Source organism: Schistocerca cancellata, chromosome 6 (genome assembly GCF_023864275.1).
Source record: "Schistocerca cancellata isolate TAMUIC-IGC-003103 chromosome 6, iqSchCanc2.1, whole genome shotgun sequence".
NCBI classification, from domain to species: domain Eukaryota; kingdom Metazoa; phylum Arthropoda; class Insecta; order Orthoptera; family Acrididae; genus Schistocerca; species Schistocerca cancellata.
This window is the reverse complement of record NC_064631.1, coordinates 331,596,117-331,668,205: the sequence shown is the minus strand read 5'-3', so window position 1 is coordinate 331,668,205 and position 72,089 is coordinate 331,596,117.

Sequence of the window (72,089 nt, the reverse complement as noted above, 5' to 3'; positions counted from 1 at the left end):
TTCGAAATCAGTGAAATTAACTGATCAATAAAAAGGCTTTAAACTAAGTTTCCCCGCGATCAGAGACTACCTTGGTCTTGCCTAAACATAGAACTATCGTCTCGCGGAGGCGGAGCAACTTTCTGGACCTCAGTTTAATTATTGAAAATAATTAGCAAGAATTTCTACAAAGTCTTGCGCCCAAAGTGCGAGGTATGTGGCCTGGCTTCGCTCGCCGGAACAAATTGTAACTGCTAGCCGGGTTAGTTTGACCACAGGGTTTCCTGTCTGCTGGTCTGGTGGACGCATACAGTGGTTCGGTGTCGGAAGAGACGCTCTCACCTTACCAGTCGGCCTCAGTTCTTAGACGGAGCACTTCGTGTCCAGCACCGGCGCAGAACCGACGCCATTTTCAAGGTCTGGTTCGTGCTTCCGGTACTCGGTAGTCGCAATGAACTGTGCAGCTCACTTTAGTTCTGACTATGAAAAGTAATTTGATTCGTATTTCCAGTCATAATTTCTTAGTGATGCTTCCGATAGCATCTCGATCGTTAGCTGTGATGAAATTTTCCATGCTTCTGCGATAAGCAAATTTGTGCCGCCCTTGTCTGGGCTTCAGTCACGTAAATCTCTTGGCTATTAACATCTTACATCATAACACTCATTTCGTATTCACTGTCTCAACAAAGGGGCTGGAGGAGTTATTCATTTCCCTCTTCCAAGTAATGTGAATTATACTCTAAGTCAAAAAAAAAAAAAAAAAAAAAAAAAAAAACACGCGCTACGAAGGAATTATCCGAACGGGACAAAATCGGTAGATGTACATGTGCAGACAAATAAATGATTACAATTTCAGAAAAATTGCATGGTTTATTCAAGAGAAAGAAATCACAAATTGAGAAAATCGATAACGCATTGGCCCGACTGATAATTATTCGGCCCAAATCCTGTTCAAGTCTGTCACATTAGAACGTTAAAATCCCGAACTGCCCACAATGCCGCAAGCGTATTCAGTTAGGGAGAGACCCGTGGTCCTTGCTGGCCGACAGGTACCGCGTATGACAACGAGAGTTGTCCCGCTGGTTATCGGAGCTCAGTTCGAAGCGAGACTAATCACTGAAGATCTACTCCAATCACTGACATACCAGGCCGTCTGGAGACGAGTCAGACAGAAGTGGGATACCAGACTAACTGTCACCCGCCATATAAGCCCCGACAATCAGCAGTGAAAGTCTGGGGTTGTTGTTGTTGTTGTTGTTGTTGTGGTCTTCAGTCGTGAGGCTGGTTTGATGCAGCTCTCCATGCTACTCTATACTGTGCAAGCTTCTTCATCTCCCAGTACCTACTACAACCTACATCCTTCTGAATCTGCTTAGTGTATTCATCTCTTGGTCTCCCTCTACGATTTTTACCCTCCACGCTGCCCTCCAGTACCAAATTGGTGATCCCTTGATGCCTCAGAATATGTCCTACCAACCGATCCCTTCTTCTAGTCAAGTTGTGCCACAAACTCCTCTTCTCCACAATTCTATTCAATACCTCCTCATTGGTTATGTGATCTACCCATCTAATCTTCAGCATTCTTCTGTAGCACCACATTTCGAAAGCTTCTATTCTCTTCTTGTCCAAACTATTTATAGTCCATGTTTCACTTCCATACACTTCCATACTCTATACAAGTACTTTCAGAAACGACTTCCCGACACTTAAATCAATACTCGATGTTAACAAATTTCTCTTCTTCAGAAACGCTTTCCTTGTCTACATTTTATATCCTCTCTACTTCGACCATCATCAGTTATTTTGCTCCCCAAATAGAAAAACTCCTTTACTACTTTAAGTGTCTCATTTCCTAATCTAATTGCCGGCCGCGGTGGTCTCGCGGTTCTAGGCGCACAGTCCGGAACCGCGCGACTGCTACGGTCGCAGGTTCGAATCCTGCCTTGGGCATGGATGTGGGTGATATCCTTAGGTTAGTTAGGTTTAAGTAGTTCTAAGTTCTAGGGGACTGATGACCACATCTGTTAAGTCCCATAGTGCTCAGAGCCATTTGAACCATTTTTGAACCTAATCTAATTCCCTCAGCATCACCCAATTTAATTCGGCTACATTCCATTATCCTCGTTTTGCTTTTGTTGATGTTCATCTTATATCCTCCTTTCAAGACGCTATCCATTCCGTTCAACTGCTCTTCCAAGTCCTTTGCTGTCTCTGACAGAATTACAATGTCATCGGCGAACCTCAAGGTTTTTATTTCTTTTCCATGCATTCTGATACCTACTCCGAATTTTTCTTTTGTTTCTTTCACTGCTTGCTCAATATACAGATTGAATAACATCGGGGAAGGGCTACAGCCCTGTCTCACTCCCTCCCCAACCACTGCTTCCCTTTCATGCCCCTCAACTCTTATAACTGGCATTTGGTTTCTGTACAAATTGTAAATAGCCTTTCGCTCCCTGTATTTTACCCCTGCCGCCTTCAGAATCTGAAAGAGAGTATTCCAGTCAAAAGCTTTCCCTAAGTCTACAAATGCTAGAAACGTAGATTTGCCTTTTCTTAATCTAGCTTCCAAGATAAGTCGTAGGGTCAGTATTGCCTCACGTGTTCCAATATTTCTACGGAATCCAAACTGATCTTCCCCGAGGTCGGCTTCTACTAGTTTTTCCATTCGTCTGTAAAGAATTCGCGTTAATATTTTGCAGCTGTAACTTATTAAACTGATAGTTGGTAATTTTCACATCTGTCAACCCCTGCTTTCTTTGGGATTGGAATTACTATATTCTTCTTGAAGTCTGAGGGAATTTCGCCTGTCTCATACATCTTGCTCACCAGATGGTAGAGTTTTGTCAGGACTGGCTCTCCCAAGGCTGTCAGTAGTTCTAATGGAATGTTATCTACTCCCGGGGTCTTGTTTCGACTTAGGTCTTTCAGTGCTCTGTCAAACTCTTTACGCAGTATCATATCTCCCATTTCATCTTCATCTACCTCCTCTTCCATTTCCATAATATTGTCCTCAAGAACATCGCCCCTGTAGAGACCCTCTATATACTCCTTCCACCTTTCTGCTTTCCCTTCTTTGCTTAGAACTGGGCTTCCATCTGAGCTCTTGATATTCATCCAAGTGGTTCTCTTTTCTCCAAAGGTCTCTTTAATTTTCCTGTAGGCAGTATCTATCTTACGCCTCGTGAGATAAGCCTCTACATCCTTACATTTGTCCTCTAGCCATCCCTGCTTAGCCATTTTGCACTTCCTGTCGATCTCATTTTTGAGACGTTTGTATTCCTTTTTGTCTGCTTCACTTACTGCATTTTTGTATTTTCTCCTTTCATCAATTAACATTTCTTTTCATAGCAGGACCCACTTGGTTGTCATCCGCGGCACCCTTACAGCACAGCTGTTCGTCGAGGATATTCTACGCCCCGTTTTGCTGCCCATCTTGGCAAGCCATTCTGAGGTTACATTACTGCAAGATAATGACCTCCTGCACAGGATGAGAGTCTGTAATGTTTGTCTTCGTGCTTTCCAAACCCTGCCTTGGCTAGCAAGGTCGTCGAATCTCTCCCATCTAAGAACATTTGGAGCGTTACATGCAGGGCCCTCCAGCCATCTCGGGATTTCGACGATCTAACGCGACACTTGGACACGATCTGGCACGATATCCCTCAGCAGTTCATCCTAACAGTCTATAAATCAATGTTACGATGTCAATTTTTTTTAAAGTGTGATTTATCTTGGCATGCAGCAAGTCGTTTTCTGCGGCAAGTTTGTGTTAATTCTATGTGAATTGTGACAGGATACTCGGCATTTCTTATGTATAATGGACAATATATTCAAGTTTTTACTGGATCTGTCGTCTGGTGCCCGCCGCGGTTGCCAAGCGGTTCTAGACGCTTCAGTCCGGAACCGCGCTACTGCTACGGTCGCAGGTTCAATCCTGCCTCGAACATGGATGTGTGTGATGTCCTTAGGTTAGTTAGGTCGTAGGGGACCGACGACCTCAGATGTTAAGTCGAATAGTGCTCAGAGCCATTAGAATTTTGAAGCCTGGTCCGTGGTATTCCTCGGTTCCTTCAAATAAAGTTGATTTTTGCTGCCTGAAACCCTTGCTAGGAAGAGATGGGAGTCCGGTGCCCTCACGGTCAAAACAACAGTGAATTAGCAGGTGACACTTTTATTCCAGTTAACAGGGAATCAGGAATAGAAAGTCTAACGAGTACCATCGCCATTTCTTTCATCATTCGCTTGCCTTCCAACAGCCAGAAAACAGCAAAGTTTGTAATGTGTCCACTTAAAGTCGCATTTAAGCGAAGCTTTTCGTCTGTCACGTTGCACTGCACTACACTGCAGGATGAGAGACGCATTCCGCCAGAGCAGGGTTCCCCACTTTTCGCCACTGCGTGTCACTTCCACTTGACATTAATTTGAGCGTATCACTGTAGCTTGTTCACATCTTAACGAAACCTGTGGTATGGGTGGAGCTTTTGGGGGGGGGGGGGGGGGAGGTGTTGCGAAAGGCTGAATGACGACTTCCGCAGTGGTGAGGAAGGTGGGGGAGGGGGTCAAAATTTTCGCCATCTTGCTCATTGCTGGCAATAATCGTGCAGCTTTTGCGTCAAGCTGATCAGCTACTATGTATGATAGAAATGCGACACACACACACACGCACACACACAAATAATAAGATTTCTTGTAACTACTTTTTTACAGAGTCTCTTCGTGTTCACTTGTGATACTTATTTGTAGCAAATAATATGAAATTAAATTAAGCCGATTCTGATACAAATAATCAATGAGCAAGAGAGGAATTGCATTTAATAGATTTATCGAAATTCTACATCACGACGAATATAAACCATTTGTGCAAGAGAGTACATGGAGTTCAGTACAGTAGAGAAGAAAATAAATTAAAAACTAACTGGCAGCAGTTACGAAACGCCACGAAAGCTTTAGAATAACACCTTGAAAATCCGATCAAAATATCGCTGACGTCAGAACAAGAAGGGCCAAGGCAACGACGACTAATCAACCGAGGCGCTCGGAGGGTTCAGCCCAACTTTCGTGTATTCTGCATGCCGTCCGAAACAAACATTCTGCGGTAAATCCTTTACCTTTAAAATAGTACGGATGCTAATTTTATCAATGAGTTTTGTCACTATCATTTTGTTTTAAAAATAATTAACGTAAGAGAATAACTTTAAAAATTTGACGTTAATTCTAAAACAGTCTGGATCGCACGTCACGTTTATTAAAATGTGACCGGTTTTGATCAGCACATGATCATCTTCAGACCTACAACCGTACTGATGAAGAATGGCTGTGCATGGAGCAGGAACCGCTGAATGACGATGATCAACTGCAACTGTCCATCAGTATGGTTGTAGGTCTGAAGATGTCATGATCTTTAATAAACGTGACTTGTGGTCTAGATTGTTTTGTAATTAATTTAAAATATTACAATGTGATCGCTGATTTCTCCAGCAATGTTTTCAGGAATGATTTTACTTATATCCGTACATTGATGATGATGTTTGGTTTGTGGGGCGCTCAACTGCACGGGCATCGGTTTTTCACAGTTCAATCCAACCACTGTCACGAATGATGATGAAATGATGAGTAGAACACAAACACCCAGTCCCCTGGCAGAGAAAATCGTCAACCCGGCCGGGAATCGAATCCGGGACCCCGTGATCCAGAGGCACCAACGCTAGCCACTAGACGACGAGTTGTTGTTGTTGTGGTCTCCAGTCCAAGAGACTGGTTTGATGCAGCTCTCCATGCTACTCTGTCCTGTGGAAGCTTCTTCATAACCATACAGTGAAGCTGCATGCCCTTGGGAGAAATTACGGTTGTAGTTTCCCTTTCCTTTCAGCCGTTCGCAGTACCAGCACAACAATGCTGTTTTGGTTAGTGTTACAAGGTCAGATCAGTCAATTATCCAGACTGTTGCCCCTGCAACTACTGAAAAGGCTGCTGCCCCTCTTCAGGAACCACACGTTTGTCTGGCCTCTCAATAGATACCTCTCCGTTGTGGTTGCACCTACGGTACGGCTATCTGTATCATACTGATTTCTTGCACACGTACTGCCTGAAATGTCCTTGCGCACCACCAGTCATACGTGTACCACCGTCTGGGAGTCCCTGCGCTGGAATGATTCCGTCGTACTGAAAGGCTTTTCCCTTCTGACTGTCAGGTCAGGAAAAATAAAGTGAGGTGGGTTGCCTCATTCATTTACCAACAGTGGTGTCGATAGCCCCGAAGGAATGTTTCCCGTGGTAACCGCTTTCATCTTGAAGTGCAAGCCGGTCAGTGGCATGTTACCGAGAAGGCGAACGGAAGGAGGCAGGGCGCGGAGACCTCTGACTGGGAAAGCGGGCGGAGGAACCGACCGTTAGCCGCGGTCGAGCTGCGCTGCGTGGGTGTGACAAGTCGAGGCGCGCGAGCCGGCAAATTGGGTCCTCCCCTCCCTCCCTCCCTCCACGCCCCCACCCCTTCTCACAGTAACTACAGTGCCGCCTGTGTGGCTGCAGCCGCCTCAACCAGAAGGCCCGCCATCAGCGAACGCTGCAGCCGCTACTGCCGAGAACACGAGAAACTCTCCTAGGGCCAAGTCACTTGTAAGTCAATGGAAGAAGCAGTTGTTCACTGGACAATCCAGTCAAATCTAACCCTTTCACGAATGATGCATGAGAAGAATATGACTGGAAGAAAAACTGCAATACAACTTGCATCAGAATGTGGACAACAGTAGAATATGAGTCAAGAACCATACTGAGGTTATGCTGGGCACAGTACATGACCGACCCATGTCCCGGTTGCACACTTCACTTACTTGAAAAGTGCGATAAGCAATGACATCTCTGCTACTGAAAGCCTCCAGTCCTTGTGACGGTACGTCACATAAATATTGACATTTTTATCGGTTGTAAAGCGCAGTTAAAGTATTTTATGAGTATAATTACTGTAAAAGATATAGTTAATGTTTTTGAAACAACTGATATGCAGAGGTAATTTAAAAGTAGCATCTTTATTTAATGTCTATGAAAATAAAAAAGGATCAAAATGGACGCGATTGTACGGCCGAGGAGGAAGGACGTATTTTATAAGACACACACTGTTTTGTTTCGCTATACGGAAGGCAGCCATTGAGCGGCTACACATATTTTATGTAAGTTATTCGGATTTCTGCTAAAATAAATTGTTATTATTATCACAAAATGAATTTCTTTGTAATAGTTGTCACCTCAAATGCTCGCAGTGGCTACGTATTTTTAATAAGCATTTTTCAGTAATTTGCGCTGCGAGAAGCTCATCTTCCGATGCAGCCTTTGGTCGGCCATTACGCGTCGAAGTATTAATTTATTTTTCAAAGTGTTAACAGTAAATGTAAATGCGAGACATTTCGTTGAACGAACTTTTTAAATTGCAACAGATAATTAATTTACGTTAAAGTTCATTTTTTAAATTACACAGATTCCATGAGTTCAGTAAGTTTTATCTTGGCCGCTCCACGGCAACAATCGAAATTCTCTCGAGCCTTGCTTTGCAATCAATAAATAGAAATTAACAAAATTACATGCAATTCAGTTAACGGCAACTACATTTTAGTCACCACGTTCAAAATCTAAATTTGGTACATGAATATCTGAGGCCCTTCAAGAACCCGTGTCATATTTACTTATGCACGTAAGTAAAAGTGATAAGAAAAGACAATATCCCTGAGAGAAAGAATCATGCTGATAAATTAAAAATAAAAATATATAAAATATATATGTAATTTCCTTTGTATATGACTTAACAAATGCCACAGACGCCGCATCCTGCAACGGCTGCGTCTCCCCGCCCAGCCCCTCCATCAAACTACCTTCACAAAAACGTTTTCTTCGCATATTTCGAATTTTTAAAAAGTTATATTAGTAGTTTCAACAAAAATGAAATATTATTGAAAAAAAGTGTGGAGTGAGGTTTGATACAAGAACTATTTGCGTTAAACTTTTAGCACAGTGGTTCATCGTAAAGAAACTAACGACTTTCAATGCTTCAATATTTGTTAGAATTTTATTTGCGCTAGAATAACGGTAAAATATCTGAACGCCGGAGAGATACGGCACGGAGATAAGCGGACAACATGGTTTGCTAGATATCTGCGGACACCCCCTTGGACAAATAGTTTGTGAATAGATCCATCAGGACGAGGAAAGACCTTCCTCGGGGTCGCGGTATCCGCAAATTTCCGCTTCCAATCCGTCGTGTTCGCGTCTTTGGTTCAAATGGCTCTGAGCACTATGGGACTTAACATCTGAGGTCATCAGTCCCCTAGGACTTAGAACAACTTAAACCTAACTAACCTAAGGACATCACACACATCCATGCCCGAGGCAAGATTCGAACCTGCGACCGTAGCGGTGGCGCTGTTCCAGACTGTAGCGCCTAGAACCGCTCGGCCACTCCGGCGGGCGAAAAATTGCAAATCAGTTGTATATGCAGTGCAATAATGTTCTTTGTTAATTAAAAAAGAGTAAAGAAGTTTTTTGTGTTTTGTGGTTACTATTACTTGCGCCAAGAAGACCAGTGAAACTGTAGAGTAATTTGTGAATACAAATAGGGATAAAAGTCTTAAATATATAAGGACCTAGAATTTGATCAGCATGTGACTAAATATTGCTACCGCTGGATGTCCAGATTCCTTAACCATTTGTCGAAATTTCGTGAGACTGGCGTGCGTTTTACGTACTACCAACTATTGTATAAATACGGTGTACTGGTCGAAGTAAAAGCAGGGACCAGGTAGTTCCTTCCTGCGGACTATTCTTGTCCAGCGGCCGTGAAACTGGGGGTGGGTGCAGGGTACTCATCCCTTCGGCCGATGTAAATCCTTCCATGAACCGCTTGTGTCCACAAATCTCCGGAGTCCCGAAGCCTTCGTGCCCGAATATATCTGGACACCAACTATCTAATACACAAATAAGGTCTCCTTCCAGTAATATTACACCATATACTTAATTCGAGTAACTTGAGCAATGCACTCGAAGACCTCGACCAGTTTAAGCGACAAAGACGGCCGCTAGGTATGCCAAGATGAGAGAGGCGCCGAAAGCGCCCCTAGTACAAACTTTTGTACACAAGGTTTATCATAATTAGAAGAGAAACACAACCAATTTCCAAGCTCACTATATTTAGATTTAACTTATCAAAAGCCGAACGTGTGGCAGCTATGTATGGGGGAGGGAGAGGAAGCAGGAGGGCGCAAAACGATATGTCGGTTAGTGGAAAAATGGAAAAGGGGAGCTGGTAAACGCCGAACGATATGATGCTTGTGTGGAAACATTTTTCGAATCGGCCCTGCCGATGACCCGTGGTAGGGCATAGGTTTGTTTAAAAAAAATTGTTCAAATGGCTACGAGCATTATGGGACTTAACTTCTGACGTCATCAGTCCCCTACAACTTAGAACTACTTAAACCTAACTAACCTAAGGACATCACACACATCCATGCCCGAGGCAGGATTCGAACCTGCGACCGCAGCAGTCCCGCGGTTCCGGACTGAAGCGCCTAGGTTTGTTTATTCCACGGTTTAGATTATATGAACAGAGTATCTGTCTGTAGACGAAACGACTATCAACTCCTGTAATAGTATTATTCAACCACTGAAGGCTTTCTTTTGAGTCCTTTTTTATTTACACATAAGATCGTACCAACGAAAAATGGCTGGTGAGGCAAATAAATCTGACATCTCCCCCCATCTTTATTGCTTCCTTCCTCCAACGTTGTTTCTCACTCCAATTCACACTCGACAGAAATAGTCAAAAATCGGAAGCTTTCAGACAAATACTGTATTTGCTACAGCACCCGCTCGTCCGCCAGAGACAGCGAAATAGCATTTCACCGTATAACAGAAGAGAGCTGTGTGGGCGACGGCTGTGTGAAACAAGCAGGATGTTGCCACAGCAACTGTGCTAGCGACAGACTTGTCTTCGGTAGTGGTGCTTTCTTTATTATCCTTTATTACGCTCCTTGAACGAAGTGACACTGTGACAACAGTGTGGTGCCGGCCGGTGTGGCCGAGCGGTTCTAGGCGCTTCAGTGTGGAATCGCACGACCGCTACGATCGCAGATTCGAATCCTGCCTCGGGCATGGATGTGTGTGATGTCCTTAGGTTAGTTAGGTTTAAGTAGTTCTAAGTTCTAGGGGATTGATGACCTCAAATGTTTAAAGTCCCTTAGTGCTCAGAGCCATGTGAACCATTGAACCATCAGTGTGGTTATAGAGTCACGGGCCGGCGAAATGACTCTCAAAGACAGAAGATTGGAAGGCAAGGGGCAGCCACTGTGCCTGCGCCCTTGGGAAAGGGGGGGGGGGGGGGGTCTTCACCGGGGCAGCTGTCGAATCATCGCCTCGGTACGGCCCTGTATGAGATCATTATCTGACAATATCGCATCATCGTTAACTCGAGGCCTGAATCAGACTAATGAGTTACCTCAAGTAGAAGAAGCCAGATGTAGCACGGAGATCCAAATTAAGAAGAAATCAAATTTCATAGACAAAGTGCCTGTGATGGAAGTGAAAGTGAAGGAAAGTATAGCACACACCAAGCAGACAAAGTGAATCCAACAAAGTATGAAAATAAATCAGTACTTGCACCACGAATACACTAGCGGTAATCACAAAGATTTTAAAGATTCAATTACCACACATTATGTAAGTAAGCTGTTTAGGTTTTTACATTGTTAACGCCACATAGCGCTCTGTATGAAAATCACTGGCTGTGCTGTGTGCAGTCTGTGGCTGGTTTGCATTGTTGGAAGTTGCTATTATAGTGTTGGGCAGTTGGCTGTTAATAGCGCATAGCGTTGCACAGTTGGAGGTGAGCCGCCAGCAGTGATGGATGTGGGGAGAGAGATGGCGGAGTTTTGAGAGCGGACGATCTGGACGTGTGTCCATCAGAGACAGTAAATTTGTAAGACTGGATGTCATGAACTGCCTATCAGTAGTTAGTGCCTTCAGTAGTTAGAATCTTTTATTTAGCTGGCAGTATTGGCGCTCGCTGTATTGCAGTAGTTCGAGTAACGAAGATTTTTGTGAGGTTAGTCAGGGCCATTCTTTTGTAGGGATTATTGAAAGTCAGATTGCGTTGCGATAAAAATATTGTGTGTCAGTTTAGTGTTGATCAGAATAGGTAAAGAGCGAAGTGTCTGAGTACGTTCAGTTCTGCTCAGCTGTCTGAAAATCAAATAATGTAAGAGGTTTATCAGCACAGTAATTCATTAATTTTTCAAAGGGGACGTTTCAATTTAATTTCAGTGAATTGGAAATGACAGCCAACCAATTGCAAAATACAGGTTTATTAGAGCTTGACCTTAATTTTGACACTTTTAAAGCTGTCTCCTTCAGAAAGTATTGTACGTAGAATCACATATTCCCTGTAACCAATGTGGGAGTCGTTGACCCTGTTTAATACATGTGCGTGTCATCCCGCACTGCGTATAGATATGTGATTCTACGTACAATTTCTTCTAAAGAAGACTGTTTTAAAACTGTCGAAACAATGGTCAAGGTGTAATAAACCCGTATTTTGCAACTAGTTGGCTATTATTTTTAATCCACTAAAGCTCTTTCATGCACAGTTGTTGACGTGCAGCCATGATCAAAATACAAATATTACATAATACAGAATATTAAACGTAATTAACTATTTGATTCTTTGCGCGTAATGTCCTCAGTCCTAGTGAACTTTGAAATGCCCGCACCCTAGTGCAGAAGCACACCTCTAGACAGAACAAAACAAAATTGCGCAGTTAAGCAAATGAAGCACTTTGTGGTGGTATAGACCAAAACAAGGAAAAAATCCAGTGAACATGGGCTCTTAAATGCATACTTTAGGAGTTAGAAGTACTTGTTTATCTTCCCTACTGTGAAAAACATCTCATACTGCAAGCTCGTTGCTATTACGAACAATCTACAGTACGCTGAAAACAAATGAGAACTGTTACTGTGAAATAGCAGAGCTTGCTGTTACACACGATCTGGACTTACGAGGCACACCTAAAGGAGGTGCCCAGTATCCGTTCACAGTAAGGCATGTTTGTGTTCAAGGTTCTTAAGAAAGAACTTCAGGTTGCTTACGGATGTGCTGGCGGGCACAGACGGCACATTCCTGAAGTGTTCGTACGTCATTAACAGGGTCTGCATACACCAAATAGTTCAGATATCCCTACAACCAAAAATCCAAGGAGTTAAGATAGGGGGGGGGGGGGAAGCAATGGTCAACGAACTCGACCACCCCGACCGACAAATTGCCCATTAAAAGAATGTATGAGGTGTTCTCGGATGTTTCGAGAGACATAGGCTGCTGCGCCATCCTGCATGAGCGCATATCCAACTGCTGTTTGAGCTACGGAGCCAGAGTCTGCCAGACACTGGAAAAGACTGGTAAAAAACTGTGCATATGGTATCCTGCGTTCTGGATATTTTTCAGCTTGCAGGATGCGTGCGTGAAGATTTCTTCCATTTGGCTGACAATAACAGAAGATCATATCTGCCATTTCCCGTGTGGATAACGGGCTTCCATTATGCTGATAAATGTACGTAAAGACTCCAACGCAGAAGAATTTCACAAACCGATTCCGAGAGAATTAGCGAATGCGCTGCAGATATTACACGACAACGATGATGATGATGATGATGTTCGGTTTGTGGGGCGCTCAACTGCGTGGTCATCAGCGACCGTCCAGAGTCTCAATTTTAACACAGTCCAATTTTTTACACAGTCTAATGTAGCCACTGTCACGAATGATGACGATGAAGTCAACACAAATACCCAGTCCCCAGGCAGAGAAAATCCCCAACCCAGCCGGGAATCGAACCCGAGACCCCGCGATCCTGAGGCACCAACGTTAGCCACTAGGCCACAAGCTTCGACCACGATATTATTGCACTTGGTCTTCTGTGGCCTCTATCGGAAAAAAGCGGTGACGTTACAGTGAACAAGTACAGTGGTGACTAAGAAAAACGCATCCCATTGTGAATGTTTCCAAGACAGTTGTGCATAAACTCAGTTCAGCATGACCTCGTGAAACATCACGATAAAAACTCACGATAAGCCAACTGAAGCCAGATGCAATAATATTGTGGTTGACTAATACCCAGAACAGAATATGGCCTACAATAACAACTCTAACACTTGTTTACTTCATCCTGAATCTATGGGCAATAACAGAGCAATATGTCCTCATTTGTGTACTGTATTCTGTTTGTAGTTCGTAAAAGCAAAGTGCTTGTAGTATGATGGATGTGTTCCACAATAGCGAAAACGAACATGCGTTCATAGCTCTTAAGTTATGCAGTTTAGAATCAATGTTCACAGGACATTGTTGTCTTGTTTTGTTCCGTACTACCACCTCTAAAATAAGGAATATTTTTCAACAGACTGCATTTTTTCTAAACTTATACTGTAATGTGTAAACTTCCTTCTTCATGTGCTATTATACAGGGCGTCCCTGGAGCAATGGTTAGTATTCAGGGATACCACAAACGTTCCTTTAAAGCAAAAATAGGCCCTATACCGGATGCTTTCCGAGATAGAATATATTTAATGAACATCTGCTTTTGGGCTAGTGACGCATTTGTGTCTTACCTATCAAACTTCTTTGATTTTTATATTAGGCAAACCTACGTCGTTGCCTTCCTCTCACCTCTTCTCTCGAGATATCTTTCTACCATTAAACTAGCCCGCTGAATGTGTGATTGTCTTGATGCGTTTAAGTGAAGCAGTGCTAGGAATGAGTGTGTATCGGAGAGAACAATCAGTTACCTGCGTTAATACAAGTGTTGGATAAAATGCAACAGGTCTACACTAACGAAGAATGTGCAGATCCATGATGCATGTTCACAGCTTCTGTGATGGTAGTGCGCCTGCTCTTGTAGAATACCGCAGGAGTTTTCCGACACTCCGAATTTATGATCGTAGAGAATTTATCAGAGTTGAGTGAAACAGGCATTTTCTTCTGAATATATATTTCATCAACTTGTTGAAACGATGCACCGTAGTCTTACTGCCAACACACGGCGTGTTTCTGGATGTATCAGTGTCCTACGGACATATGTATGGCAAACATTGCCCGCATCTCGTGGTCGTGCGGTAGCGTTCTCGCTTCCCCCGCCCGGGTTCCCGGGTTCGATTCCCGGCGGGGTCAGGGATTTTCTCTGCCTCGTGATGGCTGGGTGTTGTGTGCTGTCCTTAGGTTAGTTAGGTTTAAGTAGTTCTAAGTTCTAGGGGACTGATGACCATAGATGTTAAGTCCCATAGTGCTCAGAGCCATTTGAACCATTTTTTTTTATGGCAAACATTACATGCAAAAACAGCGTGTCCACAATCATCGCATTGGTGACAATGCCACTTGACTTCAATTTCTTCGCTGGTTAAATGACGATATTGCCATTTGCTTTCATTAATACTTTTCACTGATGAAGTCACTTTTACGGGGGTCGCGCGGGATTAGCCGAGCGGTCTTAGGCGCTGCAGTCATGGACTGTGCGGCTGGTTTCGGCGGAGGTTCGAGTCCTCCCTCCGGCATGATTGTGTTGAAACGTCCCCTTAGAAAAATTAATGAATTACTGTGCTGGTAAACCCCTTACGTTATTTGATTTTCAAACAGCTGAGCAGAACTGAGTGTACTCAAGACATTTCGCTCTTTACTTATTCTGATCAACACTAAACTGACACACAATATTTTTAGCGCAACGCAATCTGACTTCCAATAATCTCTATAAAAGAATGGCCCCGACTAACAATAACCTGTACCTTTCATGAATCACTTACCTCACAAAAATATTCGTTACTCGAACTACTGCAATACAGCGAGCGCCAATACTGCCAGCTAAATAAAAGATTCAAATTACTGAGGGCACTAACTACTGATAGTCATAGTTAGCAAATGAAACATTTTGATGGAGAACAATGTATTTACCTTAATAGTGTTCAAAAGTCATAATATATTTATCAGTTCATGACATCCAGTCTTACAGATTTACTCTTTCTGATGGACACACGTCCAGATTATCCGCTCTCAAAAACTCCGCCATCTCACTCCCCACAACCACCACTGCTGGTGGCTCACCTCCAACTGCGCAACGCTACGCGCTGTTAACAGCCAACTGCCCAACACGACAATAGCGAATATTCCAACAATGCCAACAATCCACAGACTGCACACAGCACAGCCAGTGATTTTCATACAGAGCGCTACGTGGCGTAACCAATATAAAAACCTAAACAGCCTACTTAAAGTGTGTATTTATCCTTAGGGTAATTTAGGTTAAGTAGTGTGTAAGCTTAGGGACTGATGAACTTAGCAGTGAAGTCCCATAAGATTTCACACACATTTGAACATTTTTTTGAACTTTAACGCGGAATGGAATCGTCAACACACGAAATAAACATCGGTGATCGCGGGAAAATCAACACGCTACAGTGGAAACGAATAACCAAGTTCGTTTTTCGATCAATGTTTGGCACGACATGATCGGTAACATGATGATAGTTTCAGTAATTTAAAAGAGGTAATACACTTTCGTGTTTTGGGGGAACATTTGAAAGGTCTCTGTTGGATTCCTTTCATGTTGATTTCTTAAATCTGTTGTCATTTACGGCATAAATTCCTCTTCTAAATTTACTGTGGTGTTGCTGACTATCTGGGAGGAGACTGAGTAGTGGAAAGTGTTACTTTTACACATAAACAAGAACGATCTGTCACACTACTACACTTTAAAACACAGTTTATATGTAATTCATGTCACACAGTCTCATACGGAACCTACATCCGCTTTCTTTTATATACTGTATATGATAAGATACTGTCAACCCCCTTCCCTTCTGTGTGAGAGGATGAATGAGCAAATGTATTTCTAGTTGCATGCCTCAGGATAGCAGACAAGCCTGTCCGCTACAGAACAGTAGGACCAACGTTGGAACAGGTAGCTACGCTTTCTAAAAGCAAAGAGGTTTCTATCCTTAGTATGGTCCTGTCTGCCCCTTGTCATGTTGGTATAGGAAGCTGCCCCTCTGGCCACTTCCGTTTGTAGTGGGGAGCCACCCTCAGGAAGGGACCAAGTCAGTCTGTCCGTGGCGAGCGTCTGAAGTGGTAAGATCTCTGGATAAGCACGTGTCTGCTAAGTCCGTAGGACAATGGACTTCTTAAGTTCAGCCTAACTGAAAATTTAATCACCATTATTTCAGGTTTAGCTCTAAAATATCTAATGTTATCTTAAATTGCAACGCACTGTAATTCGTGTGTGAAGTTCAGATTATTTTCCGGTAGTTGCTTTGTCACTACTTTGTGAGTAAATTGGAATCACGTGTTGATCAGTAACTCTAACTAAGATCATCAATCTTAAATGCGAATGTGTGTGAGATTATAACGTCTCGTCTTGACAATATTTTTCAATAGAGCAACTTTTCTTTATGTTCAACCCACGTGGGGTGTACTTTGTGAGACCAGTACCACGTGCTTATATAATTGTTTGACCCATCAGGTTAATAGTAACACGATAGTAACCAGTTTGAGGTTTTTCTTTTGTAAATTGCTTTTCGATCTAATTTATTTTAATTATCAAATTATTGTGGAGTTACACGCTTTGTGTAAACCAAGTTGACCACGTGAAGCATGAGGTGTAATCATCAAAGTAGCCCTCAGCTATTCTTTTTGGGAAGATTTCACAGAGAGTTAGTATGAATTTAGTATACCAGTGTGTGGTAATTATATGACGGACAGGATTGCACTACGAACATAATTTCTTTGGGTCAAAATTGAATCGGTTGGTTGTGGTTAATTTCCTCTTGCATATGTTTCAACGTTCTTCGTGTGTTATTTTATGAATGCAGTGTTGTATGGAGTCTCCCAATCTTGGCTCCATATTTGATGTGTTCCATAGGATTACAATCTCACATTTTCACAATCCTAAATAAGGCACCAGCTTAATTACGACTCAAGTTTAATATGCTGACATTTCAATGATCAATGTTAAAATAAATTTCCAAATATAAACTTATCTATTTCTTTTTATTTAAATTCTCTTTTATGTATATATATCACCGGTTGTTGTATGACTATTAAAAGATTATAATTAATGTTAGTCTGGTTGGGGTATTTGGTCAGCTAGACTGGATACCTGGTGAAACAGTTGCGCAGTAATGCAAGGTTAACTTCCCCAGACAGCTCACAGCTTTTAAACAGCTTTTATTGTCTAGCAGCACCGCTTACACCACAAAATAAAGCAACAACGTTATACATGGCGACCCTGTTCTGTGATTCCGCTAGCCTCTGGAATCTCTGAAACGTTAGATTGCGAGAGTTGTATAACCTTAATTTTTTTCCCTGCAGCGCTCAAACAACTTCTGCGTTGTTTCTCAGCAGACTTTCAAAAGATTCACGGCGTTGTTGAGCGGCGTTGGGTTGTTTGTCTTGTTTTGTTTTCTATTTTTGTGTGTTTTATATGTATGCGTTTTTTTTTCTCGCTTGTAAATTGCACTGACTTAGATCGAAGATATAAATTTGATGTGCGTGTGAAAAAGTGCGTACTAAGTTAGGTACCTTTCGTGTGACTGTCGTAATTCTTGCAGGATACATTTATTTTGATTAGTGTGTTGCGTACCGGGCATAAATTGAACTAATGCAGACTCGTAACCAAGCTAAAAGTAGGCAGTCCAACAACTTAAGCAACATGGACCATGGGGATAATTTGATTTCGAATTTTAACACGCCGGACGGTTCCGAAAATGCAATGGGGAATACTTAAGAGGAAATGCAAAACAGGACAAACGGGCTCACATCAGAGCCAGAAATTAGTTTGCCTCCAACTAACGAAATTGATTTGGCAGAACTCATGAAAGCCTTATTGCAACAAAATAAAGAAAACGCAGAGAAATCTGAAAAATCGATCCGAGTGCTAGGCGAACAAATGGCGCAAAAATCTGAAAAATCGATCCACGAGCTAGGTGAACAAATGACGCAGAAATCAGAAAAATCGTTCCGAGAACAAAAAGAATCATCCGAAAAATCGATCCGCGAGCTAGGCGAACAAATGACGCAGAAATAAGAAAAATCGTTCCGAGAACAAAAAGAATCATCCGAAAAATCGATCCGTGAGCTAGGCGAACAAATAGACGAAAAACTAATCCAGCAGACAAATAAAGTTGACAAGTCGATGCAGAGAGTGTCTGATGATATCTCACAAAGAATAAACAATCTGGCAAGTGAAATAAAAAGTGATGTTATGAAAGAATTAGGCCGTATATTTGAACAAATCAATGATCGTCTGCAAGCCTTAGAACAGGGCAAGCGGAGTCGCGATGCGGAATCGAAAGAGAGCGAAGAACAGCTACTTAGGAATTTCCAAGTGCTGAGAGAAGAATGCCAAAGAGAACACCAGCAGGTACTCTCGAGGGTCCAGGAGGCGGAAACGCATTGTCCAGCGTCCATTAGCAACACAGTGACGGACAACAGTCAAGCGATTCACGCTCTCGAACAGCAAGTAGAACAATTGAAGCAGACTGGGGTGGAGGACAACAGACAAATACATGATAAGATTGCGGCATTAGCGGACATCGTAGGCACGATGAAGGTGACGGAAAGCGAGAACAATACTACACCGGTAGCGGTCGCAGAGACCTAAGAAGTGCGTTCGCTTCTTAGATTTCAGAAGGGACAGTTCGAAGTGAGCAGGCGGCACAAAGCTGTAACAGGCGAATTACAAGAACGCGTGGCGCATCTGGAAAACCGCATGGCGTGTGATTCCGAACTCGCCAATAGCACTAAAAATAGCCGTACGGACAGTGCAGAGAGGGACTCCGGCCACGAGGGAGATTTTGACGACAGGGAAGAATGTATTTTGAGGGGCAGGCATGAGAAAAATAGAAACATTCAAGGGCCTCACTGGGAGGAAATGCGGAGATTTGATTTCAAACATTTCCTTATGGTGAGAAAGTTCGAGATATTTCGAAATTCACAAAAAGGAATACATCCACGAGCATGGCTCGAGCAATTTGAGTTCTGTCTTTCCCCCGACTGGGCAAGTTCGCATAAGATAGAATATATGTGTGGCTATTTGGAAGGCGAACCGGCGATTCACATCAGGTCGGCAGCGCGTCACTGCAACTCCACTCGGGAATATCGACAAGTCTTTCTGTCCGCCTATTGGTCGGAAGCGGCACAAGATAGGGTCAAGCATGGCATAATTATGCTGCCAAATTTGAACCAGTCTGGTTTCGGCAGCCCAGCACGCCTATTCGACCACATGCTGCAGGCAAATCAATTTCTATACGACCCATACGGGCCTGGGGAACTAATTAGGACATGCATCACCAAATTGCCGATGCACTTGCGCCACGTCATTCTTGCGGGACGATGCATAGAGGACGTGGAAACGTTTAAGACACTTCTCCAAGAGTTGGAATATAATACAGCAGAATGCCCGCCTAATCAAGCACAAAGTTATTACGGGGCGCAGCAGTGCGATCGCAATCGTGGCCGTAGTACTAATCAACGGCGTGAGTGGTCGTCGCGACGCGAACGGAACAATAATCGGGACCGGCCGTATAACTGGGGTAACAGTCGCGAACACAGATGGAACAACGGAAATGATCGAGGACGTGGACAAGATCGTGAACGCTACAGGTACGGCAACCAGAATCAATACTACAATGAATACGGTGGGAATAGGACTGTAGGCGGAGCACCTCGTGATGTTGAAGTTCGGCCGGCTAATCCTAGACATAATCCAGCAAATGGAAATGAACAAAAATGGCAATGACAAACGATCAGCGCAGAAGGCGCCCAATCGGAACAAATGAGCGACATGGCAAATGAGTAGAAAGGGCAGTGAGGAGTAGAGAGGACGGTGAAGAGAAACAATTGATTAGTTTACATTTGTGATAAATGCATTTTGAATAATATGTTGGTAAAAATAATGATAAAGATGTTTCTATGTGATTGATTGAAATGATGTTTTTAATTTTTTTTCTTTCCTTGTGCAATTAGGATTTAGGTTGGTTCAAATGTGAAGATAAAAGGTTTCTTTGTGAACGAGTGAAATGCTGTTTATGTTTTTTTGTGTGTAAATTGAAAAGAGTCGCTCCTGAGAGAAGCAAGATCTGTGTTGAATTAATACAAAACTCAGGCGAATATCCGATCTGTGGGTATTATGGGTCTGGCAAACCCAGGTCCCCAGCTGTTAGTAGCCTTGTTTCCGATTTTCTGTTTTCAGTGCTACTATCTATCTATTACTATTCTTTATCTGTCAGTATAAATGAGGATCTCTTACTATAGTATGCGTGTTGTATAAATATTTTAAGATAGGAGAACTCTGAGAAAGGAATGAGTAAGTTTGGAATCTTGAAAACAGGATGCGATAATACGATTGTTTAAGAAATGGCTTTCCAATATACGCTAATATGTTAATATTGATGATATATGTCTTTTTTGTTCTTTATAGCTGAGTACGTAAAGTGCTGTCTGTGGATTTCGTAAGTAGATTGATTCCCTTCAAGGTGAAAGAAGAGTTGTGGTTTGTGTAATTTACGTGGCTTGAAATAGTATTATGGCAGTCAAATGACGAGCAGTTTTCCAGCAAATGGAGAATGGAACGGAAATATGGATCCTTTCTGTAGTCTTGATTGATGTTGGGTCAAAGCCTGAAAAATTATTCTGCGTTAATACTTGTCCTAGAAAAGCGACGTTTATGTGTTTTGCTGATGCTGTGAGCATTACAGCTTACTGCTTCGCTGGTGCGGGATGCACTGCAGCCTATATGATTTGTACTGAGGAAATTTCCCTCTTGAAGGTAGAGGAAGATTAAATAATTTTGATTATGGGACCGAAGGAAAGCTTGGTTTAATGTAATAAGGATGAAGCAAAACATTTGTCATTTAAACTACAGGAGGATTTGGATCTTTTGTGTCTGTTGTAAGTTCAATATGTTAAGATGAAACTGTTTTACAGAATAGAGGAGACCACAATTTTGCCATTCATGAGAAATGAATCCAGAATAACCACCACAGGCGAAATAACTGATTTTGAAGCGAAAGGTAACTTAAAGAAGGAACGAAATCGCAGCAAAATGGGTAAGAAAATGTAGTATAACCTGTATGATGCAGATATTTTTACCGTTCTCAGAGTCATCTGAGTGATTAATTCTTGTGATAACGTAATTTTAGATGAAATTTTCTTACTGTTTTATGTGTGAATATATAAGTAAGATAAATGTATAATTGCGAGTCTCTTATCAGGTGTGTGAACTGGTATAAATGTTTTGATTTGCAAATAACCATTGTTCTTTCTACTTTGTATGTTTAAGGAACGTTTCTCCATGTTTATCATGTGACAAGATGTATGCCGCGAGTGTCAAGAAGAGGACGAATTAGAACAATGTTGTAGTGGTGTAAACACTTTGTTGAAGTAGCATTGAAGTAGCTTGTTGGATTAACTAGTAGTGGATAGAAGTAGAATTTTGAGTAATACATGTTTATGGGTAGTTAGTTTGTAGTATAGACAACAGGTGGGCATGTGTGTGTGTGTGTGTGTGTGTGTAAATAACATGTGAACCCTAGGCTGTCCTGACCTATACTTCCACAAGGCATAATCCTATTCATTTTAGTGAATTAATAAGTAGCATTTGATTTTATAAAACGCAAGTGAACCACATTAGTGATGTGGATTTAGAAATTATACTTTCAGTTCATTTAATTTTCATTTTTATACTGTCAAGTCATTTCACTTTTACTTTTTATATTGTCAAGTCATTTAACTTTTATTTTTATATTGTCGATTCATCTAACTTTTTTTATTTAAAAAAATCAAGTCTCACTTTTGTTGTTAAAAATTGTGAAAGACAATACTAAGTGGTATTATGTATGACATTTTGTAATCACATAACTATGATGGACAATTTCTGTGAATTCAGTTGACAACGTGAAAGCAAACCGGCTAATCTCTTATGAGACAGCGGGAGCAGCGAGGAGGAGGGCTAGTTGTAAACTAGCGGGTTTCCCAGCAGGACACACTGTCAACCGGGCCCCTTCGGGAGCGCGGTCGACCAGAAAAGAAGAGTGCGGGGCAAACACTTTCCCTTGCAGCCGGAGCTAATGGCCGGCCGCACCAATGCGACCCTTCCTGGAGGCGATGACCTGAGATATCCGAGCGGTCCACCGCAAGGAAATCCATCTGCTGGCAACGCACCACACGCACGCGAACCTGACGAGATGGCTGTGGTGAAACGACAGAAGACAGGGGATAAAGGGGCGTGGAGCCTTTTGACAGGTACTGTCCAGAGAAACTTGCAGACGTCAACGACGCCTATCAACATTTCCTGACGGATGCCCACTGTCAGGCGACAGTAAATCATAGTTCGATGTTCTCTGGTGGCTATGGGTGGCACAAAGAAGAGCCATTAAGTGTCATCCTTGCCCTGGAATATCAACCTGGCGTGTCAAACGAGGATACCGCACGAATTTGACAACACAAACATGGAACCAAATCGAGATGTACGTGACATGGGCCACCAAGAGAAACTTCATGAGAGGGCAGAGACGGCGGGATTGCACGCAACAGAAGGACAAAATAATCCCTAGTGACAGCTGCAGCGACGAACCCCCCCCCTCCCCTTATATTGTGCCTCGGAACAGTGGAACTAATGAGTGTGTCAGTGAACAGTGATTATACAGTTCTTAGTTCAATGCATATACGTGTGTTTCTGTCAGAGAAACTTTGACTCGTGTGTTTGCAGGAGTTCGATTTATTGGTGTTTATTAGACTGACTCTTGTATTTTGCAGGTGTTTTATTTATTGTTTTTTTTTTTTTAGACTTTGACTCTTGTATTTTGCAGGTGTTTTACTCATTGGTGTTTTTTTTTTTTTAGATGTTGACTATGGTACTTTAAGAGCTGTTTTATTGATCAATGTTTGTTCTTGTGTGATGTATTAGATTTGTGATATTTTGTTTCGTAAATTCATTCAAGTGGTATTGCTTCGTTTATCAGTCAGATAGCTATTCACTCTCATTGGACTGTGATCGATTAGCCTATGCATGGGGCATATTTATTGTGAGGAACCCCTTAAGGGTAATAATCACATAATTAATTGTAGTTTCAGTATAATGACACAGTGGTCATTGTTTGCTAACTAACCGAAATATAGTAGAGTGATTAAATTAGTGCCACAAAGTTATATTAATTCTACAAATTATTAGTTTTATAAGATATAGAATTTTTTTGCGGTAACCACTTTGTAAAACATGTTTTTTCTATTATCATTTTTTTGCTTTTGCAGATTGTGCATTCTAATGTTCTGCGTTATAATACTGATGTTATTTTCATGTTCTTTTTTAATTGCTGTGGCACCTTTGCTATTTTCATAAATTTTGCTTGTTAATAAACAGTCATACATTTTCCTGTGATAAGTTGGCTCTTGCAATGAGCAAATACTGGTGAACTCCATAAGGGTAACAACCAGAAATTGTTTTCATATTAATGACACAGGAACCATTGTTTTTACTTGCTGACCGAATTAGGTCTACACTATCTTTTAAATAGGTGTCACAGATTGTGTTCTTTTTCTGTATGAAATTGGTGGATTTAAAAAGATTTGTTGAAATTATTGTGTTTTAGCAAGTAGCTGGTGACCTTTTGCCTTTTCTTTACACTTTTGGTTTAAGTAGGGTGTGAGAAGCCTGCTTGGGAATGTCCTAGCATGGCCAGAAAATTCCCAGCACAGTCTTTTCCCGGAGCATTGGGGTTATGAAAGGTCTCTGTTGGATTCCTTTCATGTTAATTTCTTAAATCTGTTGTCATTTACGGCATAAATTCCTCTTCTAAATTTACTGTGGTGTTGCTGACTATCTGGGAGGAGACTGAGTAGTGGAGCGTGTTACTTTTACACATAAACAAGAACGATCTGTCACACTACTACACTTTGAAACACAGTTTATATGTAATTCATGTCACACAGTCTCATACGGAACCTACATCCGCTTTCTTTTATATACTGTATATGATAAGATACTGTCAACCCCCTTCCCTTCTGTGTGAGAGGATGAATGAGCAAATGTATTTCTAGTTGCATGCCTCAGGGTAGCAGACAAGCCTGTCTGCTAGAGAACAGTAGGACCAACGTCGGAACAGGTAGCTACACTTCCTAAAAGCAAAGAGGTTTCTATCCTTAGTATGGTCCTGTCTGTCCCTTGTCATGTTGGTATAGAAAGCTGCCCCTCTGGCCACTTCCGTTTGTAGTGGGGAGCCACCCTCAGGAAGGGACCAAGTCAGTCTGTCCGTGGCGAGCGTCTGAAGTGGTAAGATCTCCGGCTAAGCGCGTGTCTGCTAAGTCCGTAGGACAATGGACTTCTTAAGTTCAGCCTAACTGAAAATTTAATCACCTTTATTTCAGGTTTAGCTCTAAAATATCTAATGTTATCTTAAATTGCAACGCACTGTAATTCGCGTGTGAATTTCAGATTATTTTCCGGTAGTTGCTTTGTCACTACTTTGTGAGTAAAGTGGAACCACGTGTTGATCAGTAACTCTAACTAAGATCATCAATCTTAAATGCGAATGTGCGTGAGATTATAACGTCTCGTCTTGACAATATTTTTCAATATAGCAACTTTTCTTTATGTTCAACCCACGTGGGGTGTACTTTGTCAGACCAATACCACGTGCTTATATAATTGTTTGACCCATCAGGTTAATAGTAAGACGTTAGTAACCAGTTCGAGATTTTTCTTTTGTACATTGCTTTTCGATCTAATTTATTTTAATTATCAAAATTATTGTGGAGTTACTCGCTTTGTGTAAACCAAGTTGACCACGTGAAGCATGAGGTGTAATCATCAAAGTAGCCCTCAGCTATTCTTTTTGGGAAGATTTCACAGAGAGTTAGTATGAATTTAGTATACCAGTGTGTGGTAATTATATGACGGACAGGATTGTGCTACGAACGTAATTTCTTTGGGTCAAAATTGAATCGGTTGGTTGTGGTTAATTTCCTCTTGCATATGTTTCAACGTTCTTCGTGTGTTATTTTATGAATGCAGTGTTGTATGGAGTCTCCCAATCTTGGCTCCATATTTGATGCGTTCCGTAGGATTACAGTCTCACATTTTCACAATCTTAAATAAAGCACCAGCTTAATTACGACTCAAGTTTAATATGATGAAATTTCAATGATCAATGTTAAAATAAATTTCCAAATATAAACTTATTTCTTTCTTTTTATTTAAATTCTCTTATATATATATATATATATATATATATATATATATATCACCGGTTGTCGTATGACTATTAAAAGATTATAATTAATGTTAGTCTGGTTGGGAATTTGGTCAGCTAGACTGGATACCTGGTGAAACAGTTGCGCAGTAATGCAAGGTTAACTTCCCCAGACAGCTCACAGCTTTTAAACTGCTTTTATTGTCTAGCAGCACCGTTTACACCACAAAATAAAGCAACAACGTTATACATTTCAGCCGCACTTATCCTAATCGCTGGATTCGTGGTGGTAATACAGTTAACTGGCTACCGAGATAGCAAAAACTTCACGCCATTAGACTTTTGTCAGTCGGGTTGGATGAAGTCTGAGACGTACAGATGGTCGAAAGGTGAATTCGCGAGATGTACAGCTTGGTCGCATCATGGACGCTGCTGCCTGCAGCAGGGAACATGCAGAGGCATTCAGACAAGCATCATAACATGTTCTCCCAAAGTGCACAAATGCACTGAAGTTGACAGTGGGACATTCAAACATTCATTGTGAACTGTACAACAGCTGTAATGTGAACAACAGTGTTTAGAGCTGTATATGTTAATATGCGTATTTATCACTTGGTACTTTGTGAAACGTATGGTGTAATGTATATAATTGTTATACATGTGTAAATCTGACAATGTATTAAATAATAGAGAAAATAAATAACAATGGGAAACCATTCGGAATAGGGCAGATGGCCATATGAAGTCGAATTCCTCAAAGGATTGTTTCTGTTACATCCCTGAACACTGACAGTTCCTCCTGGGTCACCGTGTATGTATTGTATTACGTATTAACACGGCAGTTTCAGATCAATTTGAAAATGGCACTCATGTGGAGGCCGTACCGGCCATGAGCTTAAATACTCAGCAAATGGAGTGCTCTTTCATTGAGTATACATTTGCGGAAGAGCACTGTACATCTACATCTACATACATACTCCACAATCCACCATACAGTGCGTGGCGGAGGGTACCTCCTACCACAACTAACATCTTCTCTCCCTGTTCCACTCCCAAACAGAACGAGGGAACAGTGACTGCCTATATGCCTCTGTACGAGCCCTAATCTATCTTATCTTTGTGGTCTTTCCGCGAAATGTAAGTTGGCGGCAGTAAAATTGTACTGCAGTCAGCCTCAAATGCTGGTTCTCTAAATTTCCTCATTAGCGATTCACAGAAAGAACGCCTCCTTTCCTCTAGAGACTCCCACCCGAGTTCCTGAAGCATTTCCGTAACACTCGCATGATGCTCAAACCTACCAGTAACAAATCTAGCAGCCCGCCTCTGAATTGCTTCTATGTCCTCCCTCAAACCGACCTGATAGGGATCCCAAACGCTCGAGCAGTACTCAAGAATAGGTCCTATTAGTGTTTTATAAGCGGTCTCCTTTACAGATGAACCACAACTTCCCAAAATTCTATCAATGAACCGAAGACGACTACCTCACAAAAATCTTGGTTACTCGAACTACTACAATACAGCGAGCGCCACTACTGCCAGCTAAATAAAAGTTTCAAACTACGGAAGGCACTAACTACTGATAGTCATAGTTAGCAAATGAAAGATTTTGATAGAGAACAAACAATGTATTTATCTTAATAGTGTTGAAAAATCATAATATACATAGCAGTTCATACTATCCAGCATTACAAATTTCAAAACTCCGCCATCTCTGTCCCCACATCCACCACTGCTGGCGGCTCACCTCCAACTGCGCAACGCTACGCGCTGTTCACATCCAGCTGCCGCTGCCCAACACTACAATGACAGACAACAATGCAAACTAGCCACAGACTGCACACAGCACAGCCAGTGATTTTCATACAGAGCGCTACGTAACGTTGCCAATAAGTAGGCTGTTTATGTTTTCTTATTGGTAACGCCACGTAGTGCTCTGTATGTAAATCACTGGCTGTGCTGTGTGCAGTCTGTGGCTAGTTTGCATTGTTGTCTGCCATTGTAGTGTTGGGCAGCTGGATGTGAACAGCGCGTAGCGTTGTGCAGTTGGTGGTGAGCCGACTGCAGTGGTGGATGTGGGGAGAGAGATGGCAGAGTTTTGAAATTTGTAACACTGGATGTCATGAACTACCATATATATTATGACTGTTAAGGTAAATACATTGTTTGTTCTCTATTAACATCTTTCAATTGCTAACTATGCCTATCAGTAGTTAGTGCCTTCTGTAGTTTGAATCTTTTATTTAGCTGGCAGTAGTGGCGCTCGCTGCATTGCAGTAGCTTGAGTAACGAAGATTTTTGTGAGGTAAGTGATTTGTGAAAGGTACAGGTTAACGTTAGTCAGGGCCATTCCTTTGTAGGGATTTCTGAAAGTCAGATTGCGTTGCGCTAAAAACATTGTGTGCCAGTGTAAGCACAGTCATGTATAATTTTTCTAAGGGGACGTTTCACAGCAAACAGCCGCACATTGCTATCCACCCTATCCAAAAGATCATTTATGTAGATAGAAAATAACAGCAGACCTACCACACTTCCCTGGGGCACTCTAGATGATACCCTAACCTCCGATGAACACTCAACATCGAGGACAACGTACTGGGTTCTATTACTTAAGAAGTCTTGGAGCCACTCACATACTTGGGAACCAATCCCATATGCTCCTACCTTAGTTAGGAGTCTGCAGTGGGGCACCGAGTCAAACACTTTCCAGAAGTCAAGGAATATGGCATCCGTCTGATACCCTTCATCCATGGTTCGCAAGATATCATGTGGAAAAAGGGCCCCGTTGCGTTTCGCAGGAGCGATGCTTTCTAAAGTCGTGCTGATGCATGGACAGCAACTTCTCTGTCTCAAAGAAATTCATTGTATTCGAACTGAGAATATGTTCGAGAATCCTGCAACAAACCGATGTTAAGGATATTGGTCTGTAATTCTGAGGATCCGTCCTTCTACCCTTCTTATATACAGGCGTCACCTGCGCTTTTTTCCAGTCGCTCGGGACTTTACGTTGGGCAAGAGATTCGCGATAAATGCAAGCTAAGTAAGGAGCCAATGCAGTAGAGTACTCTCTGTAAAACCGAATTGGAATCCCATCAGGAGCTGGCGATTTATTTATTTTCAACCCATTCAGTCGCTTCACAGCCCCAGGAATGTCTATCATTACGTCTTCCATACGGGAATCTGTACGAGACTCACACGGCGGTATGTTTGTACGATCCTCCTGCGTGAAAGATTTCTCAAATGCTAAATTTAAAATGTCAGCTTTCGTTTTGCTGTCTTCCGTTGCCAGGCCAGACTGATCAGTGAGTGACTGGATGGAAGCCTTCGACCCGCTTACTAATTTTACGTGAGACCAGAATTTCCTTGGGTTTTCAGCAATTTCTTTTGCTAAGGTATGACGGTGGTTGTGGTTGAATGCTTCGCGCATCGCTCTTTTACAGCAGCACTCTCTAAACACGCAGAGACGTGTAGAGTGAAATGACGGATGTAAGGATGGGAGACCCTCGGAGCCACAGCAGCAGCAGTAGCCGCGGTGAAGCACGGTGGTGACGAGGCGCCTAGCAGACGCTGGATGCTGCCTGCTAGCGGCGAGCGGAAGTCGGCTGGACCGGCGTGGCGCCGCCCTGCCGCCCAGACGGCGGTGCCGCCCCTCTTCGCTCGCCTCGCCTCCTCTCGCGTCCTATCCCAGCCGCACGCCTCCCACGGCGTATTAGCCGCGCGCCCAAACAAAGGACCGGCCCGCTCAACACAGACGTCTCTAGGCTGTCCCATATGAGAGAGTGAACCACGCTTCGGTAGCAAGACGTGGTCAGTCGACATCAAACTGGGAACTGATTGTATGTCGTGTCCCACAAGGTTCCATCTTAGGACTCTTACTTATTCTCGTGTATCTTTCTACAGAAACACCTACTCTGTATGAGAGACTGAACTGCACGTCGATAGATGTGAGCAATCATAATCTAAATAGGAATTAATTAGGCGTGGTGTCACACAAAGTTCTGTCTTAGGACCCCTACTTTTTCTCATATGTCTAATGAAAGTCTTCAACAACACTCTGCGAACATCTACACACTATTCCGCATGACAGAGCGAGCCGTGATTCAGTATCGGAATGTGACCAATTGTCATCTAATTTCGAACCAGTTACATTTGGTGTCCCACAAGCTTTCAAGTTAAGGCCTGTACTTTTTCTCGTGTATCTTCCTATAGAAATGTGTACACAACAACACTCTGTAAACGTGTGCAGCCCATTCTAATAAGAGAGTAAACTGCGCAACGGTATCGGGATTTGATCAATGGAAATCTAACTTGGAACTAATTACATGTGATATCCCACATGGTTCCCTCATATGGCCCTTACTTTTTATTGTGTATCTTTCCACATCTATGTCTACAACTACATTCTGCAGACGTCTGCAGCCCCTTTCACATGGAAGAGCAACCGCGCTTCAGTATCGAGACATGATCAACTATCATCTAACCTTGAACTAATTACATGTACTGTCCCACAAGGTTTCACCTTAGGGTCCTTGCTTTTTCTTGTGTATCTTTCTATATCTCTGTCTAGAAGTACTCTCTACAAACTTCTGCATTCCGTTCTGCGTGACAGAGTGAGTTGCATTTCGGTATTGAGATGAGGTCACAATGAACTTGGAACTAACTGCTTGTAGTGTTCCACAAGGTTTCCATCTTAGGGCCCTTACTTTTCATGGTGTTTCTTTCTGTGTCTATGGCAACAACTACAGCTTCTGCAGGACATTGCGTATGAGAGAGGGAAGTGCACGTCGGTATCTGCACTTGATGAGTCATTATCTAACTGGGAATTAACTATTTGTGGTGACCCACAAAGCTCCAGCAAATGGAACTTTTTATTGTGTATCTTTCTAAACCGGTACTCTGCAAACCATTGTGAAATGTATGGCAGAGGGTGCTCTCTATTGTATCTCCTGCAGAGTGTGGAAAGAATGGTTATTAAAATGTGCTTGTGTCCACGCTTGAATTATCCTAATCTTGTCTTCAGTATCGCTGGGTAGCAATGCGTAGTAGGCTGTAACATTTTCCTTGCTTTCTCACTTAAAGCTGGTTCTTGAAACTTTTAAAGTAGGCTTTCGCAGAATGGTTTGTATCTGTCTTCAAGTGTCTGCCAGTTCAGTTATTTTAGCATTTTCGTAACGCTATCCCATTGGTTCAACAAACCTTTGACTATGTCCGCTGCCATTCTTTGTATAAGTTCAATTTCCTCTGTAATTATTTATGGATCCCACTCATTTAGGCAATATTAACATGTGTCGATCGAGAGTTTTTGAAGCAGTTTGGACAACAAGCGTTACATTTTTGACGTCCTACTGTTGGTGACTGCACCCTATCCTCAGTTTCTCCTGAATGTTATCTTTCAACAACATAATGCAAGACCGAATGCTGCCCTTTTCCCCTGATCTACCTTGGTAGGGTATCCGACTATTAACCTAGCAAGCACGCTGCTTAGATCTCTCATCCACTGAACTCATTTGGCTGTGGGTATCAGAGATAGTGATACACTACCATTTGCCAGCCAGTACGATCGACAAATTCCGGTATAAAGTTGAACCGGCACGGAATTACGTACCCGTATCCGTCATCTAAGCCAACGGTCTTGCCATAGTGGTAGCACCGGTTCCCGGTGACCATCTGGCTTTGCTGAGTGCTGCTGGCAAACGGGGTGCACTCAGCCACCGTGAGGCCATTTGAGGAACTACTTGATTGAAAAGTAGCGGCTCTGGTAACGAAAACTGACAACGGCCGGGAGAGCGTTGGGGTGATCACATGCCCGTCTATATCCGCATCCAGTGACGCCTCTCGTCTGAGGATGACACGGCGGTCGGTCGGTGCCATTGAGCCTTCCGAGTCCTGTTCGGACGGAGTTAATTTGTCATCCAAGTTCAGTTCGACTGGGTGCCCAACCCTACTTGAGCTATATTGTTACAAGGGGTGCAACTCTGTTCTATACGATATCAATCATGAACTATTCTTACTGCACTGTACACACACAATGAATAAAATTTCGCTAAGTGCATCACTGTAAGTCCATCTTGATGCAAAACAATTTTGTTTAATTTCTTCTCCAAACTAGTTTCAGCGAAAATTTCGCCATCATCGGTGAGTTTCTTTCTTTTTTTTTAAATTTGTGGTAAGTTCCTATGGGACCAAACTGTTGAGGTCATCGGTCCCTAGGCTTACACCCTACTTAACCTAAGTTAAACTAACTTACGCTAAGGACAGCACACACACCCATGCCCGAGAGAGGACAGCGCGAACCGTGGCAAGACGCCTACGACCGCGCGGCTAACCCGTGAGGCTGGGTTTCTTTATTCTAAAACATGCAAGCTTAGCATCGTTACCGAACATTACGAAACGATATTCCGTGTGATCTGTTTGGTTTCAGATAATGTACTGTGTGAATTTTGAACATAGTTGCTAAGGTTCAGTGAATGTGTCAGAATTAATTAGAACAAATAAGCCCTCGGTCACAAATGTTAAGTCAAAATTGACCAGGTTTCGACGCTACTATGAGCGTCGTCTTCAGAATTAAACTAACTGCTCTAAAACATAATAGGTATATAAGACATTAATAAACTAAAGTGTGTACTGACTGGAAAGAAATGCAGTAATTAAAAGTCACATTCTAAAAAATCTAACCCTGAAAGACGACGTCATCACTGTGTGAATAGTTTTATATTACCTTTTCACATTTGTGGCGCTGCGTTTTTTTTTTGTATTTATTCCTGTTTTTTCGACATATTTTCTACGTTTTGCAGTTTTTTCGGAATACAGCATTTCATCTGCAACGGTGTGAGTGGCTGTTACTAATAAAATATATCAAAATGTGCACTTACATACATCAGTGTTGTTCAGTCTGGAATTGCGTCAGTCTTGAAGATAGAAGTCTGGTGGGCACTAGGTTGTAACGTAATCTCTCATCTACTCACGTTCGTTGGTCGGCTTATAGTTGTCCAACACATACAGAAAAGCATAACTCAACAATATGCTCACGTTCGTTGGTGGTGGTGGTGGTGTGTGTGTGTGTGTGTGTGTGTGTGTGTGTGTGTGTGTGAGAGAGAGAGAGAGAGAAAGAGAGAGAGAGAGGGGGGAGAGAGAGAGAGAGAGAGAGAGAGAGGGTGCTTTATTTCTCTTTCGTGTCCGATGTCAGTCCGCTTAAAACAGTAAAGAGTGCGTCGTTGCTAAGTGTTGTGTTTTCATTTATTACGTTTTTGCGTAACCTGTAACCTTCTGTGTTCCTTTTCTTCTGTTGTTAGTTTTCGGTGTAAATTGGTTATGTGTTTCAGGATGTGAAGATCAGTTTCTATATTTGTGGGGTGGTGATTGTTTTTTATGAAGTGACAGAGAAAGTTTCCGTATTTTCTATCCTTCCCGGCTTTGCAGTTTTAAAGTCCAGCAGCGCATTTAATGGAATGTCCACGTGTCTGGAGTCTGAAGAAGAACCTAGAACGCCATACACAAGTCAAGATCAGAGAATAAGAAAATAATGGATTTACCGCTATTAAGTTGATGGGATAGAAGGGGAAAGATACCCCTCTAACATTCGACTCGAAAGTGGTTCCGTTAAAGACAACCGTGTTTGTTCATTCCAGCACCCCACCTGCCTCTGTGTAATTTATTGCAATAACTTTGCGGGGTGTTTTTACACGAGACCAATAAATCAGCACGTCTAAGTGAAACTCCGGTGCCGTTTTGCCCGACCCTGAGGAGAAACCGACCCGTGCCACCGATCGCTGGCTCGCGTACTCTGCTGAACCGCCAGCGCCAATTTCCTCGCATGACTGGGAACACTAAACACGATGCCCGTAAACTTTCGCGGCGCAGGCGTGCGGCGTTATTAAGATGTGCCGATACGTGCCCGCACTGCAAACGGCGTTTGGCTTGCGCTCCGTGGAATTAATCACTGCAGAGCGATTTATTGCTTTCACCTTGCGAGGCGCATTCACTCAGTTTACGGATAATTATTACTGTTTGCATCCTACGCTGTCGTATTTTAACACTCTAGTACATGTTAAAAGTTCCTTCTGACGTACGCTGCTTAATAATTAGCAAATGAGAGGCACAAAATAGGCACGTTGCTCAGGCTGTGCCCTTGTGCAGACACGCTATTGGATTTTATTGCCTTTAAGCGTTCTGTGAATCGAGCTTAGAAACTAACTGCTCTGTGGATGGCTACGTTGTGTACGTGTGTAAAGTATTAATTATTATCTCGAAAGAATTATTAATTAATTTTCCTTTGTTTGCAAGTAAATGAGTGCAATCCTTGTACACACTGAAATTCTGACGTCACAGTACCCCAGCAAGCCAGTAGTGGGGCGAAAACAAGACGGTGCAGCTCATTGTTACAGTTTGCAACATTTCATTTATCAGTGAGACGCGCCATCTTGTTTTGGCCCCCTAGCGGCGTTCTACGGTGCTGTGACGTGGAAATTTCTGTGGGTATCATTCCTCAGCGACTTGTATTTCTGTATTCCTGAATTTCACTGAACACTTTTTTTACTTCCTTCTTTCGTCGATCAGCTGAAGTATTTCTTTTGTTACCCATGGTTTCTACGCTGCTACTTTCTTTGTACTTACGTTGTTCATACCAACTGCTGTGATTGCCTTTTTTAGAGATGTCAATTCCTCTTCAACTGTACTGCCTTCTTAGCTATTCCTTAACTGTATCTATGGCCTCAGAGAACTTCAAGCACGTTTCGTCATTCCTTAGTACAACCGTATCCCACTTGACTGATTCTTCCCGCCGAATCTCAAACTTCAGCCTACTCTTCACCACTACTAAATTCTGGTCTGAGTCTGTAATTGCTCCTGGGCACGCCTTACAGAGTATCTGATTTAGGAATCTCTGTCTGACCATGATATAATCCAACTGCCAACACCCCTTATCACCCGGTCTTTTCCAAGTAAACCTCTTGCTCTTGTGATTCTAGAACAGAATATTCGCTATTACTAGCTGAAATTTATTACAGAACTCAATTAGTCTTTCTCCTGTCTCATTCCTTGTCCCAAGCCTATATTGTCCAGTAACCTTTTCTTCTATTCCTTTCCCTACATTCCAGTTCCACATGACTGTTAGATTTTCATCTCCCTTCACATTACTGTATTACCTTTTCAGTATCCTCATATACTTTCTTTATCTCTTCATCTCCAGCTTGCGACGCCGGCATGTATACCTGAACTATCGTTGTCGGTGTTGGTTTGCTATCGATTCTGATAAGGACAGCCTTATCACTGAGCTGTTCACAGTATCACACTCTCTGCCCTGACTTCGTATTCATTACGAATGCTACGCTCGTTACACTATTTTCTGCTGCTGTTGATACTACCCTATACTCATCTGACCAGAAACCCTTGTTTTTTTTCCACTTCACTTCACAGACCCCTACTATATATAGCTTTAGCCTTTTCATTCTCCTTTTCAGATTTTCTAGCTTCCCTATCACGTCCAAGTGTCTAGCATACCACGCCCCGACTGGTACAAGGTTATCCTTTCGTTGGTTATTCAATATTTTTGTCATGGTCACCTCCTCCTTGGCAGCCCCCTCCTGCAGATCCGAATTGGGGGCTAGCCCAATTAAAGCTTGTGCTCCGTCTCAAATGACGTCGTCTTCATCGTGGCATTAATGGCTCATCTTCCTTTCCTCAGTTTGTGTGTTGCAGTTTGACCTCATAAAGACTGAAGCAATGAACAAGCTAGAGTAGCAGTCCCATAAGCAAAATTACTCTAAGATGCTTGTGTTAATTATTATTTCATATATCATATGCAAACAAAACTTTTCGAAATCAATATTTCCTGTGATAGTCATCTTTTACCTTCCCCAACGTTTTCCGTTTCAGGTCCAATTGATTGTCCTCAAAAGAAAGATAATATTACGTTTCTCTGTTTTAAAATACACGTTTCTTTCTTGCAATGTTAGAGCTAGGTGAACATAAGTGACGAGAGGAGCACGATATTAATTAATATGAAATTAATGGCAAGAAGTTTATTACTTGTGTGTTGTAACAGTAGCAACAGAATTTTATTCTTGTCTTGATGACAGAAAGGAAACTGTATCAGTTCCATGTTGATCACATAGCAATAAGTACTCATAATTTGAAACAATCAAACCATATTGCGCTGAATTAGTTTTGGTCCTATACTTTTTGATATGCATAAATTATCTCTCACCTGTATTGGGAGAAGATACAAATTTAGTTATTTTTGTGGACGATACAAGAGTAGGAATGAAGAGTGGTACCACGCCTCTTACTGAAAAGGCAGCTAATGAAGTATTCGGGAAGATCAACAGATTGTTCAGGGAGAGTAGATTATCATTAAATTATAACGAGATTCGGTACAGTAATTCTCAAAGAACTCCACAACCCACAAAAAAGTATGCTCTAACACTGAGACACAAGAAGCAGAGTATGTTAAGCTTTTGAACCAACAGATAGCAACATTAACTGAATAACAAAACACATAGTTTAATGAAGCACTTTAATTCAAGTACATCCGCAGTTCGCATTACTACTGCTAGAGATGATTTAAAAATGAAGAAACTAGTCTATTCTGCTTATTCTCAGTGATCAGTGAGCTACGGCATAATTTTTGGGGATACTCAACTTGCAAGGGTAGTACTCTTCAAATCAGAGATGCATGTTATAAGAACTACACGAACTGATCAAAAATGATCAAAGGTATTTCATTAGCTTCAGGTCGAGACTCGAGGCAGGCCTGTCCGTTTCAGGGCTGTTATCGTGCACAAATCATTGCCTAACAGACGCTGATTAATGACGGAGAGCAATGTGATGCTGTTGCAAAAATCATCGTCTCCAAATTGCTCCTCTACTGTACACAGTACCCAATGCTGTAAACTGTGGTCATATCTCTCACATTCAGTGTTTGCTGAACCGCAATAAGGGGACCAAAGCATAGCCACGAGAAAAACCCCGATACAGTAACACCACCTCTTCTGTATTTCACTGTTGGCACTACACATGATGGCACGTGATGCTCTCCAAGCATTCAGCAAACTCAAAACCTTCCATCGGAGTGCCACAGGCTATAGCGTCATTCATCATTCTAAATCACTCTTTTCCAGCCATCCGCTGTCCAGTGTCGTCGCTTTTTGCACCAACTCAAGCATGGCTCAGCACTGACGACAGAAATGCGTGGCTTATGTCGAGGTCTTCGACCATTGTACCTCATCCTTTGTAACTCCGTACTCACAGTCATTGTCCTACCTAGACTGCAGGTAGCACTACGAAACTCAGGAGTGACGGTTAAATTTTATGGTAAAACCTTCAGCTATCATTTATTTTGCACAATTCGCTACTACTTTCGGTCTGTGACCGTTACCAAGCTTATCTGGCACAAACGACAGGAAAGTTATAATTTTTCCTTCTGCTAATCTCATGCGATTTTTTACAACCATCCTCTGCAATGTTCGACGGTCCCTGTCTATCAGTACAGGAGATGTGCTTCGTCTTGGCTTAGTTGTGGTTGTTCCTTCGCGTTTCACTTCATAAGCTGGTGGATTTGTTACTCAGGTGACATCCAATGACTAGCCCACATTTGAAGTCGCTGAGCTGTCCTGACCGAGCCGTAGTGCTATTACTGCTTCTCTACTGACAAAACAGTACTCCTCGCCTCCTTTTATATAGGCAGGTCCTCCTCTCGTGATATCTAATGGTCAGTTGTTCATTACATAGACGTGTCCACATACTTTTGATGAGACAGTGTGTAAATCGTATTAGTTCTAGGTCAACCTTCAGAGACATTTTTAGAAACGTTGATGCTCTGACAAAAGCTTCAGGATAAGATATTCATTAATACCTGTTGCTGTTATCAATAGTCCTCTGCTCTCAAAAGTATGCAATACTAGTATAACAGCTAACTTCTACAGAGATTTCGACTAGTACACAAATATGTCAGGTACATAGCTATACATGTATTGAACAATCTAAATGTCTTACGGATAACTGAGAAGTATTGAAGTTAATTATGTGAGGAAGGTTCACGTGTCATGCCTGGGTAGCTCAGGATAAATACTAGGTCTGCATTTTATAAAACACACACAGCGAGCTAGAGCAGTCAACTTGACCCTAGGACTTGGGGCCATATGAGGGCCACTGCGACGACACTTCCACAGAGCCGGCCGCGATGACCGAGCGGTACTAGGCGCTTCAGTCTGGAACCGTGCGACTGCTACGGTCGCAGATTCGAATCCTGCCACGGGCATGGACGTGTGTGATGTCCTTAGGTTAGTTAGGTTTAAGTAGTTCTAAGTTCTAAGGGACTGATGACCTCAGATGTTGAGTCCCATAGTGCTCAGAACCATTTTTGAACTTCCACAGAGAAATTCACACCATGTAAAAAATTCAATGCAGAACTAACGTGGCGTTGCCCAAAATATGGCATCTAGCACTCACATTTCCAATTCCAGAGGGAATAGCACGTAGAATGGAAGTGGCTGTTAGGTACCTTGTGCAAAACGGCGAATCGCTTAAAATTCCGTACAATATAATGCAAATGTCAAGTGAAAGAGGAAGATTACAGCTTATAAACACTAGGGCAAAATGTGTTGCCATCTTCCTGCGAAACATGATTTATCAACGTCAACACCTACAAAGCAGCCTTACAAACTATATCATCAAAGAGATAGAGCTACGAAGTAGAGAACCGCCAATTGGTGTAGCCCACATCAGCCCCATTTTAGAGGCGTACGAACATACAGAACAATGAAATGCAAGAAATCCAACAACTAGGAAGATATAAAATGCAATATGCCAACAACATACGAAAAAAGTTGGAATTGAGAATACCAGCAAGGACTGGAAAACGATATGGGCATGTATCCATAATCCACTGACCCAAAAGCACGATCTCTGTAGGATCATCCACCAAAAGATTCCCACGAATAGCAAACAACATTAAACAGAGTTTGGTCACTCATCAATTTATACTCGTTGCAACCTGGAGTATACGATATGTCACCGCCTAACACACTTTAGATAAGCCTGAAATCTGACAGTCGACTTGACAATCATAACGTGTATTTCGCCATCCATGTACAACTCAGAAGCATTCTACACACATTAAAAAAGGTTCTGCATCACCCCTGTTCCCAGAATTCCTGAAGATAGACGTTGACTGTGGATATTGTATCACAGACACAGGCCCATTGACTGTTCAGAGATGTCACTAAACCCGCCAAAAGATGTAAACAACCATGCATGAGCAGCGCCTATTAGACGGAGGGGGTCCGGCAGTCGATCAGTTAAAGTCATTCCACCAGGAAGGAGGTACACGGCTCGTGTTGTTTGTAGTTCAACCATGCCTAGACCGTCAATACCGCGGTTCGATCGCGTCCGCATTGTTACTTTGTGCCAGGAAGGGCTCTCAACAAGTGAAGTGTCCAGGCGTCTCGGTGTGAACCAGAGCGATGTTGTTCGGACATGTAGGAGATATACAGAAAGAGGAACTGTCAATGACACGCCTCACTCAGGCTGCCTAACGGCTACTACTGCAGTGACTGACCGATACTACGGATTATAGTTTAACTTTTCATGGCTGAGATTCACAGGCATACAATATTTCTTAAAAGACATCATAGTCGCCGTTGACTGCATGAAATATTTATTATTACCTGCCCTAAGGCCGAAATTGCAATCGTAATAATAAATATTTCATATAGTAAAAAAAAGTAATAATAAATATTTCATACAGTCAACGACGACTATGACGTCTTTTAAGAAATACGGATTATAGCTCGGAGGAACCCTGACAGACACGCCACCATGTTGAATAATGCTTTTCGTGCAGCCACAGGACGTCGTGTTACGACTCAAACTGCGCGCAACAGGCTGCATGATGCGCAACTTCACTCCCGACGACCATCGCGAGGTCCATTTTTGTAACCACGGCACCATGCAGCGCGTTACAGATGGGCCCAACAACATGCCGAATGGACCGCTCAGGATTGACACCACGTTCTCTTCACCGATCAGTAATGCATATGCTTTCAACAAGACATTCGTCGAAAACGTGTTTGAAGGCAACCCGGTCAAGCTGAACGCCTTACACACACTGTCCAGCGAGTGCGGCAAGGTGGAGGTTCCCTCCTGTTTTGGGGTGGCATTACGTGGGGCTGACGTACGCCGCTGGTGGTCATGGAAGGCGCCGTAACGGATGTACGACACGTGAATGCCATCCTCCGACCGATAGTGCAACCTTATCGACAGCATGTTGGCGAGGCATTCGTCTTCATGGACGGCAATTCGCGCTTCCAGAGTGCAAATCTTGTGAATGACTTCCTTCAGGATAACGACATCGCTCGACTAGAGTGGCCAGCATGTTCTCCAGACATGAAGCCTAACGAACATGTCTGGGATAAATTGAAAAGAGCTGTTTATGAACGACGTGACCCATCAACCACTCTGAGTGATCTATTCCGAGTCGCCATTGAGGAGTGGAACAACCTGGGCCAACAGTGCCTTGATGAACTTGTGGATAGTATGCCATGACGAATACAGGCCTGCATCAATGCAGGAGGGCGTGCTACTGGGTATTAGAGGTACCGGTGTGTACAGCTATCTGGACCACCACCTCCGAAGGTCTCGCTGTATGGTGGTACAACATGCAATGTGTGCTTTTCATGAGTAATAAAAAGGGCGGAAATGATTTTTATGTTGATCGCTATTCCAGTTTTCTGTACAGGTTCCGGAACTCTCGGAACCGAGGTGATGCAAAACTTTTTTTGATTTGTGTATTTCGGACCAGTACTTTTATCCATGAATGAAACAGAACACATTTCTCTGGCTCCTAGTCAGGTACACCTGCTGCTCAATTACAATGCAGGGCTAATGGATGCGCTATAAGGGAATGTGACAAGTTCCAACAAAAAGAAGTAAATAAATAAATAAGATCAAAAATGAAAGAACAAAAATAAAACAAGTAGATAAGAGCATTGCCCATGAAAGGCAAGGTGTGGGTTCGAGTACCAGTCCAGCACAATGTCTTAATCTGCTAGGAATTTACAAAACATTTATTTATTTATATCATTCTAAAAACCTCCCCTAATATTTGTCCAAAGCAGGTCGTACAGTACATTCACAAAACTGAGAATTCTCTACATAATACTATTTCTTTACTTGTGAGATTTAATAATGTATTGATTAAGGCAGCAATTTATACAAAATACTTTTAAAAACAATTATACACAACATAATAATTAATTAGAAACAATAAGAAATGAAAATAAGTAATGAAACAAGAACAAAAGTAAATGCTTTACGTTATTTCTAGTGTGGATTACTCTGTTGCCTTTGATTTGCAGCTACCTCGGTATGTGTTAAGTTTTGCCTGTAGTTGGTAAAATAAACTACACACACAACCACCTGCGCATTTGGTGAAAATGTTATCGCTATGTAGACCATTTTTAGTATCGTACAGTATGAGTAACCATCCAACTAGTTCGACGACTTCTCTGGTCCTCAGTTTCACCAGTCACGATTATTTGAACGAGATGCGCGAGCAGATACAGTTCACGTTCGAAGCAGAAAAGAGAGGTGCAATTCCATTCCTAGGTGCGGAAGTATATATGCCATTGCACACTAGAGCACAAAGTACATCGGAAAACTGCACACGCGGACAGGTACTTACATGTTGAGTCCTCCACCACCCAGGGTAGGATATTTCAGTCAACCGTCACCTGATTATTCGCACACAGCGTCTAAGTGATGCTCACAGTATAAAATGTGAGCTTAGAAAGCTGCGAACAATCCTCGTGTCAACAATTACAATCCCAAAACGATCTTTAAGCTATGGATAATGAATGAAAGAAGGTATAACAAACAAGATAGTGCCAAACAGCAGCCAATAGCGCACTTATCTTATGAGAAGAATAACTTTTTTTGCTTTTGCTTCAGCCTGTATCCCACATTGGGCGCAGAGTCAACTACATAATTGGCATTGTTAATTTTAAAGAGGTGGCGGGTTGCCCTTCCTGCCGCCACCCCATACACCCCAGGATGGAATTAGTGTACCCCAGCTGTCTGCGTCTAGTGTAAATCGTGAAATAGTGTGAATGTGTTTCATATGTCTGCGAGTCGTGGAACTGAGGTGGGACGTGGGGGCCAGCCCTGTATTCACCTAGTAGGATGTGGAAAACCGCCTAAAAACCACATCCAGGCTGGCCGGCACACTGGCCGTCGTCATTAATCCGCCGGGCGGATTCGATCCGGGCTGGCGCGCCTATCTGAATCCAGGAAGCATTCTTATGAGAAGAATGTCACTGACCAAATTGCTAAACACCTTCGCCGATTTGATATCCAACCTGTCTTCTACATCAGCGGCAAGATCCAGGATGTTCAAGGCTCCACCAAGAACAAGACAGATGCTCTGCTCACTGAGGCGTGTACAATATAGTCTACGAGTCTGGAGAAGTCTACATCGGCGAAGCTGGTAGGCCAGTAGCAACACGCATTCGGCAGCACAACAAATTTGCAGTGGCCCGACACTGAAAGACTTCCACAAGAAAATAAAATTCATAGAAACCTGCGTAGGAGCCAAGCAGCAAAGGATGGTGAAATGTAAGCAGCAATGGATGGTGAAATCTAAGGTCAGAGAGGCTACTGAAATATTAAAACAGTCCACCAATTTGAATAGAGAGGCTTGCGCCATCCTGGCTGCCTGCCGTCACAGCCCAGCAGGCCGCAGAAACAGACGCGAGCGTTACGGGCGAGTGGCTCCCGCTGCTCGCGGCGTGGAAAACAGGGGTCCACCACCCCATTCGCCGACGACTGCCAATCATGATAGACCCTCTATCGGACAGTAATCTAAAGCAGATCCGCTCTCCTTCCACCATACGAAACCAGCTACAATAACGTTCCCCACTCTTTCCGTCACCAGGTGCAAATCTGGCGCTATTCATATGACGGTATGACATGCACACTGTCATTTGACAAGCAACAACGGGAGTGAACAGTATCGTTATCGAGAAAAGAGACCGCGCGCTTTTAGTGAAACTGTAAATATAAACAGCAGCCATCACATTGCTTCACTGAGTGTGTCGCCGAATGAAAGGTCTGAGAAGAGTCCCGATGTCATTATATGTTTAAATGAAGACGCTAATGAAATTCGAAAACTCGGGTGAGTCTGGTGTGGCACTTGGACGAGAAAGGCGTCCTATCCATGTGGAAGTTACTGAAGAAGTTGTTGTTACTGTAATAGAACAAGCAGCACGTGCCCCAGATAGTGCTAGTGTTCGTGCAGTATAACGAGGATTGTCCATCCCATGGTAAACACTAGAGAAAGTTTTGCGGTCTGTTTTACACTGGTACCGGTCCAGCAGCTGTAACCTCATGATCCGCAGCTACGTAGTCGGTGACATGTGGCTGGGAAATATTCTACGTGTTATGCTACAGGGTCCAGTTTTTTTTTTTTTTTTTTTTTTTTTTAGTCATCAGTCTACTGACTGGTTTGATGCGGCCCGCCACGAATTCCTTTCCTGTGCTGACCTCTTCATCGCAGAGTAGAACTTGCAACCTACGTCCTCAATTATTTGCTTGACGTATTCCAGTCTCTGTCTTCCTCTACAGTTTTTGCCCTCTACGGCTCCCTCTAGTACCATGGAAGTCATTCCCTCATGTCTTAGCAGATGTCCTATCATCCTGTCCCTTCTCTTATCAGTGTTTTCCACATATTCCTTTCCTCTCCGATTCTGCTTAGAACCTCCTCATTCCTTACCTTATCAGTCCACCTAATTTTCAACATTCGTCTATAGCACTACATCTCAAATGCTTCGATTCTCTTCTGTTCCGGTTTTCCCACAGTCCATGTTTCACTACCATACAATGCTGTACTCCAGAGGTACATCCTCAGAAATTTCTTCCGCAAATTAAGGCCGATATTTGATATTAGTAGACTTCTCTTGGCCAGAAATGCCTTTTTTGCCATAGCGAGTCTGCTGTTGGTGTCCTCCTTGCTCCGTCCGTCATTGGTCATTTTACTGCCTAGGTAGCAGAATTCCTTAACTTCATTGACTTCGTGACCATCAATCCTGATGTTAAGTTTCTCGTTGTTCTCATTTCTACTACTTCTCATTACCTTCGTCTTTCTCCGGTTTACTCAGGGTCCAGTAAAGAGACAAAACTGTCGAATTTGAGGTATCATTTAACCGCATGTTGCCCACGAAGAGCCATTGCACTCCCCGTATGTGACTGAATGGTTGGTTTAATAAGCACTCTTAACTCTCGGTCCGTTCTTCTTTGAAGAGAATATACCCAGAGGCCTGTCAGATGTACCGTGACGCCTAATTTTTATCATTGTACAGTATGTGATTCCTACTGTGGAAGAGCGCAACCGTCTGGAAACCACTGTTTTCATGCAAGATGGGGCAACACCTCATGTCGCTTGCATAGTGAAAGGCTTGCTTAGTGCAGCCTTCCACGAAAGTGTTATCTCCAGAGGTTTTCCAAACGCATGGCCTGTAAGTCTACCTGATCTGTATCCCTGTGACTTCTGGATCTAGGATTATCTAAAACATCGCGTTTACCAGGGACACTTTCGGTCTCTACCTGATCTGAAGGCGAGTATACAGGAACGCGTCACTCAGATGCCACTGGAAGCGCTGCGGGCAAGTGTTGACCACGTCGTTTTACGGATGCAGCACCTCGTCGACGAATAAATTGTGTAAGCTCTGGTTAATAATAAAATCAACATTATGCCTTTCTCACTTATTTGGACCTTTTCTTCTCACGTCCTGTTCCTAATCCATTACATATGAAAACATTTTTATACATTCACAACTCCAGACTTGCTCCTAATGGCCAAAATTGGAACTAATTTTTTCCAGCGTAAATCGGTTCCACATTAACGCCTTAGCACATATACTACGTTTCGCTGATAGAGCCCATAAAATTTATTCCAATCAGTTGTGGCGCGGTGGTACAGCAACCTTATATTGTGATTAATATTAAAAGACACTCCTAAGTTGCACATTGCTCTTTATTGGCTCAAAAACAACCCGTTCCACTTGGGTTAACATTTTCATGTGCTTTCCTTTCCTTTACGTCATACATATTTAAGCTTTCGGATTTCACTTTTATAGTGTAGCAGTGAGCCGCGCGCGGCTCGTCGTCTTGCCGTTTATTGCTCGTCATCTTTTTGCTCGGTTCTGTCGCCTCGATTTTCTTTTAATTCGATTTACTGGCGTCATTAGGTTGCTGGTTTGCTTGCCCGTGAGTGGCAGCAGCAGCGCGTATCGATAAGACGATAAGAGCACTGTCGTTTTATCTTTGAAGCGACCGCTAGTATTTCCGGCTCGTCGTGTGTCGAAAGTTCAGTCGGGATGGAGCGCCAGTGAGGTGCGGACAGCCAGTACTCGTCGACCGCTTGCGACACACACGCACTATCCGACGGAAGGAGACTGGAGCGGGAAAGACCGTTGATTAGTCGTTCGGTTGGTCGTCTCATCGGGTGACGTGTATTTGGTCTTTTGACAGTTTCTGGACCTCGTCAGTTGGTCATCTTGCCGGACGTGGGTCGGTTCCTTCCTTGTGCAGAGATGTTGGGTGGCCAGTGGGCCGGTGTTCCCTCTGCATGGCTGGGTCCGAGCCATTGTGCCTGGGTCGCCGTGCCTCCGTCCGCCCCGTTAGTTGAATGGTCTGCGTGACGGACTGCCGTCCTAAGGGGCCCGGTTTGATTCCCAACTGGGTCGGGGATTTTCTCCGCTCAGGGACTGGGTGTTGTGTTGTCTTCATCATCATTTCATATCCATCCGGCATGCAGGTCTCCCACTGTGGCGTCGAATGTAGTAAGACCTGCACCAAGGCGGCCGGACCTTCCCCGTAAGGGACATCCCGGCCAATGACGCCAAACGCTCATTTCCATTTGCTGTGTCTCCGAGTTCCGAGCGGACATGGAGTTGAGTCGGGATGGAGCTGCAGTGGGGTCCGGACAGCTAAGACTCGTCCGACTGTTGCTGACACACATGACTTGAGTGGGGAAGACCTTGGTTGGTCGTTCGGTAGCTCGGCTCATCGGACGACGTATATTTGGTATCCGACCGCTTCGGTATCTCTGTGTGTGTCGGCTTGTCATTCGTCCTAGTTGTTCCACAGTGATTGCTTTTACGATTGTTCGAGTTCTTGTAGAAGCGTTTTCGTGCAACTGTGTCAAGCTTGTGTGATTTCGACTGAGCATTTATGTTAATGCTGCCTGCGCACTGGAGTTGTCAGTCGGTCGGTTGGGACAGAGTCCGGCACGGCGTGTAGTTCGGCAGCCTTTGGTGTTGTTGGTCGTGCTGTTGGTCGGGCAGAAGGGAATTGATTAGGTGGTTGGTCGGTCCTTCAGCCGTCCCTGGGTCGGGTTGCCATCCGCTTATTTAACCTTACTCTTGGCTGCCTGTCTCACCCAATCTTATGTTACAGTTACCTTCTCAGGCCGACCCTTGTAACACTTCTGAGCACCACTGTTCTGTTGTTTATAGATTGTGATTTTCTTTTGTGTCAATTACTATGCGAGGCCTTCAGCCGCCTATTACTTTAGTTTGTTTCAATTTTAAAATAAGGCCTTCAGCCGACTTACATTAAGGTTTCAGGATTGATTGGTTTAAGACTATTTTAAAAAGGAGATTTGCCTCCATTTGAAATCTTTGTTATTCAGGCCTTAAGGCTCAGTTCTTCTAAGTCTAGTGTGTGGCGTTCAGCCGAGTATTTATGTAAACATTTTTGTAGCTAAGGCTTTCAGCCGTGTGTATTCCTTAAGGCAATTTTAATAAATTGTGTTCGGGTCTTCAGCCGTATTGTTTTTGAATCTTTTTAAGGGCATGTGTGATTAAGTGTTTTAGGAAAATAAAGTTTGTGTGTTTTGTGCAACTAACAGTAACTGATCTTGGCCGCTTTTCACAACCATAAACTGATCAGCTCTGTCCTGCAAAAACCCGGTTTAGAAGCAGCTCCGAATAGGACCAAACCCGGTTATTTATTATGTCCATTTTTCATTGATTTCCAGGCAGCCTGATGATGCCCTGCCCGGGTGAAACATGTCGTTTCTGAGCAAATAAAAAAACACTGTGTAAACTAGGACCGTTAGTATTAATTAGAGCCCACACTGGACCTCTGTAAGTAGCTGCACTTGAATTATAACCACTCGGCAGCTGACCGGTATCGTGTGTTACTACTCGTACAAATGAACCATCTTGTAACATTTCGACACGAACTTCCCTGGAATGTGATTTCACGAAACATTGTTACTTTCGTGTCTTATTTCTACCGTTGCACCTGGTGGGGTAGATGGTAGCATTTCTGGAGACAGAGGAAAACTTTTCCCATGTATCTATATGTGTTCCTTTCGTCTCTCCTAATGGTTATGTGCACACATGCCTTTTTTGTGCATATCTACGGAAAGTACCTTTCAAATTATAAAAGCTTCATGGCCTCCTTGTATAGGTAATATTAAAAATCGATACTTTAATTTTCGATGCTCGCGCATTAATATTATGAATAAAACGAGCAACTTGTTCCAATAAAGTAAACAGCTTATCGTAACAAAATTGTTTTACCAAGAGCTACGAATAATGGCTGTTGAACGTAAGATGGGTGGTCAATAAGTAATACAAGATTTTCTTTTCGCGGGCAGTTTCGTTCAAAAATATGCGGAATTTGTTGTGGGACATTAAGGAACATTTCCGCTATGAGACCTATCGTTTCATGAAGTTCCCATAGGTGGTGGCCCTATACACAGCCTACAAAATACCGCCTGTAATGGAGCGATCCAAGCAGAGATCTGTCACTGAGTTTCTTTTGGCGGAAAACCAGAGCATCGCAGATATTCACTGCAGCTACAGAGACCTGACAGTAAACAAAAGCACGGTGAGTCATTGGGCGAGGCACCTGTCATATTCGCAACAAGATCGCACAAACCTATCCGATCTCCAGCGTTACAGCTTCAGTGTTGGAACTCGCGGGCACTATCATTCGCTGTGATCGACGGATCACTATCAAACACCTCGCTGTTCAACTGGACGCCTCTGTTGGTAGTGCCGACACACTCGTCCACCAGCTGGGATACTTCCTGGTGTGTGCCCATTGGGTTCCTCTCCACCTAACAGAAGACTACAAAGAGCAACGAAGGACCATCTGTGCGGAATTGATTGCGCGTTACGAGGCTGATCGTGGCAATGTTTTTTTTTTTTTTTATCGAACATCATCGTCACAGGCGATGAGACATGGCTTCATCACTTCAAACCGTAAACAAAACGGCATGGGTGGTGTGGTGCCAAACCACTTTGCTTCCGGGGATGAAGTTCATAGCCACACTCTCAGCTGGCGAAGTTACTGATGCGGTAAGACGTTGGGTCCGGCGTAGACCGGTAGAGTGGTATCATACGGGCATAAGGCTCTCCCACCAAGGTGGCATAAGGCTGTCACACCGAATGGAGATTATGTTGAGAAATAGGGTTTTGTGACCCTGGTTTATTGAAATCCTGAATGGGAGCAACCTGCTTTCAGAAAAAATGTGTTGCACCTTTTAATGAACGCCCCTGAAAGAAATAACGAGACACGTACCGGCAAGTCTCACAAGGCCATAGTTGTATCCCTCTGGACGACCCTGCTAACAAATTCCCGTTCACGGTCTGCCAGTAAGAAGCAGAGTTGGGCTTATTTTGCGGTGCTAGTGGGATGACAGCGGCGGCAGGTGAAGCGTCCTCGTGTCACCTCGGGAGGAGCGGCCCGGCATTAAGATTCAGGGCCCGGCCAGGCGCTGCCAGAACAATGGCCGTACAGTGCTGTGCAGGCGCGTGCAGCCCAGCGGGCAGGGGGCGGGCGGCAGGTGGCAGCCAAGACCACACGAGCTGTCATCCACGTGTCACAGAGGTCAAGTCCGAACACATGGTCTGGAAGAGTTGTCAGCTCTCCACTACACTGCGTGAGATCTTAGCGGGAATCCTACCGTTCTACGATTCAGCGTGCTGGCATGTTTCTTTAGACCAGGGCCGGCCACGGCGTACCATACTTCACGCTGGCCGAGTATTCGAGCCATCCGCATGCCAAGGGTCGGCCTGTCTCGGCTTTCCTCGGTCTTTCTCAGAAGCACTCGATAGCACGACATTTCATTTAGCACTGCGGTGTGATATTTTGCGGCCAGCACAACTGTCTTCAGCTCGACGAAAATCGTAATGTCAGTGCTGTTTATCATGCGATATTTGTTCGTGATATGGAGAACCTTTAAAGGTTCAGTGGCTGTGTGCACAAAAAGAGGCAGCTAGTGATCTATCTTCACAAGCCTTTGAAAACGAATAGGAATGACAGAAGAGAAGGATGAGATTTCTCAGTCTACACTGAAGAGCCAAAGAAACTAGTACACCTGCCTAATATCGTGTAGGGCACCCGCGAGCAGGCAGAAGTGCCGTAACACGACGTGGTATGGACTCGAATAATGTCTGAAGTAGTGCTGGAGGAAATTGACACCATGAATCCTGTAGGGCTGTCCATAAATCCGTTAGAGTAAGGGGGTGGGGATCTCTTCTGAACAGCGCGTTGCGAGGCATCTCAAATATGCTCATAATGTTCATGTCTGGGAGTCTGGTGGCCAGCGAACGTGTTTAAACTCAGATGAGGGTTCCTGGAGCCGCTCTGTAGCAATACTGGACATGTGGAGTGTCGCATTGCCCTCCTGCAATTGCCCCAATCCGTCGGAATGCACACTGGACATGAATGGATGCAGGTGATCAGACAGAATTCTTACGTATATCTCACCTGTCACATATCAGGGGTCCTATATCACTCCAATGGCACACGCCTCACACCATTACAGAGCCTCCAACATCTTGAACACTCCCCTGCTGACAAGCAGGATCCATGGATTAATGTGGTTGTCTCCACAGCCGTACACGTCCATCCGCTCGATACAATTTGAAGCGACGCTCCTCCGACCAGGCAACATGTTTCAGTCATCAACAGTCTAATGCCGGTGTTGACGGATCCAGGCGAGGCGTAAAGCTTTGTGGCGCGCAGTCATCAAGGGTACACGAGAGGGTCTTCGCCTCCGAAAGCCCATATCGATGGTGTTTCGTTGAATGGTTCGCACGCTGACACATGTTGATGGCCCAGCATTGAAATCTGTAACAATTCGCGGAAGTGCTGCACTTCCGTCACGTTGAACGATTCTCTTCAGCCGTCGTTGGCCCCGTTCTTGCAAGATCTTTCACCGGCCACAGTGATGTCAGAGATTTGATGTATTACCGGATTCCTGATATGCACGGTATACTCGTGAAATGGTCGTAAGCAAAAATCCCCTCTTCATCGTACCTCGGAGATGCTGTGACCCATCGCTCGTGCGCCGACTATAACGCCACGTTCAAACTCACTTAAATCTTGAATGAGATTTTCACTCTGCAGCGGAGTGTGCGCTGATATGAAACTTCCTGGCACATTAAAACTGTGTGCCGGATCGAGACTCGAACTCGGGACTTTGCCTTTCGCCGGCCGCGGTGGTCTAGCGGTTCTGGCGCTGCAGTCCGGAACCGCGGGACTGCTACGGTCGCAGGTTCGAATCCTGCCTCGGGCATGGGTGTGTGTGATGTCCTTAGGTTAGTTAGGTTTAAGTAGTTCTAAGTTCTAGGGGACTTATGACCTAAGATGTTGAGTCCCATAGTGCTCAGAGCCACTTTGCCTTTCGCGGGCAAGTGCTCTACCATCTGAGTTACCCCAAGCACGACTCACGCCCCGTCCTCACAGCTTTACTTCTGCCAGTACCTCGTCTCTTACCTTCCAAACTTTACAGAAGCTCTCCTGCGAACCTTGCAGAACTAGCATTCCTGAAAGAAAGGATATTGCGGAGACATAGCTTAGCCACAGCCTTGGGGATGTTTTCAGAATGAGATTTTCACTCTGCAGCGGACTGTGCGCTGATATGCAACTTCCTGGCAGATTAAAACAAGAATAAGTTTTTACTGGAAGGAACAACGTTACTCCGCTAGAAAGAGAAATGCAGATAAAAAGGTTGGTGGTGGGGAGACGTACGACAGCAATGATTTTCATATCATGTGATGTTCCAGCCAAAAGCGTCATTGTGCAGCGTGTGTCTGTAGCGTGCACTTCAGGGTGGACATGCAACATTTAGCATAGACTTAAATACTAGTTCAGGTATTGATTTTCCGTTCAAAATGATTCAAATGGCTCTGAGCACTATGGGACTTAACATCTATGGTCATCAGTCTCCTAGAACTTAAAACTACTTAAATCTAACTAACCTAAGGACATCACACAACACCCAGTCATCACAAGGCAGAGAAAATCCCTGACCCTGCCGGGAATCGAACCCGAGAACCCGGGCGCGGGAAGCGACAACGCTACCGCACGACCACGAGCTGTAGACGATTTTTCCGCCCTAGAATGAAGTATGGTGGCCGTGCGAAGTATGCCAGAACATCCTATCTGCAATAGGAAGTGTTACACATGATTGCCGTCAGTTGTGCCACCATTAACTGGCGCTTTGCGCGAGCTCTGAACACAATGCAAATAATTTTTCTGCGAAACTTAAAAGAACAGAAACTGAAATCACATCATTCGCAAAAGGTGCAGTCATTGCAGCAGAGGAATTTCCACGTCAAGTGAATTCTTAAAAATCGTTCCTATAGCATTGCGTACAAACCCACGATTGTCGTGCTTTCATCTTCTTCACAGACGAGGCCATGTATACAAGAGAGTACATTTCCAACAGTAGGAAGAGCAATATTTGAAATGACGAAATCTCACATACACTGGCATGTCCGTCCTATCAATACGACAATGTATGGGACGGTACTGTCAAGGACTATGTGACTGTCTCATGTATACTGAACGGAATCAAGTACAAAACGTTCCTCGAACAAGCGCTCTTACAGATCCTAGAAAGAAATGATGGAGTGCAAGCACGCTTTGTGCTCAACGTCAGGAACCAGAGTGATGTGCACAGAGGATTGGTCGATTGTTCCATGGCGAGCTGTGTCACCAGAAATGGCACCGACGGTCCTCTTCTTCACGGGGCATGTGAAGTTTTCGAGATGCTGGTCGATACTCACACTGACCTGTCTACAAGGATCGTCACAGCCTCGGAAGTAGTACCTTATGCCAAAATCCTGGGACTCTTTGTCATGTACGACAGTGAGTGGAACAATACGATACTACAGTGCCTGTATTGTTAAGAATGATGCAGCTTTCCGTCGGACATTCATGCATGTCCAAAGGAACAGGCATTGAGGCGACTATTACTGTGCATGCGTGCGCGCCCGAAGCAATTTAAGTATGTTTGCAGGAGGGGGATATTCATCAGCCAAATAATTGTTAAAATTCGTGGTTAAACCTTCAGCTGTTATTTATTTTGCACAATTCTCCACTACTCTCGGTCATTTACCATTATTAAGCTTAGCAGGCATAAACGGCAGGAAAGTTTTGCCATAATTTGCACAGAAGTAATTTGCTCTTTTAAGCCCACCAGAGTACGTAAAACGTTTCTCACAGTAATAAATGTGTACGACAATTTTTGTCAATACACAAGTCCACATGACAGCTAGTAATACACTCATTAGCCGGCTGGAGTGGCCGAGCGGTTCTAGACGCTACAGTCTGGAACTGCGCGACCGCTACGGTCGCAGGTTCGAATCCTGCCTCGGGCAGGGATGTGTGTGATGTCCTTAGGTTAGTTAGGTTTAAGTAGTTCCAAGTTTTAGGGGACTGATGACCTCAGCTGTTAAGTCCCATAGTGCTCAGAGCCATTTCAACCATTTTAATACACTCATTGACTGAATCTAGTAGCGAATTGTGCAAAATAAATGACAGATAAAGGTTTTACCATGAATTTTAACAAATGTCCGAAGGAACATTGCATCATTCTTCTGAAACACAAAGGCAGTGCAACATCGTGTTTAACCCCCAATAACAGAAAAATGGTTCAAATGGCTCTAAGCACTATGGCAGTTAACATCTCAGGTCGTCAGTCCCCTAGACTTAGAACTACTTAAACCTAACTAACCTAAGCACATCATACACATCCATGCCCGAAGCAGGATTCGAACATGCGACCGTAGTAGTAGCGCGGTTCTGAACTGAAGCGCCTAGAACCGCTCTACCACAGCGGCCGGCTGCCGATAGCAGATAGCGACTTTCAATTAAGATGTCCTCCCCTGTAAGGGAATTACGTAACGTGTGTACGAGAGAACACCTTCTGAAAGTATAAGTATGGCACTGACTAGTGCGCGGATAGCCAAAATGGTTAAACCAACCGCTTGTGTAAAGCGGGAATCGGTTCGGGTCCCAGTCCGGCACAAATTTTCACTGTGATGATTTTTCGTATTCGTAACTGCGAATGCATTTCAATAGAAAAATACCTGGGGGAGAACGGCTTTACATTTGTTACATACTGTACTGAACACTAATTGAACATACTGTGATAAAAGTGTACGTGTTTAATCTGAGGGTTGTTGCATTACTCTGTGTTTTGTGTCGTGCGTTTTGGTGACGCGTATTACATCCTTTTTCTCTGTTTTGAAGGTATTTTAACAGAAAGAAAGGTAAGTTGGGTAACAAACCGAATGAAACATTATTAATTTCTAACTACCATAGTACACCACATATACCTTACGCCAAAATACTCAGAAAATAATCCTGAATCACCTCCGAAATTTGGTCGATGCGTTTCGATTTTAGCTTGTGTACGATAGCGTGTTAGGATTGATATCGAATTACGTTTTTGTCATAGTAGTATTTTCAGGACCTTCCATCCATTAGTCTATTGTTCCATGAGGCGACTGCAGCATGTGCAATCAGGGTAAGAGAGTTACAGCGTGCATCTGATCCATAGTAAATATACTCCACGCGAAGGTGCCATAGAAACCCAACCTCAAAGTTTCTGTGCATGTTGGATACTGTTCGGTATTCTTCCTAACGTATGCGCCGTTTTATCTCGTTATTTATTACCTTCCGTACAAGGAGCGAGAGGTACGGAGATGGTAATGCGTTTGACCCCGAGAGCAGAGAATTCAGCATTCGACTCCAGTCGCATACACACGTGCTTTCTCTTCCCCTTTTCCCATTCACGGCGTCTCCCAAGTCGGTCGTGTTTGCTTCCCAGTATTTGCTAACATCTTAATGCTCACGAAGTGACTAAAATACAGTTGGTGCATACATTACCGAGAAAGAATAAGACCTGTTCTTCTTTTGGCTCAAGGTGAATAATACTTGTGTTTGCAGGGATACAATCCCACCATAAGCCAAGCTTCGTTCAGAACAACTTAAATTGGAAGGAACACATAGAAAATGTTGTGGGGAAGGCTAACCAAAGACTGCGTTTTATTGGCAGGACATCTAGAAAATGTAACAGACCTACTAAGGAGACTGCCTACACTACCCTTGACCGTCCTCTTTTAGAATACTGCTGCACGGTGTGGGATTCTTACCAGATAGGACTGACGAAGTACATCGAAAAAGTTCAAAGGAAGGTAGCATGTTTCGTATTATCGGGAAATATGGGAGAAGTGTCACAGAAATGATACAAGATATAGGATGGACTTCATTAACAGAAAGGCATTTTTCGTTGCGACGGAATGTGCTCACGAAATTCCAATCACCAACTTTCTCCTCCGAATGTGAAAATGTTTTGTTGTCACCGACTCACATAGGGAGGAAGGATCACCAAGATAAAATAAGGGAAATCAGAGCTCATTCTCTCCGCGCCCTATACGAGATTGGAATACTAGAGAGTTGTGAAGGTGGTTCGATGAACCCTCTGCCAGGCCCTTAAATGTGATTTGCAGAGTATCCGCCGCGTGGGATTAGCCGAGCGGTCTTAGGCGCTGCCGGCCGAAGTGGCCGTGCGGTTAAAGGCGCTGCAGTCTGGAACCGCAAGACCGCTACGGTCGCAGGTTCGAATCCTGCCTCGGGCATGGATGTTTGTGATGTCCTTAGGTTAGTTAGGTTTAACTAGTTCTAAGTTCTAGGGGACTAATGACCTCAGCAGTTGAGTCCCATAGTGCTCAGAGCCATCTGAACCATCTTAGGCGCTGCAGTCATGGACTGTGCGGCTGGTCCCGGCGGAGGTTCGAGTCCTCCCTCGGACATGGGTGTGTGTGTTTGTCCTTAGGATGATTTAGGTTAAGTAGTGTGTAAGCTTAGGGACTGATGACCTTAGCAGTTAAGTCCCATAAGATTTAACACACATGTGAACATGTGTGAGCAGAGTGTCCATGTAGATGTAGTTATAGCTGTAGATGTAAGAGTTAAACAGGAGACATTTGCTGTCGGGATGAACGTTTTAATAGGTAATTAGTTATTTACAGACATTTGCATAGACATAGCTTTAAAATTTTAGTCCCTCTGAGTTACTGTTTTGTTGTAAGAGCATTATTTTAAAAAAATGCTTCAAATGGCTGTGAGTACTAAACATTTGTGGTTATCAGTTCCCTAGACTTAGAACTATTTAAACCTGACTAACCTAAGGACGTCACACAAATCCAAGCCCGAGGCAGGATTCGAACGTGCGCCTAGAACCGCTCGGCTACAGCGGCCGGCCATTATTTTGCATGTTGTGCAAGAACATCAGTCAAAAAGTCAGATGTTGCACCAGGCGTGCTGAAAATGCACGCATATGCAGCATAAAACTTCAATGCAGCTAGTGCGAAAATGCTAGAAATTGAGGGCGTATTTGAATTTCCAGACTCGTGTATTAATAGAGATTAAGAAATGTGAGAAATTAATTGAGGCAGCCTCAAAAGAACGCTACATGGATGTTTCGGAGGAATTGGTAAACAAACACAGACGACTTGCAGACGCACTTTTATTTGACAACAGTTTCGGCAGTTTAACACGACATCTGCAGGTCCCATATGCACTTCATGAATAGACATTCAAATGTATCGATACTGGCGTACTGGAGCCGTTAGTATCTGGTTATCGTGAATTCGTATTTCGAATGCTTCCTTCGAAGACTTAACAACAACAAATGCTCCAAACGTTATCAACTGCGGAGAGATACGGCGACCTTCCTAGACAAGGGACGGTTCGGCAAGCACAAATACAAGCTGTTAGAAACTCTCGCCATGTGCTGGGGTACTATCTTGCTAAAATGTAAGCCCAGGATGGCTTACAATGAAGGGCAGCAAAACGGGGTGTAGAATATTGTCGACGTAGCGCTGTGATGTAAGGACGCTGATGACCATCAAAAGGGTCCTGCTACGAAAAGAAATGGCACCCAACACCATCGCTCCTGGTTGATGGGATGTATGGCGGGCAACAATCAGGTTGGTATCCCACCACTGTCCGGGGCTTCTCTAGACACGTCTTCGCTGGTCATCGGAACGCAGTTCGAAGCGGGACTCATCACTGTGGACAGTCCTGCTTCAGACAATAATATTCCAATTTTTGCCAGATTTTCCATACAGTATCCTCACAAGCAACTGAATGTACCTATCATCATCATCAGCATCATTATCATCAGCCAATTTAATCATTAAATGATGTGGCCTCTTCGAGTCGTGGATTCAGGTAGGCTTTCAGCAGTCTTCTCCAAGTGGGACGGTCTTGGGCAGTTCTCTGCCAGGTGTTACCAGCGATCTTCTAGATGTCTTTGTCCCATCTGTCTGGTGGTCTTCCCCTAGGCCTCCGGTGCTCTCTCGGACTCCACTCCAGTACTAACTTCGTCCATCTGTTGTCTTTTCTGCTTGCGACGTGGCCAGCCCACTGCCATTTCAAGGAACCTACTGTCTCTAAGATGTCATTAACCTTCGTCACAGATCGGATGTCATCTGCCCTTTTCCTATTCTTTCTTGTATAGCCCAGCATTCATCTCTCCATGGCTCTCTGTGCTGTTCTAAGTTTCCCTTTTGTAAATGAGTTCAGTGTCCATGTCAGCCATACGTCATCACAGGAAGAATGCATTGATCAAATACTGCTTTCTTCAGATTTACTGGCATTTTTGATTTGAATACTGTTGAATTCTTCCCAAATGCTTGCCAGCCAAGCTTGATGCGTCGATAGATTTCTGGCCGTATGTCTCCCTTCATATTTATAATCTGGCCAAGGTAGACATATTCACTGACCTCTTCTAATAGACTGTCCTTGACTTTCACATCTCCAGCTGGGACCCATTTGTTGGACATTACTTTTGTTTTGGAAAGGTTCATGTTCAAGCCAACCAGCTGACATTCTGATGCAAGATCTGTAACTAAGTTTTGGAGCTCTGCAAAGTCTTTGGCCAGTAAGGCAATATCATCAGCAAATCTCAAGTTGGTAAGCCTTCTTCCATTAATTCTAATTCCCTTACCTTCCTAGCTAAGCTTTCACATAGCCATTTACAATACAGCAGAGAACAGTTTTGGGGAGATGGGATCGCCTTGCTTGACACCCCTCATGATGCGGAATTCTTGAGTTGATTCGCCGATGTTAGCATAAGCTGAAGAATTCTCGTAGATTTTCCTGAGCACTTCAATGTATGCTGCTCCCACTCCTTGCTCGCTCAAAGCTTGGAGGACAGCTACATGGCTAACAGAGCCAAGTGCCTTTTCAAAGTCAACAAAGGCAATGCAGAGAGGCAGTTGGTATTCATTTGCTCTGCTTATCACATCAGTAACGGTCAGAATGTGGTCAATAGTGCTAAAATTGCTTCGGAATCCTGCTTGTTCTGTATGTTGGGCTGAGTCTAGGGTGGAACTAATTCGGTTTAACAAGATCTTTGTGAAAAGTTTGTACAAAATTGAGAGCAAGCTGATAGGACGGTAGTTTTTAATATTGTGAATACTTCCTTTCTTGTGTATCAAAATGATCTTAGCCTTGTTCCACGATAGTGGAATTGAAGCATAGTGCAACAGGAAGTAAATACTTTTGCCAATATATAAAATTATATAAATGTACAACACGTATTTAGGTAGATGCGACGTGGTAAACATCGAGCTGCTTGAAAACGAAATCCCAGTTAGCTAGAGATACAGATGAAATATGTGTACAAATATGAGTGAAATATATTAAATATATGTGTCATGTGCGTACGCGCACAAAGCTGCAGGTAAATAGCGCCTTCTAAACACGTGGATCTACTTCACCCAAACACCGTATACATATTACTGTATGGACATAAATACTCTGGGGATGAGAACCAGCAACCTCTGGGGTGGGGGTGATAAAGTGAAGACAGAAAGGGGTTGAAGAGATGAGCAGATAGAGAGGGGGGAGGAGGACATGGACACAGATGTCAGGGACTAGGGATATTGTGAAAGGGTCCTGTAGCCACTTTTCATTAGTCCGGTAGCCCACTTTCACTGGCATTTCTCTTTCTTTTCCTTGTTTCTCTTTTCTCATTACTCTCATAGTGGTGTGATTGAATGAATGTGGTTGTGTGCCACGTTGCTAGACGGTAGCGTAGTCTGCTGCAGAAAGTCTGCGATAGCCACACAGATACAGTAGCAGTTGTACAGAATAGCCTAGCCAACTCTCGTAGTGGTCAAGTACGCAAAGAGGTTTGCGCTACTTGTGAGAAATCTACCTGCGTTAGGTTGGTGGCGGAAATGGCATCCTTGGGTTTTCCGGGCCACGCGGAGTGTGGAAGAGGCTGGAGAAGAAAAAGGGAGGCAGTCTGCCGCCGGTACGGGAAGCGTCCACAGCTGTACTCCAGTCGAAGAAGGGTGAGTTAAACTGACCGCGTGGCGCGTTGTTACTTGGCGAAGGGAGATCTGTTAGATATTGGTCTCGCTTTTCAACTCTGAAAGATTGCTTTGCCTTGTCACAGCAAGGAATGCAAAACTTTGGCAGATGTTACTTTTAGTAAATTTCTATAGCAGCCTTGGATCCGCCGGAAGAGCGCCACACAAAGGTGTCGATAAGAAGTGAGCACTCGCTTCTGTATGAACGTCTGTTTGCCTTTAGCTGTGCCTGTATAAGCTTTCATTTTTCTAAATATTAATAACTTTCCCTTCTCATAAATTTTCCTTGCTTTATGTATCTTTCGTCCGTGGGGAGCCAACCACGTGGTTGAACATTAGAGTTTGTTGGGCTACCGTCATCAGTAAATCTCCGATCTCATGTTTGTTTTAAAGACTGTTAACTGTTCATGATTGCGTTATGCGATATTGTTGCAACTTGGCCACGATACCTAGAAATTGCGTCTGCACAAACCACGTGTACCGTTTCACGAGTTATTGCGATCAGGCAACAGCAGTTGTATGGATGATACACACCAATGATTTTAGGTGTAGATTATAACGGTGAATGTATCGATGCTTTTCTTTAATGTTTTAGGAATTAATGTTATCAGGAATTGTGTACATGCCTTACATCCATATCTTAGGAATAGACGATTTTATCGACAATTTTCTCTTGTATTCCGAGGTTACGTTTTTGCACCTAAGCCACTCACCTCGTAGCTTCCCCTTTAGCACATCCAACGCGTTTCCTTGCGCACAGGTCCAGTGATTAGTTTCCCCTTTTATTTTAAAACAAATGCTTTAGATTAAGTCTTATTTTCAGGTGTGTTGCTGGGAGCTGATCTTATGCACAGTGTTCATGCACTTTCTATTTTATTTTAAATGTTTGATCCTCGTGAACAATGCTCGGGAAATACTATTATTTACATCGCATCCCCTATGAGCGACATCACAATGTATGCACTGTCATGAGTTTTTGGTCTATGATCAAATTAATTTATTTTTCGACTCGGCCAAACCTTTGATTAGCTGTATGGTTAGAATCGGTGGCGATCCTAATCTTCTCACGTTAATTCCACAAGCAATAAGCATTTCCATTCCCAATAATAACGTAATAACCCGTAGAAACAGGTTAGTTACAATGATCATAGAGAGGGGAGGGAGAAGTGGATTAATAAATCTGGAATAGATACATACCCGGGCAACGCTATGGACTCAGCTGGTCATAAGATGGCTCACTGCCGTAACGTACCATTTTAAGTATTTTGGTGCGAGTACCGACGTCAAATCATTTGTACACGCAGGTCCATTAATAAGTGCCAGCGAATGCCTGAGGGCATAGAAGAGGCCCTTGTTCTTCCAAAAAATAGTATCCCTGCACCATATTCACGTTTTCGATATTCTCCAGGACACCACTGTCGCCACGTAGCATGGAGTTCTTAAGAGCGTTAAAACTCTTGCAAATGGGTGACACCGCGTCTTTAAATCCCCATTTCCGCTGAGTACAATGTCAAACAGTGCCTCTATCAAAAATTATTTTGTTGACACTGTAAATTAACTGCATGCACAACTGGAAATTAATACGCAAACTTCGACACTGCGATACTAGTAATAGGTTTCATTACACCTTTGTCACACCTTTCCTATGCGGGAACCTCTTTTCACCTGTGATTTCACAGGGGAGACAGGAATACCGCCGAATATGGACGGGAGCGAGAGGGATACTGAATGGAAACAAATGTTTATTGACAGCTAAGTTCTTCCCTCTCACAATGAATACCATGTATCAGGAGATAAATCTTATCAATGTGGTTCCTTAAGATGAAATGGGAGTTTTCAGTGATCAGTCTTTACACTTAGCATCAGCATGGAGTCTTTGAGTGACATGGATACTTTAGCAAGCTTAATAACCTCTGAGCCTCACATCACGCGAGCATTCACACAAGCGAAAACTGCAGAAGGAATTACACACTGTTTATATGCAAGCATGCATTACTATTACAAATGGGTTTCAAGGCACATGTACGTATGTCCACCGTATTTCCTAAACGCTTAATAATTTCGATAAATTCCAAGCTATCGAGACTTTTCTCGACCTGTGTGTATTCATTCTGTTCAGGAAACGAGTGCGAAATGTATGGACGCCAGTTTATGAGCCATACCATCAAAAAAATTAATAAAATTGGCAAAGTCCGACACGTGTAAATTTAGTTAAGATATTCGTTCTGCTCAGTGAGATCAGAACTTATCCAAGTGGGAACCAGAAACAAGTCAAGGCGCACATGATGATTGGTATTTCACAGATGTGCAGACCCAAAATGATGGAAAACAGAATTTACCGATAACTTTCTGGAAGCATGGAAGCAGTCAATAGCCAGAGAGGCCTGAGGACATTGTATAATGTGCAAATGTACGGTGCAAATGCCATACTCAGAGTTCAAAAACACACTTGACACGATACAAGCGAACATTTCTCAATTAGCAACCACGAAAGCAAGTACTCAATCGAAATAACGATTTTACATAATGTTAAAAAATTTAATAAAGCCTTTTAACAGTCAATATCGTAAGTAAATAACATTAAATGATGAATAGTTTCAGCCATCTTCAGACTTGAAATAACCACAAAAAATTGCGCTAAGGAAGAGTACCAGAGGGGATTACATAAACCTTAGTAATATAAGCAAAAGGTCAGTTACGTACCGATTACAAAACACGTGTCTACCCGTAAAATGAGGTTAAGTCATGGACGTTCGTGTAAGAGAGCGGTCTCAATAAAATAATGATACATACCACTGAGGTAAAATATTAGGTATTCAAGACCAAAGAAATAAGCAGAGACGTCAATACGAAGTAGAATATAAACTACAATAAAAACGCAATAAAGTAAGCCCAGATACATAAAACAGAAATCCATCTTACAAGTGCGCAATGACGTGCAATATTTTGCGTACATTGTCGTTACATCAGCAACTTGTCAACCAAACGATGTTATGTGCAAGACCGCTAGTGGTTCTACTAGTATGTGGCCCATTCAAAGTTGTAAGAAGACCAATAAGCTATGCGTGCACGTGGAGGCCCACAAGGCAAGGCAATATGTTAATAGGTGACACACAAGTAAGCTGACGATAAATAAGAACATTCAACGTGTATAATAAAATACTACAACTAAAGAATAGATAAAAGAATTAATCAAACAATATGCACCTAACATCGTAACACAATACAAAAGTTAACAAAAATGTATGCAAAACTATGTGCGTATAAGGTGAACATGCAAAAAGTTTTCTTGACCATCGTTATGTGATACAAATACAGGAGATCAAGGAGGAACGAAAGGGGGTATACAAGAAACACTTAAATAGAAGACAATGTAGAGTAGATTTCAAAAGAAGTGCACTGCCAATACTCCACACGTAAGTGTGTTGTAGCCCGACGCCTATCCTCAGGGGCTGGGCGGTGACGGCCACAAAAGTCCAGGTGACACGCATCGTAAGTACAGTCAGCAGAAACGAACGAACTATCATGCTGTCCAACACGAGATCCAGTTGAAAGTATGAAATCACCAAAATCTACATTAAACTGAGGAATCAATAATGGTATCTTTTCGCAGCAAATCTCTTCGTAGTTAATATACATTAACGCGACGATTTACATTGATAAAGCAAAGACTTTAACAAATCCCGACCAGAATTGAAAACTTGTACTCAGCATACTCCGGGGAGCACAAGAAACTCCCAACTACGCACTGAGGAAGAGCGTTCTCGGAAAGCTTTCAAGTCGCACCTGGTAGTCTCCATTGTCCTCCTGGTCTATACAGAGTGGCGAAATAGCTGGCCAATCGGAGAACCGCCTAAATGCCACCGGATGCTTCCCCAACCGAAAGGGCATTAGAAAAGGTGGTAGGCGGCTGTATTGTATCATGCCGGTTTTTCGGATAAGTCTTTGAACGTCCCACGTTGGGTGCTTGACCAATCGCAAGAGGCCAAAAAGGCGAGAAGTCCGTTGATCTAGGCAACACAAGGCTCCAGGAGATGTCTTCGAACATAATACAGTGGAAATTTGTAGTATTCTTCAGAGGAAAGAAAGGAGACTACTCTGATTTCTAGTGGAATCTATGTTCATTCATTTACCCACACATCCACATATAACAGAGCTTATTCATGGTGGAGATTGTGGAAAAAGAGAAAGGTTGCTGATGTGAAACACAAAATTAATTAAACTAGTCCCCACGAATTCTTTTTCCCAGCCTAAAACAGCAGTACAATAAAGTAGTAAGAGAAAAGTAGGCTGCTAGAGCTATTCTAGATAAAGTATGTTATTACAGTCTAAGAAGAAGAAGAAAATAGAGAAGCACCACGAGGAAGTTATCCTAGTGGAATAGAAATCGGTAGATAGGATGTTCATGTACAGTCAAACAGATGATTTCAGTTTCAGAAAAAGTCAATGGTTTATTTAAGAGAAAGCGCTTTCCAAATTGAGTCTTTGTTGGTCATTGAGGTTCAGGTCGAAGCGGGACTCATCACCAATTCTCCTCCAGTCAGTGTGATTCCTGGTAAAGATGTGTCTGAAGAAGCCCCAGACAGCTGTGGGATACCCAGATGACAATGACTCGCCATACGGCCCGACAACATCTACATCTACGCGATTATTTTGTTATTCACAATAAAGCGCCTAGCAGAGGGTTCAATGAACCGCCTTCGTGCTGTCTCTCTACCGTTCCACTCTCGAACGGCACGCGGGAAAAACGAGCACTTAATTTTTTCTGTGTGAGCCCTGATTTCTCTTATTTTATCGTCATGGTCATTTCTCGCTATGTAGGTGGGTGTCAACAGAATGTTTTCGGAATCGGAGGAGAAAACTGGTGATTGAAATTTCATAAGATCCGGTCGCACCGAAAAACGCCTTTGTTTTAATGATTGCCACTCCAATTCACGTACCATGTCTGTGACACTGTCTCCCTTATTTCGCGATAATACAAAACGAGCTGTCCTTCTTTGTACTTTTTCGATGTCATCCGTCAATCCCACCTGATGTGGACCCCACACCGCACAGGAATACTCCAGAATAGGGCGGACAGGCGTAGTGTAAGCAGTCTCTTTGGTAGACCTGTTGCACCTTCAAAGTGTTATGCCACGATATAATCTATGTGATCATTCCTATTTAGGTTACTTGTAATTGTAATCCCTACGTATTTAGTTGAATTTTCCGTCCTCAGATTTGTATGGCTTATCGCGTAATCGAAATTTAGTTGATTTCTTTTAGTACTCATGTGAATAACTTCACACTTTTCTTTATTCAGGGTTAATTGCCACTTTTCGCACCATACAGATATCTTATCTAAATCATTTTGCAATTCGTTTTCATCACCTGATGACTTTACAAGACGGTAAATGACAGCATCATCTGCAAAACAATCTAAGACAGCTACTCAGATTGTCTCCTACGTCGTTAAATAGATCAGGAACAATAGAGGGCCTATAACACTTCCTTGGTGAACGCCGGATATTACTTCTGTTTTACTCGATGACTTTCCGTCTGTTACTACGAACTGTGACCTTTCTGACAGGAAATCACGAATCCAGTCGCGCAACTGAGGCGACACTCCGTAGACACGCAGTTCGGTTAGAAGACGTTTGTGAGGAACGGCGTCGAAAGCCTTCTGGAAATCTAAAAATATGGAATCAATTTGACATCCCCTGTCGATAGCACTTATTACTTCTTGAGTATAAAGAGCTAGTTGTGTTTCACAAGAACGATATTTTCTGAAACCATGTTGACGGTGCCAATAAATCGTTTTCTTCGAGGTACTTCATAATGTTCGAATACAGTATATGTTCTAAACCCCTACTGCAAATCGACGTTAGTGAAATAGGCCTATAATTCAGCGGATTGCTCCTACTTCCCTTATTGGGTATTAGAGTGACCTGAGCAATTTTCCAGTCTTTAGGTATGGGTCTTTCTGTGAGCGTGTGCTTGAATATAATTGCTAAATATGTAGCTATTTTATCAGCATACTCTGAGAGGAACCTGACTGGTATACAATCCGGACCGGAGGCCTTGCCTTTATTAAGTGATTTAAGCTGCTTTGTTACACCGGGGATATCTTGGCAGTTGTTGTTGATTGGAATTCGGGAATATTTACTTCGTCTTCTTTGAACAACCAAGAGTGATGTTGTGGGGTGTCATTTCTTTTCGTAGCAGGATCACTTTTGTTGTCATCCACGGCACCCTTACGGCATAGCGGGACGTGTACGATATTCTACGCACTGTTTTGTTGATTTTCATGGCAAGCCATCGTGGCTTTACGTAGCAGCAAGATAAGCCCTCCCGCACACGGTGAGAGTTTCTTCTGCTTGTGTTCGTGGTCGCCAAACCCTGCCTCGGCCAGCGAGGTTGTCGGATCTCTCCACAGTTGAGAACTTTTGGAGACTTAGGACCAAGACTCTCCAACCAGTTCGGGATTTGCGCCAATCTGTGCAGTTCTTTCTCTTGAGTAAATCATCCAACTTTTCTGAAATTGTAATTATTTGTTTTTCTGTACACCCAAACATGCACACCACATCTACCGATTTCCGTCCCATTCCCTTAATTTCTTCATCGTGCGCCTTCCTTCTTTCTCTTTTTTTTCTTAGAGTATATAAATGACAATTACACTAAGGGGGACTGAAACAGGTCCCTTTGAAGCGTCGTATACAGGGCGAAAATTACAGTCAGCAGGACTGTCTGGCGGAGTAAGGGCGAGAGGTCTGAGTAGAGGTGTGTCCAAAACGAATCAAATTCAGAGTCGTGGCAGCAGACGTCAACACCTCCTGACGGGAACTACCCCAGCGTCAGAATTCTGCCACTTTGGTGAGAGAATATCCGATACGGCTTCGCTCGTCTGTGTGCACGGCAGTTTCGTCAACAAACAGAAATTTTACTGCACGCAGTCAGTATCCGTAAGATATGTGGCATCCTAAGTAAACGTGATGATTGTGTAGTATCTTTCGAACAAACAATAGAGCCTACTCGAAACAGCTATTCGATTGTTTGGTAAAGTATTCAGTTCACTATTCTCTTCTTACTTACATCGCTCCATTATAATGTATTTCGGTGCAAGAATGTGTGTCTGTGTGTGTCTGTGTGGAGACTGTGTTGCACGGGAGCGTCACCTTATTCGGCTCACTCCAAATAGTGCGAGGTGCGCACATTTTACGCATCAGTTCTATAAATACGCTCACCGTCGTCATCGCACTTTTCCGCTTCCACCTCAGGAAAAAAAAATTCCTAACTTAATTTAGTGACAGAGCCTTTTTGAGCTCGATAGTACCTGTCGTACCTCGTCACGATAAGACAATTTCAATGCAAATTACTCATTACTGCACTTCCGACTTTGCGGCGGTTAATGGAGGAGAGGAAAGGGGATAAGTTAATTTGCGAGGGGGCAGCAAATGGGACGCTGCCTTGTTCGGAGCGGCCGGCCGCAGATTTTCCACGGGCGGCAGCGGCGGCGGCGGCGGCGGCGGCGGCGTCTGGCGGGCGCGCGCCGCGGACTCGATTACGCCTTCCGACACGCGGCACGCCCACCGCCGCCGGCCGACGCCCCGTAGTCTCTCTCTACGCCCGCAGTCGCTGCAACGGCGCCACCGTAGCTCTGTGTCGCACTGCCGGTCTCCGCTTCAGGTTAATTAACTGCTCATTACTCTGACTACTTTGCCGACTGTGCCTGTATGGATAGCTGAAATACGGTCATCAGAGTCATTGTATGAAAACAAGTGAGAGCTTCCCCTGCCTTATTCTCCGATATTCATACGGCGCTCTGCATTCGGTCTGCACTCAAAAAATATGTGTGAAATCTTATGGGACTTAACTGCTAAGGTCATCAGTCCCTAAGCTTACACACTACTAAACTTAAATTATTCTAAGGACAAACACACACACCCATGCCCAAGTGAGGACTCGAACCTCCGCCGGGACCAGCCGCACAGCCCATGACTGCAGCGCCTAAGACCGCTCTGCTAATCCCGCGCGGCTCGGTCTGCACTGTCTAAAGCTTATGATTGCCGGAGCAAGTGTTCCCCAGTGAAATCCTCGCCTAGCGTAACTATCAGATTCTTTTCTAGTCAGTTGACATTGTTAATAACTATTTTTGTTACAAAATAACTGTCGGAACGACTCACTCGGCATACAGTTAAAAAAAAAAAGAAGAAAAAGAGAAACACCTTAAAATCACCTTGGCTGAAATTAAAGGCAAGGGCGTTAACAGCAAGAGTACAATGGAAATTCCACTGTTAAAAGCAGAGGAGAGAGCGGATAGGCGGAAAGAAAACATTTAAGGCCTCTATGAAAGGGAGGACTCATCCGATGACGTGATGGAAGAAAAAACAGGACTGTTCAGGGAAAAGATAAGGGATCCAGAATTAGAGTTTAAAAGAGCTTTGGACGACTTAAGATCAAATAAAGCAGAAGGGATAAATAAAATTCCATCAGAATTTCTAAAATCATTGGCGGACGTGCCAACAAAACGACTATTCACGTTGCTGTGTAGAATGTATGAGTCCGGCGATATACCATCTGACTTTTTGAAAAATATCATCCACACAGTTCCGAAGATTGCAAGAGATGACAAGTGCGAGATTATCGCACAATCAGCTAAATAACAGCTCTTGCATCCAAGTTGCCGACAAGAATAATATACAGAAGAACGAAAAACACCTGAGGACGTGTTATATGATCATCAGTTTGGCTTTAGGAAAAATAAGGGCAACAGGGAGACAGTTCTGGCGGTGCAGATGATAATAGAAGCAAGACTAAATGGTTCAAATCGCTCTGAGCACTATGGGACTTAATATCTGAGATCATCAGTCCCCTAGAACTACTTAAACTTAACTAACCTAAGGACATCACACACATCCATGCCCGAGGCAGGATTCGAACCTGCGACCGTAGCGGTCGTGCGGCTCCAGACTTAATCGCCTAGAGCTGTTCGGCCACACTAGCCGGCAGCAAGACTAAAGAAAAATCAAGACACCTTCATAAGATTTCTCGACCTGGGAAAAGCGTCCAAAATGTCAAATGGCGCACAATATTCGACGCTCTGAGAAAAGTAGCCGTAGGCTACGGGTAATGTATAGCATGTACGAGAGCCAAGAGGGAACAATAAACTGGAAAACCAAGAACGAAGTGCTCGGGTTTAAAATGGTGTAAGACAGGGACGTAATCTTTCATCCCTACCGCTCAGTCTATCCATCGAAGTAGCGATGACGGAAACAAATGAAAGGTTCAAGAGTCGGATTAAAATTCGCATTCGCTGATAATATTGTTATCCTCCGTGAAAGGGAAGAAGAATTACATGTCGGTTTAGAGGAATAAACAGACTACAGAAAATAGGCAGAGAGCAAACCGAAGAAAGACAAAAGTAGTGAGAAGAAGCAGAAATGACAACAGTAACAAACTTAACACCAGAATTGGAGATCACGGAGTAGACGAAGATAAGGTATTGTGCTACCTAGGAAGGAAAATAGCCCATGATGGACGGAAGAAGGAAAATATAAAACGCAGACTAGCATTGGCATAAATGGCAGTCATGGCCAAGAGAACTCTACTAATATCAAACATAGCTCTTAATTTGAGGAATAAATTTCTGAGAATGTAGTTTGGTGACCAGCATTGTATGGTAGTGAAACATAGATTTTAGGATAACCGTAACACAAGAGAGTCGAGGCATATGAGATGTGGTGCTAGAGACGATCGTTGAAAATTAAGTAGACAGGTAATGAATGAGGCGGTAGTCCACAGAATCGACGAGAAAACGAAGATGTGGGAAACGCCGACAGGAAGAAGGGACAGGCAAATGTTAAGTGATCAGGGAATAACTTCGTCGGTACAGAAGGCCGTTGTGGAGGACAGAAACCATAGAGGAAGACATTATATATTATGGGACTAAATTGCTGAGGTCATCGGTCGCTAAGTTTACACACTACTTAATCTAACTTAAATTAACTTACGCTAAGGACAACACATACACCCATGCCCGAGGGAGGACTCGAACCTACGACAGGGGGAGCCGCGCGAAGCTGACAAGTCTCCTCACGCCAGGCGGCTATTCCGCGCGGCTGTGTTTTTCGACCTCCATCTAAGATTAGGGTTCTTTTAAGTTCCGTAAATGATCTGGACTTCAGTAAGGCGCGTGTCTATCGTATTACTACCAGCTGTAGCACATCATATGGTCGTCAGACTATCTGGGATGTGGAGAACCAATGTGCTGAAAGTGTCACCTACACTTACAACAGCCGATCAAATCTGCTATTGGAGAGTACAGTCTTGGCGCCGGTCATACTATGCAGTATCACAGCAAGGAGATTTTGGCGTGCAGTTCCAGTTGTTGGGATAGTGTAATTACAAAAGCAATTGGAATTAAATTAGCAAGTAACTTTATGAATAGAGCGAAAACTTTTTTAAAATTCTGCATGGAATCCCGCTCTCTTACCTGTCAAAAGAATAGGGACCCAAAGTTAATGCTACCTCACCCGTTGCTTATTAGTTTCCACTGTCGATAATTCTGACGTTGACCACCTTCTATTGTGTGGTTGTGCTAGTGTTTACTGTGTGTGTTCGTCTATGTGTGTGTGTGTGTGTGTGTGTGTGTGTGTGTGTGTGTGTGTATGTTTCATCTTTGCGTAATTGCTCTGCAACTCGAGGTTCTAAATTCTCTTCATAACGCTCACTTGTTGCAGTTTTGGCTTGAAAATGATAGGATGTGCACCTGTCGAAATATAGTGCGATTGTCGACAACATTAACCAGATGCAAACATGTAAGTTTTTTGAACATTCTATGTGCTGGGGGAAACTTACATTTCAGAAAAAAGTAACGTATGTGTAAATTTCAAGAAGGTAAGTAAGGTACGACTTCAGAAATTGTTGTATATTTTTCAATGTTTTTATGACCGGCAGGAAACAGAAAGAGTTCAAAGTCGGTAAGGACAGGTAACATTGTATACAATACACTTTCAGCAGGACAAATAGTGAGTATCGTGACGAATACAGGGATTAGCGACCACAAGGCAGTTGCTGCTAGGCTGAATGCCGTAACACCTAAAACCATCAAAAAGAAACGCAAAGTATGTCTATTTAAAAAAGCTGATAAAAATCGTCTTAACGCCGTTTTAAGAGACAGTCTTCACTCCTTCCGATTTGGTCATTTGGTCGACAGCAGTTGAGAGATATATACCACATAAATTAATAGGTGATGGTACTGATCTCCCATGGTGCACAAACCGGATCAGATGGCTGTTGCAGAAGCAGCGAAAAAATCATGCCAAATTTAAAAGAATGCAAAATCCCCAAGACTTGCAAAGTTTTACAGAAGTTCGAAATACAGCGCGTACTTCAGCGCGAGACGCTTTCAATAATTACCATACGAAACTCTGTCTCGAAATCTGGCAGAAAACTCAAAGAGATTCTGGTCATACATAAAGCACACCAGTGGCAAGACGAAATCAATACCTTCTCTGCACGGTAACAACGGTGAAGTCACTGATGACAGTGCCACTAAAGCAGAGTTATTAAACACGGTTTTCCGGAACTCTTTCACCAAAGAAGACGAAGTAAATATTCCTGAATTCCAATAAAGAACAACTGCCAAACTGAGAAACACAGAAGTAGATACCCTCGATGTCGCAAAGCAGATTAAATCACTTAATAAAGGCAAGGCTTATGGTCCAGATAGCATACCAGTCAGATTCCTTTCAGAGTATGTTGATACAATAGCTCCATATTTAGCAATTATATACAACCAACCTCTCGCTCACAGAAAGGTCCGTACCTAAAGTCTGGAAAATTGCCCCAGTGACACCAATACCGAAAAAGGGAAGTAGGAGTAATCCGTTGAATTACAGGCCCATGTCACAAACGTCGTTTTGGAACATATACTGTATTCGAACATTACGAAGTACCTCGAAGAAAATGGTTCAAATGGCTCTGAGCACTATGGGACGTAACATCTTTGGTCATCAGTCCCTTAGAACTTAGAACTACTTAAGCCTAACTAACCTAAGCACATCACACACATCCATGCCCGAGGCAGGATTCGAACCTGCGACCGTTGCAGTCGCGCGGTTCCGGACTGAGCGCCTAGAACCGCTAGACCACCGCGGCCGGCGTACCTCGAAGAAAACGATTTATTGACACATAGTCAGCACGGATTCAGAAAATATCCTTCTTGCGAAACACAACTAGCTCTTTATACTCATGAAGTAATGAGTGCTATTGACAGAGGATGTCAAATTGATTCCATATGTTTAGATTTCCAGAAGGCTTTCGACATCGTTCTTCACAAGCGTCTTCTAACCAAACTGCGTGCCAATCGAATATCGCCTCAGTTGCGCGACTGGATTCGTGATTTCCAGTCAGAAAGGTCACAGTTCGTAGTAATAGACGAAAAGTCATCGAGTAAAACAGAATTAATATCCGGTGTTCCTCAGGGAAGTGTTATAGGCCCTCTATGGTTCCTGATCTATATTATCGACGTAGGAGACAATTTTAGAAGTCGTCTTAGATTGTTTGCAGATGATGCTGTCATTTACCGTCTTGTAAAGACGTCAGATGCCCAAAACGAATTGCAAAATGATTTACATGGGATATCTGTATGGTGCGAAAGTTGGCAATTGACTCTGAATAAAGAAAAGTGTGATTTACATGATTACTAGAAGAAATCCGCTGAATTTCGATTACGCAATAATTCTCACAAATCTTCAGGCTATAAATTCAACTAAATACTTAGGGATTACAATTACAAATAACCTAAGTGGGAATGATCACATAGATAATGTTGTAGGCAGAGCAAACCAAAGATTGCGATTCACTGGCAGAAGACTTAGAAGGTGCAACAGGTCTACTAAAGAGACTGCTTACACAACACTTATCCGCCCTATTCTGGAGTATTGCTGAGCGGTGTGGGATCCGCATCAGGTGGGACTGACAGACGGTATCGAAAAATTTCAAAGAAGGGTGGCTCGTTTTGTACTATCGCGAAATAGGGGTGACAGTGCCACAGACATTGGTATCAGCATGGCTCCATATCCCCGACGACACCTTCTAGAACCTCACTGTCTATTTCCGCTCTGCAAAAGGTGCGAATTCAGACTTCTGACAGGTGGTCGCATTAATGTAACTTCATTATTTTAGCCATAATCCACATCCGAAGAGATCTTTCAGAGTACACAGGCGTTCGTCATATCCTTAAAAAATTTTGCTAACTCATCTTTTTCTGGGCTTTAGTGAAGAAAAGACACCTTTCACTAAAAATTATCTGATCACTGAAAACTTCCTAATGGGAATGCACAGATCAGTTACAAGGAGCGGAAGGCGTATGACAGAAGCAGCTGCGGTCACAAGCTGTTCAGAGCAGAGCGATCTACACGCCATATGCAACTGTGCACGAAATATGTCCCTGCGGCTGGCGAGATATGCAGTCGTGTGTGCTACTCCGTAATGTCCCCACGTCTCTCCGCGCCCTTTCTCGGATGTGTTTCTACTCTGATAAATTGTCTAATTGATTTGTACGGAACTTCTGGCTTCCTCCATTCGTCGTACATGCCCGTACCACTGTAATTTCTTCCTATCCATTACGTTATATATTCTTCTTTTATTTCCATTCTCCTTATTATTTCGGTGTTCCTTATCTTCTCTTTCCTGGAGAGTCTTGTCAATCTTCTCCAGAACTTCATCTCTAGAGCTTGTAATTTTTGATGTGCTTCAGGTTAATTGTCCAGGCCTCCGTTCCATACACAACCACACTCTCTGATATAGATTTGTATATTAATTTTTTAGTTCTGGTCATTAAATTCCTGCCCCATAAGAATGAGTTAAGCATCCCAGTTACCTTCCGTCCGCTACTAATTCTTTTATTGATTTGTGACTCTGATTTTCCCTCAATTTCTAAAATGGATCCCAAATAACAGAAAGTGTTTATCTTTTTAATAATCTTTCCTTCAATGTATAGCTCATCTGAATCATTAGACAAGTATTCTGTGTTTTGGTAACTAATCTTCGAACACCCAGTTTTGTATGCACATATAGTTAGTATCCTCCCCATCTTCTGCTACGATTACTTAATCACCAGCAAACAATAAATTACGTAGGTAAACCCCATCTCTTATTTCTAATCCCATACTATTACATTTACT